The sequence below is a fragment of the Phacochoerus africanus genome, chromosome 9, assembly GCF_016906955.1.
Source record: "Phacochoerus africanus isolate WHEZ1 chromosome 9, ROS_Pafr_v1, whole genome shotgun sequence".
Lineage (NCBI taxonomy): Eukaryota > Metazoa > Chordata > Mammalia > Artiodactyla > Suidae > Phacochoerus > Phacochoerus africanus.
In genome coordinates this window covers 14,878,401-14,950,489 of record NC_062552.1, presented here as the reverse complement: position 1 = coordinate 14,950,489, position 72,089 = coordinate 14,878,401, and the positions used below count along the sequence as shown (strand labels likewise).

General features: G+C 37.7%; 1 long non-coding RNA gene and 1 pseudogene across 1 annotated transcript; one reads left to right on the top strand and one right to left on the bottom strand.

The window, feature by feature from the left end:
- Positions 1 to 35,936: 35,936 nt before the first annotated feature.
- LOC125136453 (uncharacterized) lies at positions 35,937 to 38,118 on the top strand. The gene is made up of 2 exons (XR_007137190.1): positions 35,937 to 36,552; positions 37,965 to 38,118. It is a non-coding gene; the product is annotated as an uncharacterized LOC125136453 (long non-coding RNA).
- A 21,377-nt stretch (positions 38,119 to 59,495) lies between these two features.
- Positions 59,496 to 59,660, bottom strand: LOC125137054 (uncharacterized; annotated as a pseudogene).
- Between the last annotated feature and the right edge of the window lie 12,429 nt (positions 59,661 to 72,089).

Genomic DNA, 72,089 nt, shown 5'->3' with positions numbered 1-72,089 from the left:
AAATTGGCAAATATTACTCAAATTTACATCCTTAGAGCTAAGCCGAGAGGGGAGAAACTGTAATGTAGGTGGGGATAGAGCTGTTGGTAGCACTAGCTTGGATCCTGGAGCAGTGGAAATAAATGTGAATTAATAAATGTTTCCTTGAGACTCAGAATGAGACCTTCTCTTTAAGCTCTAATCAAGTCTTTTTGGAGTAATTAATTCAGAGAAAACTATTTCTGTATATGATTTGAATCATCTTCTCAAGGTTAGTCATGGGCCACCTGTTTCTCACCAAGAAGGAAATATAGCAAATGTGGACAAGGAGATTCATCTGCTAAGTACAAACTAATAGAAAATCTCACTCAAGTGTCATTAGAACTGCTTTTTTTTCTTTTCTTTTTTTTTTTTGGTATTTTTGTCTTTTTAGGGCCGCACACACCCACGGATATGGAGGTTCCCAGGCCAGGGGTCAAATTGGAGCTGTAGCCTCTGGCCTACACCAGAGCCACAGCAATGACAGATCTGAACCATGTCTACAACCCACACCATAGCTCATGACAATGCCAGATCCTTAACCCACTGAGTGAGGCCAGGGATCGAACCTGCAACCTCATGGTTCCTAGTCAGATTTGTTTACACTGGGCCATGACTGGAACTCCCTAGAACTGGGTTTTTATTTCCTCCTAGAGATGTGAACTTATGTAGTTATTGTACTCTGTTCTAGATTTTTCTATTGGATACTATCTTTTTGCTTTTAAGAGTTCTTTAGAATATTGAGATAGAAAAAAAGAAAACTAGAAGCAAAATAATTTAATAACCTTATCTAATGCTGCTTTTTATGGCAGCGGGTTGTGGTAAATTAAAGATAGGCACAAATTTTTAGTCTCTTCTTATTAATGGGTAGAGTATATGATTTCTCTTTTGTATTTGGGTAAGCTCTGTGACTGCTTGACCAATAGAATACAATGGGAATGATGCTATGTCAGTTTCCAAGTTCAAACCATAAGACAATGCTGTTTTCCTATGGCGGGCAGAATTCTTAGATTTCCTCCAAAATTCTCACCCCTTAGAGTGCATGCCCTATAACATACCCTCCTGTGGGACCTGTGACTATGAAGGATCTTACCTTACGTGGAAAAAGTGAGTAGATTTGCAGATGTAATTGAGGTTCCTAAGAAGTTGGCTTTGAGTTAATCAGAGGGTAGGGGTTATCCCCGTTAAGTCAGCCTTAATCAGATAAGCCCGTTCAGAGAGGCTCCATATTTCCAACAAATGGTGCTGGGACACTGAGTATCTATACAAAAGGATAAAGTTGGATACCTCTTCACACTATACACAAAAGTGAACTCAAAATGGATAACAAGTGGGAGGGGGAGGGAGTGGGGTGGATTGGGAGCTTGGGGTTAGTAGATGCAGACTGTTGCCTTTGTAATGGATTAGCAATGAGACTCTGCTGTGTAGCACTGGGAACTATGTCTGGTCACTTATGATGGAGTGCGATAATGTGAGAAAAAAGAATTATACATGTATGTACAACTGGGTCACCATGCTGTACAGTAGAAAATTGACAGCACACTATAAACCAGCTATAATGGGAAAAAAATCACGATATATAAAACAAAAAAACAAAAAAATAGATAAAAGATCTAAATATAAGTGTTAAAAGTATAAAACCCATATAAATTTTTGGATTGTATGTTCTAGTTCTGTGAAAAATGTCATGGGTAATTTGATAGGGATTGCATTGAATCTGTAGATTGCTTTGGGTAGTATGGCCGTTTTTATGATATTTTTCCAACCCAGAAGCATGGAATATCTTTCCATTTCTTTGAATCCTCTTTAATTTCCTTGATTAATGTTTTATAGTTCTCAGCATATAAGTCTTTTACCTCCTTGCTCAGGCTTATTCCTGGGTATTTAATTTTTTTGAGTGCAATTTTAAAAGGTATTATATTTTTTTATTCCTTTTCTAACATTTCATTGTTAGTATACAGAAATGCAACTGATTTCTGAATGTTAATTTTGTATACTGATACTTTGCTAAATTCATTGATCAATTCCAGTAGTTTTTGTGTGAATTCCTTAGGGTTTTCTATATACAGTATCATGTTATCTGCATAGAGTGACAATTTTACCTTTTCTCTTCCAATTTGGATAATTTTTATTTCTTTTGTTTGTCTAAAGCAATCCCAAGGAACAAGAACCAAGCAGGAGGCATAACTCTTCCAGACTTCAGGCAATATTACAAAGCCACAGTCATTAAGACAGTGTGGTAGTGATGCCAAAACAGACATACAGATCAATGGAACAGAATAGAGAACCCAGAAATAAATCCAGACATCTATGGTCAATTCAGCTTTGACAAAGGAGGCAAGAATGTAAAATGTGAAAAAGACAGTCTTTTCAGCAAATGGTGCTGAAAAAACTGGACAGCAGCATGTAAATCAATGAAACTAGAACATACCCTCATACCATGCATGAAAATAAACTCAAAATGGCTCAAAGACTTAAACCCAAGACACAACACCATCAAACTCCTTGAGGAGAACATGGGAGTTCTCTGACATCAATCTTACAAATGTTTTCTTAGGTCAGTCTCCCAAGGCAACAGAAATAACAGCAAAAATAAATCAATGGGGCCTAATCAAACTGACAAGCTTTTGCACAGCAAAGGAAACCAAAAAGAAAAAGAAAAAAAATACAACTTACAGAATTGGAGAAAATAATTTCAAATGATGCCACAGACAAGGGCTTAATCTCTAGAATATACAAACAACTTGTACAACTCAACAGCAAAAAAGCCAACAACCCAATTGAAAATTGGTCAGAAGACCTAAATAGACTTTTCTAAAGAAGATATACAGATGGCAAACAGGCACATGAAAAAATACTCAACATCACTGATTATTCGAGAAATGCAAATCAAAACTACTATACGGTACCACCTTATACCAGTCAGAATGGCCATCATTAATAAGTCCACAAATAATAAATGCTGGAGAAGGTGTGGAGAAAAGGGTACCCTCCTACACTGTTGGTGGGAATGTAAATTGGTACAACCACTATGGAAAACCGTATGGAGGTACCTCAGAAAACTAACTATAGAATGACCATATGACCCAGCAACCCCACTCCTGGGCATATATCCTAACAAAACGTTCTTTGAAAAAGATACATGCACCTCTATGTTCATTGAAACACTATTCACAATAGCCAAGACAGGGAAACAACCTAAGTGTCCATGAACAGAAGAATGGATTAGGAAGATGTGGTATATATACACAATGGAAAACTACTCAGCCATAAAAAGAACAAAATAATCGCATTTGCAGCAACGTGGATGGAACTAGAGACTCTCATACTAAGTGAAGTAAGTCAGAAAGAGAAAGACAAATACCATATGATATCACTTATATCTGGACTCTAATTTATGACACGAATGAATCCTTCCACAGAAAAGAAACTCATGGACTTGGAGAACAGACTTGTGGCTGCCAAAGGGGAGGGGGAGAGAGTGGGATGCACTGGGAATCTGGGGTTAATAGATGCAAACTATTGCCTCTGGAATGGATAAGCAATGAGATCCTTCTGTATAGCATTGGAAACTATATCTAGTCATTTATGATGGAGCATGATATAGGATAATGTGAGAAAAAGAATGTATATATGTATGTGTGACTGGGTCACTTTGATGTGCTGTAGAAAATTGACAGAACACTATGTTTTCCTTGCTTCTACTCTCCAGATATGGTAAATAATGCTTCTAAAAACACTCATGTAGAAGATTTTGTGTGGACATATGTTTGCATTCCTGTTGGTTTTATATGCAGGGGTGGAATTGCTGGGTCATATGGGCATGCCAAGTTGGGTAATTTGAGGAACTGATAAATAAAGACAAAACAAAAAAGGTATAAAACCCAAAGAAAACATAGGAGCAAATCTCACAAATTTGGATTGGGCATTAATTTCTTAGGTACAATTTCAAAAGTATAAGTGACAAAAGACATTACAGACAAATCATACTTTATCAAAAGTAAAACATTGTGATTATAAAGACATAATAAAGAAAGTGAAAAGTCAATCCATAGAATGGGAAAAATGTTCACAAACTATATCTAGTAAAGGCCTTGTGTCCGTGATATATAAAGAACATTTATAGCTCAATAATAAAAATACAAATTGCCCTACTAAAAAAAGCAATGAGTTTGAATAGACATTTTCCCAGTGAAGGTATACATGAAATGATACTCAACATCATTACTCATTAGGGAAATGAGACAACAGAACTTCAATGAGATATTATATACGCACTAGGATGGGTATAATAGAGAAGACAGACAACAACAGTATTGATGAGGATGAGAAGAAATAGGAACACTTGTACATTGCTAGTTGGAAAGTAAAATGATATAGACTTCGGAAAATATTTATCAGTTCCTCAAACTACTCAACTTGGCATGCCCATATGACCCAGCAATTCCACCCCTGCATATAAAACCAACAGAAATGCAAACATATGCCCACACAAAATCTTCTACATGAGTGTTTATAGAAGCATTATTTACCATATCTCAAAAGCACAAGCAAAGAAAACATCATCAACTGATTAATAGATGAGTAAAAGGTAGTATATTCATAAAAAGGAATGTTATTCAGCCACAAAAAGGAATGAAGTACTAACACAAGATAAAACATGATTAACCTTGAGAAGATTATGCTAAGTTAAAAAAGCCAGTCACTAAAACCATGTATTTGGTGATTCCAAATATATGGCCAGAAGAGGAAAATCAATAGCCAAAAATAGATTAGCAGTTATATAGGGCTAGAGATGAGGCTGGAATGGAGAGTCACTACTATTGGGCACAGTTTCTTTGGTGATGACAAAAATGTTCCAAAATTAGATTGTAATAATGGTCGAACTCTGTGAATATATTAAAACCATTGAATTACACATCTTAGATGAGTGAAATGTATGGGATGTGAGTTATATTTCAATAAAGCTTTTCTTTAAAAAAGGTTGAGACCATCCCTGAATGCAGATATACTCCCTGTTGTCTTAAAGAAGGAGTTCTACATTAGTCCTACAGCTGCAAGGAAATAAATTTTACAAACAGTGACTGAGCTCAGATGAGGCTGTAGTCCTGGCTGACACTTTAACTGCAGCCTTCTAAGATCCTGAGCAGAAGATCAGGCTAAGTAAGATGTTTCCAGATTTCTGACCTACAGAAACTATGAGATAATAAATGGATGTTTTTTATATGACCAAGTTCATGGTAATTTGTTATGCAGTAATAGTGTCTAATATATGCCTACTTTTGGTTTTCTGGGACCCTTGCTTTTGGGACCCAGTGAAACCAAGTCACATGGAGAGTGTGCTTATGCTCCCAGCCAGTAACCAGCATAAATTTCCAGCCATGGGAGTGAGCCAACTTGGTCATTTAGCCCCAATGAGTCTGAAGGTGACTGCCTAAGAGACCCCATGCAAGAACCATTCAGTTGTGCCCAGTCAACTCACAGAAATGTGAGAGACAATAATACTTTTAAGTTTTAGTTCTACAGCTATTGACAGTAGGGATTTTTAAATGCCTATTTTATCATGCATTCAAATGAGTCTTTTATCTATTCTCTCAATCTTATAAGGGTAACTCTGTTTTCATATTTCTTTATTTTTCTTTTGGAATCCTTCTGAATGTATTGAAGATTGGCAGGTGAGGTCTCTGAGGAAGAGCTGAAAGACATTTTTAGATATATCTTTGATTCAAAATGAAACACTTATTTTAATGGAAACTGCTATATTTAAAAAGAAATTTACAGAGAAAACAGACTTGTAGATGCCAATGGGGAGGAGGGAGGAAGCGGGATGGACGAGGAGTTTGAAATTGGTAGATGCAAACTATTACATTTACAAGGATAAGAGATGAGGTCCTACTGTACAGCACAGGGAACTATATACAATCTCTTGGGATAAAACATGATTGATGGAAGATAGTACAAGAAAAAGAATGTATATGTATCACTGGATCACTATGCTGCACAGCAGAAATTGATACAACACTGTAAATCAGCTATACTCTAATAATAATGATAAAAAAAAGAAATCCTAGTGAGGGTTACTGAGGGTACAACAGTTAATTGAACAACACATTTTCAGTATTAGACAGGTGCAAATAGATATGTATTTGTATTCAGGAAAACAGAAACAAAAGACAAAAACAATGCAAACACACTGAATCCAAATTAAGAAAGCATATTAAGTACCACAAAAAACCCACTCATCACTCCAAAAGTATTAATATGGAAAAATGGCAATAATAAATGAATTCCTTATGTTTTTATACTTCTGCTCGATTTGTATTTCCATGCTAAATAAAAAGTACTGTGTGGTAACATTTTAGTCTCTGTGCCCATATGTATTATTCATTGTGGCTAAAGCCAATTTGCTCACAAGTACGATAATTATCTAATTCTGCATAGGGAAAGCTCACCTCATTACTGGAATAAAGTTTCTAATTCCAGGAAAAAGAATATTCAAGTATTCTTGGGCAGAAAGTCAATGCATGGGCTTCAAATCTGCTTTGTTTTGTTAAAATTAGAATTAACAGTTTGAGAGCTATAGCTTCATAAGGAAGTAATCGCATTAGTCACCCTCTTGGCACTACATGGGTATTAATCTTTTCCTTTCATCAGTCTCTTTGACTCTTTCACTATTTTATAAGTCCCCTATAAAGCCAAATTAATAGTATTTCTTTATTCAAAACTCATGAAGGTGTAATTAATCATCAATGACTTGGGGAGAATAGAAGAAGCAACTTTAGAATTTCCAGATCATTTGATGGGCAGCTATAGTTCATGGGATATTTGAAGGAGTGGTCTCCTACCTTCTTATATCCTTATTAAGACAAATTAGACTATTTATCACCCAGATTAAATTACTGCCTTATTATTAAATTTAATGAATATACTTGAGAGTTGGGGATTTTAAAATTTATTTTGAGTGTTTAGTAATTTTTGTTGTGAAAGTATAAGTCAGATTGCAAGAAGGTACAAGTCAATGGAAAGAAGTCAAGGAGATTTCTCAGCCCTTTAAGCAACATTCTCAAATTTTGATATATATGAATCACTTGGGAAATTTATTTAATTTTGGATTAGTTATGACTGGAGATAATGGGGTAACAGGAGATTTGCTTCCCAGGATAGTCAACCAAATGCACCAGAAATGAAAACACAACATTAATGAAGTCTCTTCCCTTGATCTCATCACGGCTTACTCCTTCTGTCATAGAGACCTCAGCTTAAACATTAGCTTATTAGAGAGGCTGTCTTTGGCCATACAACTGAAAGTATCTGCCTGTCCATAACCCTTCATATCACCTCAAAATTCTCTGATATTTTCTGTTATTTGCTTGCCTTTTTAATGTAATTCTTGGATCACATGCTCTGCCAAGGGAATGACCTTGTTTTTCATGGTTGCTGCTGAATCCCCAGAAACTACAACTGTGCCTGGTCAACAGGAAAGCTCAATAACTGTTTTCTGAGTGAATAAATATCTAGCCTACATTTCATTAATAATACTAGTATATAATAATAATAATAGTGAATATCTAGTTGGTTTTCATTAGTGGCAATCTAATGTGATTGCTAATATTAAATGCAAATCTAACTGGAGAATTTCTCTAGTTGAGGGAAGCACCTCTAAGCCACATTCAATTTACAGCTAGGATCACTGATTTCCTTTGATGATGTCAACTGGCCAATGGAGTTGCAGCCAATCACAAACCAAATTTTAATTTGCCCTATCCATGGAATTCATATAAGTGCCCCATCATGACCACAAACTGGTAAGGTATTCTTAGCTATCAAATCAGATATGTGAAATGCTATTTTGTTTAGAGTCTTTAGGACAAAACTAGTTTCTGTCTTGTGTCCAGCCTTGCCACAACTGTCATTAAATTGTATTATGCTTTACAGTGGGCATTGGAGTAGGAGAGGACACATCCAAGAACTTTCTACCAGAAGAGCCCTACATAAATAGAGCATTGAATCAAGAGCATGGGATTTGGAGGCAGATAGATCTGAGTTTCAGTTCCAGCTGCACCACTTCTTAAACTACATGACCTTGGTCAAGTTAACATCAATAACCTTTATTTGCGAAATGAGTATAATATTACCTGCCTTCTAGGGTTCTTTCAGAGGATTAAATCAGATAACCCTATGAAAAATGGTTAGCAGAATCTGACATATAATAACATCAAATTATTATCGTTACCAATATCATTATTTTTATCATCGGTATCAGTTTATCTTCCTTTGTTTACCTCTTCTTTCACTGTCTCTCTTCAAGTTGGAATTTCTCCATCTTCTCTAGGTATATTTGTTCTCACCCTCACTTTTCCAGATGATGTTACTCAACCAAAAAAAAAAAATCTTTATGGAAAGTTCTGATTCTGTTTACTAATTCCTATTTATCATAATGTTAAATCAATGTGCTTCTTTGTCAGCTGAGTTTTACATCTTTCTCCAAATGTGAGAGGGTAGCATATATCTTAAAGGACTCAAATTTAAGTTCTATCAGGGCTGATAGTGGGGAGAGATTATGTCTGGCAGAGATCCATATTTATGAATGCTGACTCCTCCCCCATCCTGATGTGGCAGAAGGACTGTGGCTTAACAGTGAACCTCAAGGTTCCCATGCGACTCTCAGGCCCCAGATCCCCAGTGAAAGATGCTAAGTCTCTTTATGTTATTCATTCATTCAAATAGAAAAAAATTTACTATTTATCTACTGAACGCGATGCTCTTTCACACATCAATTTCCGATCACATGATAGAGTTCTTTATTAGGTCTTTCTGAAGAAAGCATACAAACTGATGTAAATGCAAGGTGCTTGTTATATTAGATATGGGATATTGTGAGGAGCTAAATGTAAAGGATAGCAGAAGTGAGTTAAAATTGCAAAAACACAACTATGACCCTTTCTTGTCTGTACACATGGGCTCAATTCAAAGATCTTCAAAAGACATAGTATTATTTCAAGCAAGCTATGCGCTTTTAAATTTTTGAAAACTGTTTGATTTAAAGTCTATTGAATATGAAACTCCTAGATCAGTTTATTTTGCTGATGGAATGAAGGAAGTATAGATAGATAGATATAATGACATATTCTAAAGGTTTACACCTACCTGTTACTACCTATTCAGAGGATTGTGACACACTGTAAATAGAGAAAAAGTAAATAATTTCCAGAAGGAAAAGTAGAATAAAGTCTGCTCCAAGCCCTACCTCAGCGCCCAATTATGCTAACGTAGTTTGAAGTCTGTGCCAAATCATTTTTCATTTAACTGTAGTGCTGAAACGGTACCAGTTGTTACTTGCTCCTGCTTAGATAAACAACTGTGGCAAGTACTCTGAGTGTGCCTCATGCTGACCTCATCAGGGAACCATGTGTAGGTGGACTTCTTGGAAGCTTATAGTCCAAGGTCAGAAAAGTAAAATTGCCCAAATAATTCTCACAAATACAAAAACAAACTCTTAACTTCTAGCTATCTCTTCTCTTGGCCTTTTGCCTTGTTCCATTGCAGACCTGGGTTTTAACAGTAACAATGCTTTGAAAACTAGTTATTTATGCCATTGTGATGAAAACATCCTTTCACTTCATATTCAGTTCAAATTCAGGGTTTCTCTTCTCAATACTCCAGACAAAGACTCACTTTGAAACATAGTCTGAATAGCCACTATATGCTACACTCTTGCTTGACAGTAGGAGGAGGAAGAATGAATTTGGCATGCCTATTTCTTGAAGGAACTCACAATATAGCAGCAAAATGGACGATGCTGAACAAATTGCAATGGGCACACACACAAGAAGAATCCAAGATCAGAGAAAACGTCACAGAAGAGATGGCATTGAGTCCCCCTGCCATGAGACAAAGAGGAGTGGAAGGCATTCCAAGCATAGAGAAAGGCATGAGAAAATCTACAGGAAATAGAGAAATTAGCACTGTTTTTAAGAATGGAAGCAAATCCATTGGCTAGAGTATAAGGTTTATAATGAAGAAGTGGCAGATGGTCCTAAGCTAGACTCTTTGGCTGAAGAGTGTGGAAGGCCAACTGACTTTATCCCACAGGTGAGTGACATGGTCAGAATTTGTGTTGGGAAGGTAGCTCTTAGGGAGGATGGACTACCATGAGAGGACATAAAAGGCAGAGAAAAAAGAAGTCAAAGGCAGAGACCCTAGAAATGGAGAAAAAAGAAGAAGCTCCAGCAGTGCTTCCAGCACAGGACTACACAATCCGGTAACCAAACGGACAGTAAGTATAGAGGAAAAGAATAAGTCAAGAACGTATGAATCTATCGACTATATACTTATTAAGCACCTGCAATGTGCAGCAGTACTTTGCTGTGCATTGGGTGTACAAGGGTTACTAAAATAAAGTCCTTTCAATCATGCCGCTTAGAGTTCAGTGGAGGAGACAGAATGATCCCAAGTTTGTAGTTCAGTTTGTAGACTAGGTATAGATGCTATTAATTGTGTTCAGAGACAAAGATGGAGAGATGAAAGCTAAGGACAATGAAATTTTTGAGCTTGGTTTTAAATTTGGTGAGAGTAAACTGTCTGAAAGCCATAAGTGTGTAGATGAATGGGAGGTCTCACAAAGAAAAGAGAATAAATTGTTTCAGTACAATTGATATGAGTGTAGGTATTAGTCATGGAAGTAAATTTAAATATCCAAGGGTAGAAAATAAAGGGGAGGTGAGTAAAACATGAAATGTTAGAGAATATCATATCTGGGTAGAGAAAAGAAGTCTAATATAAGAAACTCTAAAATGTGATGAGAGAATTAAAGAGAAGAGCTCTGGAGAAGAAAAGAGAAAGTTCAAAAAGATAGAAAGCAGTCAGGTGTGTCACTTTCATCTAAAGCTTTCACTGTCCTTGCTTCTGTGTAAGAAGACTCTCATTGGCCATGAATCAGACATACTTCTCGTCCCCTGAATTTTATTTTGTGCATCTTCTTTTACTATGAATAATTCTTAAAAAAATTTTTTTTTATTACTCAATGAATTTACTACATTTATTGTTGTACAATGATCACCACAATCCAATTTTATAGGATTTCCATCCCACAACCCCAGCGCATTCTCCCAACTCCCGAACTGTCTCCTTTGGAAACCATAAGTTTTTCAAAGTCTGTGAGTCAGTATCTGTTCTGCAAAGAAGTTCATTCTATCCTTTTTTTCAGATTCCACATGTCAGTGAAAGCATTTGATGTTGGTGTCTCATTGTATGACTGACTTCACTTAGCATGATAATTTCTAGGTCCATCCGCGTTGCTAAAAATGCTGGTATTTCATTCATTTTAATGGTTGAGTAATATTTCATTGTGTATATGTACCACATCTTCTTGATCCACTCCTCTGTCGATGGACATTTAGGTTGTTTCCATGTCTTGGCTGTTGCAGATAGTGCTGCAATGAACATTGGAGTACATGTGTCTTTTTGAGTCATGGTTTCATATCAAGCATCTTTTCCAAGCAAAATGCTATATGAATGGAAATCAACAACAAGAAAAAAACTGCAAAAAACACAAACATTTGGAGACTAAACGACATGCCACTAAACAACCAATGGATCACTGAAGAAATCAAAGAGGAAATTAGAAAATACCTAGAAGCAAATGACAGCAAAGATATGACACTCCCAAACCTACAGGATGCAGCAAAAGCCATTCTAAGATAAATGTTTATAGCAATAAAAAGCCCACCTCAGGAAACAAGAAAAAGCTCAAATAAACAAGCTAACTTTACATCTAAAGCAGCTAGAGAGAGACCAACAGACAAGACCTAAAGTCAGTAAAAGGAAAGAAACCATAAAGATCAGAATACTATGAATAATTCTTGACTAGGAAAGGAGTACACATAACTTGAATAACAATGAAAAAAAGCCTCTAGGAATCTCCTAAACAACTTGTGCCCTACAAGTGGTTAGTTTTACTTTATAGACAATGGTAAGTCAAGTGACATAGATTTATCCATAAAGAACTACCTGGACTGGCTAGAGATTTTGATATCAAGAGATAGCCAGGAATAGTTTTGGAAATCTGAAGTTAATTCCCTTGTTTCATAATCATCCATATTTTCTCACTCGATGTCTACTGAGATGAATGTATAATATACTGAATATAGAACGTTCAAGTGTCTGAATGTTTCCTCTTCTCAGTAATTATCAGCAATTATCATTTGGAGTGATCCTAAGTGTTAGTATTTGTATATTGATTGAGCACCCAAAGGAGAGGATGAAAAGAAGATAGCTGTGTTTAAATATGTATATATGAAGGAACTGCCTCAAAGGACAACCATGATATGACAGAACTTTTTGTCATATCATTTCCATGTGGGACAGGAGAGCCTGACTCTAGAAATTCTACCTATTGTTTTGACAAAATGGGAATTATTCCAGTTTGCAAAGCCATCTTTGTGCCAGAAGAAACAAATTTGTGTACTTGTGCTAAAAGTGGGCTGTTAAAGCCTCTTTTCTGTAGTAGATCCTAGTTCTTGGGCTGTGATGACATCTCGTAAGCAAACTCAGTTCTTTTTAACACCTGAGAGCATATGAATGGTTTGGATGCATTGCTTTAGCATTGGGTGGCAGGGTGACTTTTCTGGAAGTACATGCAGCCACGATGATATTGTCTTGCTGCCTGGTTTATTTGATCATATTTGTGAAATAGAAGATTGGGATCATTAGACAGTCGTCCCTGTGTTTCTATGTATATGACAGTGGCCAGGTAGTAATATGAAAAAGACACCATGGAATTATGGCAAATGACTCTACCCAAATGTCTACAGGAAGCTGATAACAAAAGCAAATTTCCACTCTTTTTAAATCAAGGAAGGTGTTTCTGAGAGGAAAGCAGAACCCATTTATTTTAGCTAAAACTAGAAAGTGTTTCTTCATAATAACTAGCCATGATATGACTTCTGATAGGTATTATCCTGGTCTTCTTTTCTCTACCTTAGCCTTCTTTTAGAAAAATTTTTTTCATTGTTTTTCAGTTCTTAGTGCTGGTGACCCTGATGGTGAGCCACCTGCTGCTCTTGAAGTGCTGATGTGACATTATGACCAAAAGAAGCAGCTGGACATCAAATTCCATCCACTCCCACCTCACATAGGTAATGATTGAACCAGATAAACCTCATTTTGTGGGGAGGGAGAAGTCAAAAGGAATTTGGATGTGAGACTGTACAGGTGAAATTCTCCTTAACAAGGTCTAATCAGAATGGCAGTGGGATGGGGTCTTAGTATCTTAGGTACGGCAGAAAATTCTCAGTGCTTTTCAAAATAGGAATAGGATGCCTAACAAAATAATGATTTTCTCAATAATCATCAGGGATTTCTAGAATCCTGATATTTCCAGGCTCACTCATATTTTCTCATTTTTGCCACGGGGACTTATTAGAGGGCTGTCTTAAAACAGCAGACAGGATTTGGCCCCAAACTATTTTTTCTTCTCCCCATAAGAAGGTTCCAATGTTATCATTCTCTGCATGGCCCACAATACTGGGAGACAATGCATATGAGTCAGGAGGAAACTATTCTGTTTAATCAAGAATGAACTAAATGTCAGAGACTCAGTGTTCTAGATCAACAATTTCCAGGATTGATACATCTTAATCAAGTAATTAAGTGACTTTTTCGGTGGTGTTTTCCACACCGGAGAGAGGAACAGATTTGCTGCCTTGCTCCGATGGCTGCTAGCAGCAGTGTTGGTTGTTAACAGAGACATTTACACGGAACCACCAGTTGGCAGGGCTAACACTTTGTTACTTGCTATTCCCACATGCTGAGGATTGTGGGAAGGCTGCCAAGCTTTCTGTCTCATGTAGCTCTTCAGTATAATAACAGCAACAGCAACAAAAAGCCTTGAAAAAAAGAAGAAAAAGAAGAAGAGCAAAGGAAACAATGGCGCTAAGTCCCTGGCTTCATATTAAGCATGAATGAAATGAGAACATTTTAGTGGTACTTTTTCCCCATCATCTTTCTTTCTCTGTCTGTCTTCCTTCTTCATGCTTTCTCTCTCCATTTAAATAGCATTTAAATTGAGGTTGATGCTTCTCAAACTTTAAAAGTTTTTTCAAATCACCTGAGGTCTTGTTAAAATGTAGATTCTGATTTTGCCAGTAGGAGGTGGTGCCTAAGGGTTTTCATTTCTTTCTTTCTCTTTTAGAGCTGCATTCGTGGCATATTGAAGTTCCCAAGGTAGCGGTGGAATTGGAGCTGCAGCTGCTGGCCTACCCACAGCCACAGCAATGTGGGATATGAACCACATCTGCGACCTACACCACAGCTCATGGATGGCAATGCCAGATCCTTAACCCAATGAGTGAGGCCAGGGATCGAACCCACATCCTCATGGGTACTAGTCAGGTTCATTATCGCTGAGTCACCACAGGAACTCCTAAGGGTCTTCATTTCTAACTGCACTTGGTGATACAGATGCTTTTGGTCCTGTCCTGGAATATTATTTGTCTAGCAAAGGCTGAGGGGATGGTAAAAGAAATAACACATGACTAGATCTGGTGCTGATGGTTGCAACTGTCTGATAAGCAAGGGCTCTGAAATGACAATGCATCTTTCTGCCCCACGCCTCCTATATCCCTGGATACCTGAGATTGAACCCTTTCTATGTTATAATCCCAATCAGAAATATCACCTGTATTGAAAGAAATATTAGGAGTCAGAAGATCTTGATCCTAGTTCTAGTTCTGTTACTATCTAGTTGTGTGACAACAGGTTAAGTCCTGTATCCTCCCCAGGTGTCAGTTCATCAGCATCTGAGGGACTCACACATTATGCACTTGGCAGGTGTTTCAGTACAAATTTTATGAGCTCTTATAGCTTATCTATTGAAAAGGTGGAATCTGGGGCTGTACTTGAATTTGAACATCTGAATTTGCTTTGGTATACTTTGCCTCTCAAAAATATAAAATAAGTAAAAATCAGTTTCAAAGAACAAATGGGTCTTTACTACTCTGTGTCCTTGACCACATGAAACACTGGCTATAGTTCTTTGAGGGCTGATTACTACAAAGTCCAAGAGCTGGGGACTAGGCAGATTGTGTATGCAGGAAAATGATACATGATAATTCCAGAAGCTGAAATTAGGATACTGGGAAGGTGAAGGTCATGTTGGAAAGATCTGAGAAGAGTCAGAGGTCCAGTTTATAAGGGATATCAACCAGTAGTTAGCAGGAGTTGACTGCAAGGACTGCAGTTTTGGTTCCTGGGAAGTTAGTAAGATCAAAGCAGGGCTCCTTCTAGATCAACTAGAATAAAAGGTGGGGAGTACGATGGAAAGGCAGGCAGGGAAGGTTTCACAATTTATGGCCTGCTGCAAGATGAAAATGCAGAGCCTCTCATGCAAAAAGTAGGAATAAAGGGCCATTAAATGTACTAAAATAAAAAGCTTTTTCCTTTCTTTTGTGATTTCTCTCAGTTTATCAGGAAATTATTTGTTATTTAATATCATTTTTTAGCAAAAAAATTAAAAATTAAAATTTTTAGCAATAACTTTGCCAATTAAAAAATTATGCAGGAGCTCCCTGGTGGCTTAACAGTTAAGGGTTTGGTCCTGTCACTGTTGTGGCTTGGGTTTGATCCCTGGCCCAGGAACTTCTACATGCTGTGGGTGCAGCCAAAAAAAATGTGCAATGCCACTTGAAATACAAATATAAAACCATTTAATTGTATACAGAGTTGCCATATTTCATAGTTCATATGCATTTTGTTCTCAATAGGACAGTGGAAATAATGCATAAAAATAACTATTTTTGATTTCTTGATATGCACATGTTCTTCCAAAAGTTTCTACTTTTGGTTTACTAATGAGTAAGGAATGATTGAAGAAAGAAAGAAAGAAAGAAAGAAAGAAAGAAAGAAAGAAAGAAAGAAAGAAAGAAAGAAAGAAAGAAAGAAAGAAAGAAAGAAAGAAAGAAAGAAAGAAAAAGAGAGAAAGAAAGAAAGAGAATTCCTATTATGCATAGATTGGCCCACTTCATATTATCCCATAGGTCTAATGTGAGAAAAAAGAATGTATACATGTATGTGTAACTGGGTCACCATGCTGTACAGCAGAAAATTTACAGAATGCTCTAAACCAGCTATAATGGAAAAAAATAAAAATCATTATATAAAAGTGTAAAAAAAAGAATGAGAGAGAAAGAAAGGAAAGAAGGAAGGATCAAAGGAAGGAAGGGAGGAAGAGAGGAAGGAAAGAAGGAAGGAAGAAAAGGAGAAGCAAAGAAAGATAGAAAATTATGAATTTCCTTATCATTCCCTTTCCTTCTATGTCATCATTTTTCAGCATAACTGGTTGATTAATGCAAAAAGTAAAAAAAGGATGACAAGAGTAAGAAAGGACAGGGTAGAATTCCTTGTTCATTTTGTGTTTTTTAGAATGCCATTGCCTTTTTACTGCGTTGGAAGCAAGGTCTGGTTTGAACAGAAAATGTCTCCTGGGGCTGCCAGTGTTGCCCACCTCTTAGTTGCAACGGTAGCATGTTTACCTTGTAGCTGAACTCACACCATCATAGACCCACCAAAATTCCGAGCCTGCAGGGTATTACAAATGCTTTGTGTGAAGAAGGAGGCAAGGAATGGTGAACACGCATATTGTGGATTGTGTCCTTGTTCATATATACGTTCCATGGTCTCAAAAGACTTCACTTACAGAATACAAGTTAGAATGTAAAATTAAAAATATCAAGACTCCAGTCTCAGAGAATTGTTGGGCCAAGTGTGGGACACCAGGCAAGTGCATAGGTTGAGTGTTCATGAAGCTGACTCTGGATGAGTGAACAGAAAGCAGTGACAGGCTGAAGAAGTCAAGAAGAGAATGGAATAACCAGAATTACACCATCAGGTCCTAATGAAAAGAGAGAATAGTGTGATTCAAGGTTGAGCCTCTGAAATCAGAGGGATTCTATCAGATTAAGAAAAAGGTTGATCTCAGAGCTGGAGGTTACATAAACTATGACATTTGGGACATAATTGGGTACTCTGATGTATGAATTGAAGACATTGACAGTTCAATGTCTTCAATTCATGAAAGTTTGTGTGATGTTTTTCTTTCATTGTAGAATGAAAGAGTTGACAGAGATGTTGATTTTATGGATGAAGGAATGAAGATCCAGTGGATTGAGTGACCTGACCTAGGTCACAAAGCTTGCTAGTAACAGAATCAGGATTAGAACCTAAATTTCAAGAATATATCAATGTATTTCAATATCCTTTTAAATCCTCCATAATTATTCCTTTCATATATCATTAAGATGGGAAGAAGTCTCTACTGGCAATGGTGAAACATTTTTGATGGCTATAAAAATAGAAGAAAGTAAAGAGAAAATTCACTAAAAATTTTAGTAATTTGAGAAAATTTACTCAAAAACTGCTAAATGAGTTTTATCTTTCTCTGACTTTAGTGAAATGGTTTTAGAGGAAGTATTTTTTTTCTGTAAGACTTCTGCAGTGGTGAATAGAAGAATAAAGGATCAGAGGCTGGCCTATTCAGAAAGAGTGATTAATTAGACTTAGCACTGACGATAGGAATAAGGCAGGGTCACAGAGTCAAATGTTATGTAGGTGGTTGCTGACAGATTAATGTGAAATGAATGAATCGGGGCCTTAAATGGCTATGAAGAAGGACTTTAATGGCCTTCCAGTTTAAATGCTTTCTCATAAGCTGTTCTTAACACAGTATTTCTGATTTTTACCTAAAATCTCCAAAAATATATAGGAAACAAACAAACAAAACCCTAAAAACAAAAATAAAAACAAAAACTGTCAGGACACTTTTGCCAAATCTGAGAGCAAATTCCATTAACTACAATAACCGTGAAGCTTAACAGAATGCCAAAAACTCATGTTTTCTTTAGAAACCAAGATTGCCAGCCTGATAAAGCAGGACACTCGATCTGAGGGTCTGGGTTTGTATCAGCTGAAGCAAACTGTTTGCTTTATGCGCACTGCACCTAAGACAGAGTACTCACACATGTTCCCCTATCCCCCGGCACTGTGAAAAGGGAGGGTGGATAGGAAACAGGATGAGTTGTAATATGTTGTGTCCCGAAAGGTATGATTCCAAGGAGGAGACCACATTGATTAGGATATAGACAAAAAAAGCACTGAAGGCTGAAATATGGCATTTGACTCTGTGTGTGCGTGTGTGCGTGCGAGTGTGCATTCAGTACGTTCAGTATATGAAAGAAATAGATGGAATTAACTCCTAACAATTTAGCATGATAACATAACTTCATTGCTGACTAGGTTCTGGAACTTATTATTACTATTATTTTTTTTCTTTTTGTCTTTTAGGACCGCACCCATGGCATATGGAGGTTTCCAGGCTAGGGGTCGAATCAAAGCTGTAGCCACTGGCCTACACCACAGCTACAGCAATGTGGGATCAGAGCCGTGTCTGTCTGTGACCTGCACCACAGCTTATGGCAACGCTGTATCCTTCACTCAAGGCCAGGGATTGAAGCCATGTCCTCATGGATATAGTCAGGTTCATTAACCACTGAGCCACGATGGGAACTCCCCAGGTTCTGGAATTTTACTAGGAAGAGTGAGCATGAATATTTTTGCAGACTCGAATTAAGAAATGGATTTTACTAATACTCAGGAAGACACTGAATGTAATCAAGGGGAATCTACAAACCATTCCTATTGAAAAATATTATTTTGGGCTGAAAATCCCCTCATTACAAGATAGCTGGTATGTATAAAAAAAAGAAAAAAAGAAAAAAAAGGCAAATAAAGAAAAAGTATCATTACAGAGATTCAAAACAATGGCACATCTTTTGATATGATTTTCTAGAGAAGCCAGAAAAAGGTTTTAGGAAACTCCTAGATGGTCTCAGTAGAATGTACAAGGACATGTGTGAAAGAAAGGTCAAATAACTGTACAAAATGTGTTGTGATAGAAAAGGATCTGAGTGAGAAGAGAAAGAATTGCAAGGACTCAATAAGCACAACAGAAGAAATAAACATCTTTGTCAGACAGCTCAGAACCAAATGAATACTCAGAAAGATTGAATTTTTTGATCTTTAGGACAAACCAGAGAAACCCTCTAAGAATATAGATAAAGGACAGACAGAAGAAAGATGACAGACACTGAGGAAAAACAACCGACAGCATACCCATAGGATGGGGTATTCCAGAAAAAGAGAAGAGAAAATAACCAACAATTTATCGAAGATGACACTCTGGGAAAAAAATGACCAAGGCCTTCCAATCAAAATGGCTCCTTACATTCCAAGCAAAATTAGTTTAAAATGAGACAAACTAAAACCCACCTTGGCAAAATTTTGAAATATAAAAATTAAGAGGAAAAATTTTACATGTATTCTGATAGAAAGATAAATGGGTGTTGAAAAATTTTTAAATATGGCTGATTTTAAATATATCTTCTAAAACAGTTACTACAAGAGTAATTGGAAAGCAATGAAGGATTTCTCTAGACAATCTACAGAGTTTTGGTTAAACAATTTAAAAGTCAGATTTTTTTTCTCTTGTGATGACAATAGAAATATATAGATACCTTTTTATTGCTATAGGTCTTACAATGTACTACTTTTGTGAGTTTTTTAGAAATAAAATTGTTTGAAGACTTACTCTGGTTACCTGAGAAATGATTTCAAAAGATAAAACATAAAATGAACAGATCATCATGGTAAAGAATTGATTATTTAAACCAGCAAAGTGTGACGGTAAGTAAAAATAATTTTTGTTAATGTCTTGTAAATATTACACATATAAATGTCCAAAAATAATTGTTGAAAGAAGAGGTACTCATACTATGCATAAAAATGGTGTTTAAAATCACAGGAGACGGGATTAAGATGGCAGAATAGAAGGACTGAAGCTCAACTTCTCTCCTAAAAACAACAAAATTCACAGCTAAAGACTGAGCAACCTCCACCCCAATGGACTGGAAACCCATACCCTACTCCAGAAGAAAAAGAGGTCAGATCCACAGGTAGGAGGGGTGATTTCGTGATATAAACAACCCCATACCTCCTGGGTGGGAAGCTCCACAGACTGAAAACTAACTGGCTCACAGAGACTCACCTACAGGAGTGAGAGTTCTGAGCCCCACATCAAACCCTCACATGCTGGGATCTGTCACTGGGAGAAAGAGCCCCTGGAGCATCTGGCATTGAAGGCCAGCAGGGCTTGTGTGCAGGAGCTCCACAGGACTAGGGGAAACGGAGATCCCATCCTTAAAAGGAGCACACAGACATTCATGTACACTGAGTCCCAGGGCAAAGCAAAGTCTCCAAGGGAATCTGGGTCAAACCTAACTGCAGTTCTTGGAGGACATCCTGGGAAAACAGGAGTGAATGTGGCTTGTTGTGAGGGAAGGACATTGAAAGCAAAGCTCTCAGGAATATTCAGCAGCTGTGCCTTTCTCTGGAAGTGGCCATTTTGGGAAAATCTGTCCCCACCCGTCAGTCAGTGCTGAGAAGCCCCAGGGCAAACAAAAATCCAGGTGGGATCACAGCCCCACCCCTCAGTAAACAGGCTACCTAAAGAGCCTCAGGCACACAGCAGCCCCTAATCCCATCCAGAGACTAAGCCCCACCAACCAGAGGGATTACAATCGCTCCACCTACCAGGGGGCAGGCATCAGCCCCTCCCATCAGGAAGCCTACAGCAAGCCCCCCATGCCAACTTCAGCCACAAGGAGGGCAGACACCAGAAGCAAGAGAGGCTACAGCTCTATTATCTATAAAAAGGTCACCACACCAAAAACCTATAAAAATGAAAAGACAGGGAACTATAACTCAGATGAGAGAGAAAGGGAAAACCCCAGAAAAACAGCTAACTGTTGAGGAGATTCTCAGCCTCCAGGAAAAAGACTTTACACTGTCGATGCTGAAGATGATGCAAGACATTGGAAATAAACTAGAGGCAAAGATGGATAACTTACAGGAAACACTAACCAAAGAGATACAAGATATAAAACTTAAACAAGAAGAGATGCAAAATACAATAACTGAAATAAAAAACTCACTAGAAGCAGCTAACAGCAGAATACAGGAGGCAGAAGAATGAATAAGTGAGGTGGAGGATAGATTAGAAGAAATTACGGATGCAGAACAGAAAAGAGAAAAAAGATTGAAAAAAAATGAAGAGAGTCTCAGGGAACTCTGGGACAATGTTAAACGCACCAACATCCGTATTATAGGGGTGCCAGAAGGAGAAGAGAGAGAGAAGGGGACAGAAAAAATATTCCAAGAGATAATAGCCAAAAACTTCCCTAACATGGGAAAGGAACCACTCACTCAAATCCAGGAGGCACAACGAGTACCATATAAAATAAACCCAAGGAGGAACACACCAAGACACATAATGATCAAACTGACCAAAATTAAAGACAAAGAGAAAATCTTGTAAGCAGCTAGGGAAAAGAAACTAGTAACACACAAGGGAACCCCAATAAGGTTATCAGCAGATTTTTCAGCAGAAACTCTGCAGTCCAGAAGGGAGTGGCATGATATAATTAACGTGATGAAAGGAAAAAACCTCCAACCAAGAATACTCTACCCAGCAAGGCTCTCATTCAGATTTGAAGGAGAAATAAAAACCTTCTGAGATAAGCAAAAGCTGAGAGAATTCAGCAACACTAAACCAGCCTTACAACAAATACTAAAGGAACTTCTCTAGGCAGGAAAGAAAAGATCAGCAACAGGAAACAAAAATTCCGCAAATGACAAGGCTCACCAGTAAAGGTATATATACAGTAAAGATACGAAATCACCCATGCACAATTATACCATCAAAATCAGAAATCATGAGAAGAGGTGGGTACAAATGCAGGATACCGGAGATGAACTTGCAATTAAGAGAACAACAACTTAAAACAATCTCATATACATATAGACTCTTACATCAAAACTTTAGAATAACTGCAAACCAAAAATCTACAATTGATACACAAACAAGGAATCTCCTGAGAAGAAATATATCTCATAATAAATAAGTGCATAATCCATCATGAAGGGGGTCATTTGACATCTTTCTTGGAATGCTGAAGTCTTCTTAGATCTGATTCTGATTTCCTCTCCATCAAATAATTTATGATAATTATAATTAAATAATGCCACTGTACAATTAAATAATACAGTTCTACAATTGTATTATTAATAACCATTTCTCTCCATGGTACAATGTAAAGTCTATAATGTCTTGTTTATCACATCACCTAGAATGGTGTAATGCCTATATTGAAGAATCAATGAGATGGAACAAATTGTGAGGACATATTTATATAGTTACACTGATTTTTAACCAACTTAAGCATTTTATATTTTACTTATTTTCAGAGGATGTATTATTTTTGTTATGCTTACCAGTTATTCTTTTTACTATGCTATATAAAATATTTAATGGTATATAAGGCTTTCTTCTTTATAAATTTTAGTTGCATAATAGAACAATTTTATATAATGCTAATTTTTAAAGAAAAATTGAAATGTAATAGATAAAATTTAGTAAAGATGAAAGCCATAAAATTGGGATAAAGTATAGAATAAATTTCCTATTTGTCTCAGCATATTTTCCATTCCACTTCTCCAGTGGGAGTCACTTAATCTGTTTCTTAAGATCCATGTTATAATAATCTGTGTGAATGTAATTGTGTGTAAATGTATGTATTTTATTCTGTAAAAAAAAATCACAGATAATATATCTGAGCACTATTACATGGAAGCATGGGAACTAAAAGTATGTTATCCTGTTATATATTAGGTTTTATTCTTATCTTTAATATTTACAGATTGGGAGCTCCTGTTGTGGCTCAGTAGGTTAAGAACCCCACATAGTGTCTGTAAAGATATGTGTTCAGTCCTTGGCCCTGTGCAGTGGCTTAAAGATCCAGCATTGCCACAAGCTGTGATGTAGGTTGCAGATGTGTCCCAGATCTCAATTGATGTGGCTGTGGCATAGGCTGGCAGCTGTAGCTCCAATTCAACTCTTAGCCTGGGAACTTCCATATGCCACAGGTGCGCCCATAAAAAGAAAAAAAAAATTACAGATTAAATGATTTCAAAATGGTTTAAGTAATAGGTTTCTTTCTTGCTTTTAACATTTGGAGATAACAGTGATTTTTAAAATTGCTTTTAAAGAAAACTGCTAAAAATTATAAAAAAACAATACAACAAATCTCCCTAAAATATTAAAAGCAAGTAATTTATAGTCCATATAATTTTATTCAAAAACCTCTAAGTGCACAGAAAGCTGAAATCATGAAATAAAAACAGGGTAAGTATGATAAAACATTACAAAATATCACAATTATTAAAGGTAAAATAAAGTATTATTAAAATTTATGGGCTCTAGCTAACACAGCATTAAGAGGCAAACTTACAACATTAAATGCCTGTTATTTGATGAAGAAAATTCACACTTTTAAGCTATATCTTAAGAAACTAAGAAGGGAACAACAAATTAAACCTAAAGAAGAAAGAATTAATGGCAATTCTACACAAACTTTTCCAGGCAACTAAAAGGGAAGGAATATTTCCCAGCTTGTTCTATGAAGCAGACATACTTTGTTACCAAAGCCAAACAAACAAATTATAAGAAAAGAAAACTATAGACCAACATTTCTTATGAACGTAAATGTGACACTTCTAGACAAAATTTTACCAAATTGAATTCAACAATGTATTAAAAAGATAATAATACATCAGGACCAAGTGGAGTTTATCCCAGGAATGTGACATTCCTTTCATATTTGAAAATCAATTATTGAATGTACTTGAACATATTAACAAATTCATTTGGTGATTTTGGTAGATACAGAAAAAGCATTTGACAAAATCCAGCACTCATTTCTGGTGTAAAACCTCAGTAAAGTGGAATAGAAGGGGATGCCCCCCATCCCACAACCTAATAAAGAGCATCTAGGAAAAACAAGTAACATAATACTTAATGGTGAATGACTGAATGTTTTCCCCCCTAAGATCAGGAACAGATAGAAGACAAGAATGCTCCATCTTATCATTTTTACTCAGCATTGTACATAAGGATCTAGCCAGTGCATTTAGGCAAGAAAAAGAAAGAAAAGGCAAGGAAAGAAGTAAAACAGTCTTTACTCACAGATGACATAATTGTTTATGTAGAGAATCCAGTCCAATATATATAAAGCCAATAGAACAACAAGTGAGTTTAGCAGCCTTGCACGATACAAGATCGATGTATGAAAATCAATTATACTTTTACATACTGTCAATTAGCAACTGAAAATAGAAATGAGAAAAACAATACCAAGTACAATAGCATCAAAAATACAAAAAAAATAGGAGTTCCCATCATGGCTTAGCGGAAATGAATCTCATTAGTATCCATGAGGATTCAGGTTTGATCCCTGGCCTAGCTCAGTGGGTTAACAATCCTTGCTTAATGGGTTAAGGATCCAGCATTGCCCTGAGCTGTGGTGTAGGTCACAGATGTGGCTCCAATCTGGCATTGCTGTGGCTGTAGTGTAGGCTGGCAGCTACAGCGCTCATCTACTCCTAGCCTGGGAACCACCATATGCCACAGGTGTGGCCCTAAAAAAACGAAAAAAAAAAAAAAAAGAAAAGATTTGACCAAAAAAAAAAAAATCCAAAAAAAAAAGAAAAGATAGATTTGAATTAAGGTTTTTTTCAAGATTTTTCAACTAAAAACAATCAAACATTCCTGAGAAAAATTAGAGGATCTAAATATATGGAGAAATATACCTAATACACAGATCGGAAATCTCAACATTTTAAAGCTCTCAATTCTCCCTAAGTTCACCTGTAGTTTAAGTGCAACTTATAACAAAGCAGTGTGGTATTGGTATTCAGGCAGAAAAACAGATTGATGTAACAAAATAGTGAGTTCAGGAATAGGGTCACCTACATAAAGATAACTAATATTTGATCATTTAACATTTCCACAGAAAACATAGGAGAGTATTTTTGTGATTTTAAGACAGGTAAAGATTTCTTAGCTAAAATCCAGAGAAAATACAAATTAATAAACTGGAATTCATCCAAACTAAAATATTCTTATTATATACTCTATTAAATGTGGAAATGCAAGCCCAAGAATAGGAAAACAAACTTGTAATGCACATATTACACAAAAGAGTATTATCCAAAATGCATAAAGGACTTCTACAAAACAACAATAAAAGGCAAAGAGCCCAATATAAAAATTAAATATACACCTCTCAAAAAAGGCCAATAAACATATCGATCTGTGCTTAACATCATTAATTACAAGGGAAAAACAGATTAAATCCATATGGGGTACTATTTTACACCAATTATGTTGGCCAAAAAAAAAAAAAAGACTAGCAATTCCAAATATTTGGAACATTTGGAACTCTAATACTTTGCTGATAGGAGTGGTCCAATCATATTGGAAAACAGTTTGGCAGTTTCTCATAAAGTCAGGCATATACTTGCCCTTAATTCAGCAATTTCACTCCTAGGTATTTAGTCAAGAAAACTGAAAACATATGTCATGTCCACACAACATCTTTATAAGATATTGATATTAGCTTTATTGTGAATAGCCAGAAAAGAAAAACAAACCAAGTATTTACCAACAGAAAAATGGGTAAATACTTTGTGGATTATTCATACAGTATGCCCTTAAAAAGGAACAAATTATGATAAACTCAACAGCATAAAATGATTGTCATGCTGAGTAAAAGAAGCCAAAGACATAAGAAAACATACTGTATTTTTCCATTCATTTGAATTCCGAGGATAGGCAAAACTAATCTGCAGTGATAGAACTTAGAAAGCAAGTTGCCTCTGGAGAATGGAAATCTGGAAAGGGATGCAAGGGTACTTTTCCAGTGATGGAAATGTTCTCTATCTTGTTTGGATGGTATTTGCACGTGTAGATAAGATTGCTAAACTTATCATTAACTGTGAGAGTGATATATATTAAGTTTTGTAAAAAGGACACTCAACTGTATTTTTGATATAACTTTCTTTTTCTGTACATATACATTTGTGTGGGAATACGTGGATATATGTAGTATCTATATATGTGTGTGTATGTGTATGTATACATATATATGCACATGCATATCTAAACCTGGCATTAATCTCCTAAAATATTAAAATGATTGCTCTTTGTCAGAGCAATTGTGTTAGCAAAGACATGTGGGTATATTAGAATGACACCAGATATTTTGCTTTTATCATTGATATCTAGGCACCGCTGAGTCAAAAGTGATACTAGATCAATATGAGTCTTTTCCAGTAATACATACTTAACACAGTTTAACTGCCATAAGCACACGGAAGACACTGAGACAGTAGAGATTACAGTGTCTGAAGCTAAGTTCCTTTTATCTTAATGACTAAATCATTGGTTATTTTAACTCAAAGTTTTGCCCATGCAACTTGCCTAGGGTTTACTTTTCTATTTTTGCTGCCCCCCTTTTCACCAAATATGATTAAAAATCTAATGAGGCAAAGAAACAAAAGAAAAGGTAAGTGTATTTTTCTGACAAGAATTTCAAGAAATTTTTCTAGTAAATATATATATATGTAATATATATATGCAATATATATATATTTTGCCTTTTAAACTTTACTTTTTTTTTTGCCATTTCTTGGGCCGCTCCCTCAGCATATGGAGATTCCCAGGCTAGGGGTCTAATTGGAGCTGTAGCCGATGGTCTATGCCAGAGCCACAGCAACGCGGGATCCGAGCCGCGCCTGCAACCTACACCACAGCTCACGGCAACGCCGGATCCTTAACCCACTGAGCAAGGCCAGGGATCGAACCCGCAACCTCATGGTTCCTAGTCGGATTCGTTAACCACTGCACCACGACGGGAACTCCACATTTTGCATTTTGTATATGGAAAGTGAGAGAGAGAGAGACAGAAAGGAAAACAGGTTGAAAGGGACTGGACCAATTACTTATCCCAATATTGCTGAATGAGGAATAATGGAGAAGTAAAAGTGGGAAATTCCATTTAGGAAGAAGAAACATTAGGCTATGGAAGTAGATGATATTTCACAGCTAACATTTATAAGAATTATATAATATATGCTCATCATTTCTAATTCATTTTTGATGTTATTTCATCTAATCCTAAGAAAACAGCTCCTGGTGTGTTTCTTTAACCTTTTTAAATACCGTAATGATGGTGGGCCATATCAAGGAAGTGGTTATATATAAAATTCTTTTGCTTTTATAAAAGGGAAATCGCTCCTGGAATAGCAGTCACTAGTTATTAAATGTTTCTTGACAAAGCCCCAATAAGAACTGATCTAAAATAATACAGAAAGGCAAGGCAAAACATCACCATCATGACATCAACAACAAAACATTTACTCCTTAACAATACATTTCCATTGAAAAGTTCTAGAACATACTGCCGCAGGCAAGGGCTCAAAGGAGCTTCATTCCATATCTAACTAATATGTGTGCACAGACTGTTGAGTCATTTTTCACGTGTGTGTAATATGATTTTTCACTCTGGTGTGATTTCTACCCTCCCTTTTTGTGCACCATCCAACCACTCTACAGATTCATACAAATAGCTGTTTCTTGCTCAGCTTGCATCAGAAAATGATGTGTTGGTAGTTTCAGCAGTGCTGATACTATTTGAGTAATGTCTGTATTTGATCGTCTGGGTGTGTCTTAGTAGGGGCAGAGCATTCACATTTGCCTTTAAAAATTTACATGGAGCAGCTACCCCTTCATTAGAGGTGGGTGGGGAGAGCAGGGAAAACAGAACACCCTGGTTTATCTCTTTACACAGTGGTCTTTTTTGGGAGTATCCCCAGAAATAAATTAGATGTTGCAGCTCAGAGAGTGAGTTCTTATGTCTTTATTTGGCCGGTGGTTATGGTGAAATAACTCTTAATCGCCAATATGCAACAACCGCAGATAATCCTGTACCTTATTTGAGACACTCCTTCTAATTTCTAACATAGCTGATCTTTCTACCGAAACACTGAACAGCTTTTATTGTGCCTTGTTTCATTTGTGGTCAGAGTGCAGTGCTAATGAGAAAAAAAAAAAAAATCGGTGAAAGTTAGGAATAAAAGGAAGGGAGAGGAAATTGACAAATCCTACACACTTTGCCATTCAGATAATCAGTCCCTGAACGTTTTAATTGAGGGTGAACTAAGGAAAAAAACAAAGTTGATGTTTACCTTTACATCAAGAGTATATGTCAGGAAGGGCTAAGTGAAAACTAAGTTTTAAAGAGTACAGCTGGCCTCTGGAATTTTGCTCCTTTGCCCTTTAGAGGAGACATCATAGACAAAACAACAAAAATAAATGACAACCTAATTTTCACTTTAAAAGAAAAACTTGTCTTAGTTTTCTAATGTCATATTCCTTTTGCTGAAATCTAAGAAATACTTATCTCAAATACATAATTTCCTATTCATTTCTGAAAACACATCCCCCCCCAGGTCCAAAGAAATAATCAATGAAGTTCTTTTATTCCTTATTTCATTCACATATCTCTAACTAATTTATATATTTTAAAGTCTACATCTCCTAAGACAAATAATAAATGAAAAATTCACATACATGATGATTTTCTTTTTGTGTATTTGCCAAACAAGTTTTCTGATATCTTCACTGGCCACAATATTTTTCTTGATGAAGAATTAATTAATTAAAAGGTGACTGGTTTTACATCATATGAATAGAGTCTTGTGTCTGTCTCTTGCTCTGAGTCTTAGTTTCTACAAGCATATCTCTGGAGCAATTTCAAGGTAAAAGGGAATTGGCTGAAACCTTGTCCTTGAACCTTTTAGAAATAGAGGTTTGTGAATAGAGCCATCAGGTTGCTCTTGATTCAAAAACTGAAGATAGGGAGACATGCCTAAAGAATTTGTGAAAAGCAGAGAAGCGCTGCACAGGCACAAAATTAAGTCAAAAAAGATGAGGCAAATCCCAAGGAATGAATGAAAGAGATCCATTCAATAGGAGAAATCAATGAGTGAAGCAGCCCAGGTTTACATTGTACTTAAACTTTCCTTGAAACTGAGAGATCAAAGTCATAATATTTTTGTCGTTTGATCACTTCAAACAGCTTTATTGCGTTTATTTCTCTGGACAGAAGCAACCATATAGATAGGTATAGTGCCCAACTGACTGGGAAAAAGGGCGTATTGAACAAAGTTATTCTAATTAGTTGGGAGCTCACCTAGCAGCTCTGTTACAACAGCACAGCCAGGATGCTGGCTCAAGTATCTAACCTCAGCGTCCAGCTCTTTTGATACTGTAACGCTTTCTGATATAGTTCTTGTTGGGACCCTGAAATTGAGTTGTCTTTTTTATTTATTTGTTTTCTTGTGGGGGAGAAGAGGAAAAGAACATAAGAGCAATAGATTGAGCACAAGGGGTATTAGCAGTTGTCTAAGGAATACAGAAGGAAAAGAGAGTTGGTATATTTCCCACACAATAATTTGTCCAACCTATCCAGGCTCTAGGCTCTTAACCGCCCTTTCTCCCTCATTTAGATGGCCAAAACTTCATACTGCTGATTTTCTGCTTCTCCAAGTCCTGTTTTCCCTTTTTCCCAAGTATGCAGTTGCTGCCAAAATATATACATAAAATGTTGCAGAGCAAGATAAAAGTAAATAGCCACAACATCTCGATATTTCTCTGATATTATTTGGGCAGACGACTGGAACCTCTTTATTATTTAGTCAGTCATTTTTGTGATCTGTCCCAAATTCTTTATCAGTTTACAAAAGGCCCAAGTTGGGCAGGATTGCAATAAAGTAGAAGTTGGAAGCTGGGGAAGGCAATCCTGAGTACTGAATTAGATGATGGCAGAACCCTTTAGGAAAGCTGGCTCTATTTGAATTAAAAGGCTGCTGGCAGAAAGAAGAGAAATATCTACAGGCAGATTGAGACCTTGAGTTGGACTTCTAGCTCCTTCTCTCACCTCCTGAACATTAAGAGTTGACAGATTCTGTCTATGTAACTCCTGTGGATCAAAATCACCTACCAATTTGCACTAAATAATTAGGTAGAAGCTACAGTCCATGCCCAGAATAGGAATGAACAGTTGTTTTTTTGTTTCTACCAGTTACACAGTTGTGCAGATTCTTGGCATTTTTTTTCTTTATAGAAGTGAAAAAAAAAAAAAGAAGATGCTAAATGGAATGACAAAATAAGGAGGAGGGTGGGAAGGGTTCGCTGGGCTCTGAAATCCTGAGGAGAGGAAACAATGTGAACTGTCTTAGGAAAAGCTTGTTAACACTAATCATTTTGAGCACAGTTTCATAAAGATTAGTTTGGATTTGTTGTAAGCCTATCTCAGAAGCAGAGGCATTTGTATTGCTTGCCTCTGGGAGCAGCTGCTATTTAGTTACTTGATTGGGGAGAATCACACCCTTTTACCCTCCCCCCCCCATGGGCATTAAACCTATCTCATGGGGGGATTTGGGATTAGAATCAAGAGCTTCATATGCTAGTCAAGCCAATTTACTGCCCAACTCCAGTCTTTAAAATGTGGGCAAGACTGTTAATAGTGGCATTCATCTCTTGTCTAGAAATGTGACCAGGCAGACTGGTGGGGCCCCTGCCAGTTCTGAACTAGAAGTTTCTGTCAGTAAAAATGAGAAGAGGTCATCATGTCTCTGGAGCATCAGCTCCAGATGTTTGTGGTTTGCTGGTATATCTGCCCCATCTCCACAGTGCTTTCTAGGAAACCCCAACAGCAATTTGAATGAACCAGAAGCTCAGTGTTTGAAGAAAGTCTCCCATGAACTTGTCCTTACTGAAATGCTACACAGTGCTTGGTGAAGAGGTGTAGTCTTTGTCCAGAGAACCAAGACACGCCTCTACAGCAGAGACCCCTTTCAGTGGATAATGAGTCCTAAAGTGGGAATGTTATTGGTCCAAGCTCTGGGGATGACTCTCCATTATCTAGATTTTCAAGTGAAAGATTCCTAGGTGTCAAAGGGTAACTATATAACCAAGAACTAACATGAGCTTCATTTCATCTCTCCTCCCCAAAACTTAAAAATTCCAAACTTGTTACATTAGAGTAAATCATGCAGAAACACGCCAGCTGTTCATTACTCTGTGAAAGCTGAATTCAGCATCCTCCCCTCCTTTTTTTTTTTTTAACTTTGTTTTTTTGGAGTGAAGTTCTAAAAGGATGTGTCTAGTATCAGAGACCTTATCTGTCTATAATTCTCTCCACATTCTTGCCTTTTCTTCTTCCACTCCTCACTTAGAAAAAAATTCCAACTGTAATATTTGGTTCAACGCGGTTTCCAAAACCCTTAGTCATCCCAAAGAAAATTCAAATTGCATTTTCTAAAAGCACTTGGCATCATTTGTTTCCCTCAGCACTGAGAGAAGGGGGATGTGCTAGTTTGTGGAGACAGCAGTGCAGTGAAAAGTACATAAGCTTTATAATCAGACAGACCCTGTTCAAATCCAGCCTGATTCAAATCTATGACCTAAGCAAGTTATTCAGTTACTTTTCTGAGGCTTATTTTATTGAACTATGAAAAGAGGGAGAAGAGACATAATAATCAACTAAGAGGGTTATGAAAATAAAATATGTACAACTTATAATATATGAGATATATAATGTTTGGCCCATAGTGGGGGTCCAGTACATTTTAGTATCCTTCCCCCTGTTTGTGTGGGAGATCACTGACTCCAGATTTGGGGGCATATGAGTAGACCATGAGTTTTGAGCTTTGTGTTTGTTTCCAGAAGCTATATTGTTCTTTTATGCATATCTTTTTTTTTTTTAGCAATACAAGATATGCCTGAGTCAAAAGTGGAGCTTCTCTGGGCTTGGTGGATCACAGATCTAAGGCCATTTGTAGTCACCCCTGAGCAACCTCCATCCCCTAACAACCTCGATTCTCAAGCAACCTCCGAGAAACTTAGGGTTTGCAAAATGTTGATCCGGATGCCAACAATTAGGACAAAAGCAGAATAGCGTGGTTTTCAGAGCTGAAAGTCGCCTTAGATGTCATCTAGATCAATGACTTTCAAATTTTGTTTTAGCACACACTACGAAATCTTAGTGCGTGTGACCTGGTACTCACAAATGTACTTGCACATTTACATACATAACTGAAATAAAACTTTACCACAGCAATACGTGCTCTTACGATGGGCAATATACTCCACTATTTTCTATTCTATTTTATTTTAAAATAATATTTGTCAGTGCCACTAAACCTACTGTTTGACTGGTGATTTGAAAAAGTGTTCTATACCAATAGACTTATACTGGAGACAAAGAAATTGAAATCAAGAACTTTTCCTTTTCTGCCTCATATTTCTCCGTGATAATCCTAAATAAAATCTCTATAATCCATTTTTACTGCTTATAGACAAATAGTATCCCTGAAGGGTTTTGGAGTTTAGATCAACATGTTCTTTAGCATAGGCTGATTCCTAGTAAAATTCATGGTGCCAAGCAGAATGAACTTAGGGTGTTTACCTGTTGTCTGTGCCATCAGTCTAGGAACCCCAGTCTTTCTACTTGGTCTGGCATGTCACCAAGAGCTGCCTGTGTACCCTGACCTATGATATAATAGGTCTGAATCATCTTTTCTTGAGAGAAACATTTGGTAAAATCTTGGAAATAACTTTAATATTTTGTCCTGTTAGCAAGCAAGGGTGAATGTGCCTGCAGTGCAGAAAGCCAAACTATGACAGCAGATATTTGCAGCAAAGTCAGGGTTTACTTGTAGGCACCAATCAAGGAGAATGCCCAGCTCACGTTCAAAAGATTCAAACTCTCAGATGGCTTTTAGGCCAGGGTTGTTGGGAGAGAGGGTTGTAGGATACATAACCAGCTCACCAACATTCTTCTCAGTGGTTGTTGTAAGGTAACATGGTAATGTTTTGAAAATCTCAATCATCAGCCTCTGGTTCCAGCCAGTCTGGAGTCTATGTGTTTGTGGTCAGCATGTAGCATCTGGGTGGGGGTCTTGGTTTCTGCCTAGCAACTCAAAAATATGTATCAGCTTATCAACATCCCTTCAGGAGGAACCAGGAGATCTGTGACTCTATTGTTCTAATTGTTAACAGCTTGCGCCTGCCCTTTGGCACTCCAGGAAGACTAAGAAGGATAAATATTTTCCTACAAAGAAGAAACAGAGGGGAGGGAGGGGGCTTTTGTACTTGGGAAGGTCCCACAGAGTCTGGCTTAGCCTCAATCTCCCCTTTTCTTTGATACTCCTCAATTCTTAGGGGAACAGGGGTGGGCCAAGAAAGAAAATAAAGTTTTGGATAAGGAGATTAATCATAAATTCAGCAGGGCAGTCTGTTTCACTTCCTCTGTCCCACCTGGATGGCTGAGATAAGATAAATAAAGTGCATGTGTCTTTTTCAAGGAAAGTTTTGTCTAGATATATGCCCAAGAGTGGGATTGCTAGGTCATATGGTAGTTCTATGTATAGTTTTCTAAGGTACCTCCATACTGTTCTCCATAGTGGTTGTACCAGCTTACATTCCCACCAACAGTGCAGGAGGGTTCCCTTTTCTCCACATCCCTTCCAGCATTTGTTATTTGTGGGCTTATTAATGATGGCTATTCTGACTGGTGTGAACTGCTATCTTGTAGTAGTTTTGATTTGCATTTCTCTAATAATCAGTGATACTGAGCATTTTTTCATGTGCTTGTTGGCCATCTGTATATCTTCCTTGGAGAGATGTCTATTCAGGTGTTTTGCCCATTTTTCAAAGACACATGCACCTACATGTTCATTGCAGCACTATTCACAATAGCCATGATATGGAAACAACCCAAATGTCCATCAACAGATGATTGAATTAGGAAGATGTGGTATATATACACAATGGAATACTACTCAACCATAAAAAAGGACAAAATAATGCCATTTGCTACCACACTGATGGAACTAGAGACTCTCATACTGAATGAAGTAAGTCAGAAAGAGAAAGACAAATACCATATGATATCATTTATATCTGGAATCTAGTATATGGCACAAATGAACCTTTCCACAGAAAAGAAAATCATGGACTTGGAGAAGAGACTTGTGGTTGCCAAGGGGGAGGGGGAGGGAGTGGGATGGATGGGGTGCTGGGGGTTAATAGATGCAGACTATTGCCTTTGGAGTGGATTAGCAAAGAGATCCTGCTGTATAGTACTGGGAACTATGTCTGGTCACTTATGATGGAGCATGATAATGTGAGAAAAAATAATGTATACATGTATGTGTAACTGAGTCCCCATGCTATACAGTGGAAAGTTGACAGAACACTGTAAATCAGTTATAATGGAACAAAATAAAAATCATTATATTAAAACAAATTAAAACAAAATATGGGTAAAGTGAAAGCAGCCATAGCTGTCTCCAACATCAAGCCAGCTTCTGGTTATTCCTGAGCTTCTGTCTCTGCCTAGTGACTTGGTCTGTTTCTTCCCAGCTGAGTGTTCTCAGATTTCCTTTGAAAGTTGCCTTGTGGCAATGGGAAAATGTTTTTAACCCCGGTGAATGAGAAACACAGTGTTTAACATAGCTGTCATAAGCAAGAAATATCATTGAAAATCAGTTTATTTTGAAAAATCTATGGGACTGCTAAATTGTACTCTATATATAGCTTGAAATGATTATTAATTAAATGGCTTAATTTAGGTTTCCTTTTCTTTTATCGAATTCTGCTGGGCATTCCCTTGTCCCTGGCACTCTGGTGATTTTTCCTAGTTGAATAGGTACCTCATGTTGAAAAACACAGAAAGAGCCTGGGCTATTGGCTCTGACTTGGATTTGGGTTTAATCCTGCCTCTGTCATCAGCCAGCTATGTGAACTGGGCAAATGACTTTATTTTTCAATAAAGGTTCCTCATAACCAAGGGCTAAGAATAAAACAGTTGTAAAAATTAAAGGGAACAATGAATGTAAAGTGTTCAGCATTTTAAACATTACTGATAAATAATGATCTTTTTCTTTTCTTGTAGAGAAGTCGCTAGAGTGAAAAGTCTGAAATGCTGTCTGGTTGGATATATTTGTTTTTCAATGAATCAGGTTGTTAGATGTTCTATACATAAGTAGTAAATTATTTGATAGTTTATAATCCATGGACTTGGTAAGTATGCATGGTTATAAACAGATTTCCAATGACTTTTAAAATATTAACATTAGCCTGTAAGGAAAACTGGCTAATGGAATGGAATTGACAGGCTCATCATTGGTGATAAAATGTGGATTTCAAACACATACTTAATTTTCCTGGGTAATAATTATTGGGTCAACTAATCCCTAAGAATAGATATATTTAATTATTCAGATTTAATAATTATTACTTATCAAAGTTCCAACTGTGTTTTTGGCACTTGCATCTCTACAAGGTGATCATGTATCACTTCCATCCTATTTGAGTCAAGTCATCACCTTGTTTCATATCACAATGGTCCCTCACTTCTAGGGCCATTCAGCTGCCTTTCTAGTCAGGAACGATGATACAGAGAGAAGGAAATTGTACTTGTGTCCCCAGCTGGGGTTGGCTCATCCACTGTGACCTTCTGAAATGTTACCATGAGAGTAGAATCTTTGGTTCTAATGATGTAAGACATGTTGATCTGCATTGTTCTTCTGTGAACAGTATATAATTCAGGGTCAAAGACAGATTGAAAGGAAGAAGGCTTATTCTGACTCCAGTTACACACTTTTCTCTGACCACTTCCAGTGTCATAGAGGCCGGAGAACATGACCTTAGCCTACATTCTTACGTATATCACTGCAGATGCAGCTCTAAAATTACTCCTTCTTCATTCTCTCCACCCTGTCTTGCAGGAAAAAAAGAAAAGAAAAAAAAAAAAAGAAAGAAACCAAAGAAATAATATTTGAAAGAAGGAGCAAAAGCTACTCAAGTTTTAACAAGCTTATCTTTTTTTTTTTCATTTTAGGCTTTTGTAGATTTCTCTTACATTCTGTGCAATTGACTATGTGCTCATTTTTAGAAGAGGATCCAGTAATGTCAGTGTGAGGACCATTGATTAGTCGATATCTAAAATTCCTGTTAGAGAGAAACAGATAATGAAGAAGAGCCCCTTCCCCTTGGCACCCACACATAGGGATGCTCTTTTGTGGTTCTAAAGGGAATCCCAACTCTGGATACTACAAATCCACATGTTTCAGGAAGGCCAGTTTTGGGCTAAGACCATGAGACCTAAAGGCAAATAATGATCTAGGAAGCTTTTCCCAAGAACACTTTCAATGTGCAGAAAGTTAAATAAAAGAGTATTTTAAGTACACAGGGGTTATGTATGGTGTTCAGAGCATCCTCATATCCTGCTCTATGATCTGAAGATGTTTTTCTATAGAAGGTTCTGGGAAAGAAAACATGGAAAATTTAAAGAGAAACGAAGAAGTTCATAAATATCCATCAAGGTACTGGGAGCTCACGAAGTGCCAGAGAAGTGGACGCAAAGGACGAGAGGACCGGTGAAGCATGCCAGAGGATGGAGAAGTTGGAATGTGCAGATCTCACATGTAGGAGGTAAAAGCCAGATTGCAGCACAGCAGGTGAGACAGTAATGGACCATGGATGTGGCCAGAGAGCCCCACCTTAATGTCAGCAACAAGAGAGAAGAGCTTGGAAAGTAGGGAAGTTTTGTCTCATGCTAGTGCTCCCAGAGTCAAAATCAGGGCCCCATATATGGTTATGCAAAATTAAGATGTGATGATAAGACCTAGAGATGGAGGAGATGATAGCAGGGATGAATTTTGGAGAGAAGGGCACAGCCTCCAGTGCTGATGGTAATGTACATTTCTTCACAGTTATGGAAAACTACTATAGAAACATCTGTTTAAAAAAATATGACATTCCTATTGACTTAGCTATGTCTTCCAGGTCTTCATCACGGCCTGGAAATAAAAGCATCTGTCTACATGGATATTAGAAGTTTAGAAATGATTTAGAGAGAATTAGTTTAAAACCAAGATGTTTAGAGAGATCATAGAAGGATGTTTATTATAGCCATGTTTATAGTGACAAGAAATTGTTAGAAACCTGGGAGTTCCCTGGTGGCCCAGTGGTTAAGGATCTGGTGTTGTCACTGCTGTGGCTTGGGAACTACCCCATGCCTTGGGCGTGGCCAAAAACTATTCTTGATGGATCAATGAAAAGAATTAATTTTTTAAAAAAAAGAAAAAATTTTTCAGCAACCTGAATACTCTGATTAGGAAAATGATTCAATAAACCATGGCACCATCATAAAATGGGATATTATGGGGCTTTTAAAGGGAATGAGCTATATCTATATTTATTGACTGGGAATTATTGCCAGATTATACGGTTAGGAGAGCAAATCAAGACAAAGATAAACATATGCACTATGATTCCATAAACAAAACCTTTAGGAAAAAAATCAGTATGTAAGTGATTATAGGAGCATGGAGAAAGCTGTATGAAGGATACATACCAGGCTGTTCACTTTGGTGGGACTGAAAAAAGTAAATAGTACAGATAAAAATTTTTGCAAAATAAATTTTTTTCATGAAAATCCATGACAAAACATCAACATAAGTGTAGTCTATCAATATTTTTGTGACACGACACTATGTATCCATTAACAATTGATACCTTACAAATTCCTCCAGATTTAAAGATTTAAATACAATCATTCAATACTTCTCACAAGTCTGTGGGTAGAATTGGTGGTTTTAATTGTTTGGACTGTGCTTAGTTTATCTCAGGTGGGCTCAAATAAAATGAGCAGGAATAGTCATCTTGTTCCTTAAGTGACTTAGCTTTGTGTATTTCCCAATTCTCCTATAAGGATTTCAGGGTATGTTATATTTCAGTACCTGATACCACAGCATGTACTATAACTACAACAACTAATAATGATAATTATAATGCATTGAGCATATACTGTATGCAAGAAACTACAAAAGGACTTTCATATACATTTTCTCTTTCTCCTCATAAACAGCACTATGAGGTGCATTCCAAATGGAGACTCAGAGAAGCTAAGTAACTTATCTGCCTATGAAGCAAGACCATCTCTTAGTGTTCAGGAAAAAGCCTGGATATTGAAATCAGACCCAGTGAAGATAATAAAAATAATAAAACACAAATGGACACAATTTACCAAGTTAGGATATTTAGTATGTGAAAAACCTAACAAAGTTTAATTCATCAAAAATATAGCAGTGATAAAAATTAGATATTTTAATAGCACATTATGTTATTGTCTGCTCTATATTTTGTTCATTAGTGAAAATATTGAAGTGTGGCTCATACCAAGAAGTTATGTGTTTATTATTAATAACATTTGGCTATGGTTTTCAAATTTCTAATGTGACAGAGTGTCCTGTTTTTTGGTGTGAGAAAGGAAGAATCATTTTGGGGAGTGCCTTTTCTCTTTTGGTTGGATGTTCCATGTTTATGCCCTTTCATGTTCTTTGTCCATGTTTATGCCCTTTCATATTCTTGGTTTCACCTCCTTGTTAGTTTGTTTAGGCACTTTTTTTCCCCTTCCAAATGTACCAAATAATCCTGTAGTCACCTCTCACTATAGTTATCAGTATTGCTGCAATTATGTTATCACCTTGGGAAAATGTCCTATACCCTTATCCTATTTTTGGTCAGTCCTGAACATTGCTCTGGTTCTCAGATTTTCCCTGCAGCTAGAATTCCCCCTTTTTAAGTAGCCTTATTGAGAGAAGGTTGTATTTAAAAACTTCCAAAATGCCAAACCAAGGGCTTTGTATGCAAGATCACTTTGCAGAGGGAAAACAAAAGGCCGGTCTGGGTTTGGAAGGTTGGAAACTTAAATGTTTTAGATCTGCTTCACTGGACAAGAGTGCAGCCCGGCTGTTAGTAGATATTTGGTTCCTGCCCCCTGGCCTGTGGCCAGGTATCCTGCTCATTGCTTTATCTTCCACCAGCAGCTTTTCCTTGCTGGACTCTTACCTGCCCAAACTACTGAAAAAATGAACACGACTTCTGACTTTCCTTCTCTCTTCAAAACTGGGATTGCAACTTCTTTTAATTTTTAAGGATTTTTACTGTAATTAAATACAACAAAATCAAGCATCAGTAAACAAACAAACAAACAAACAAACAAAACAAGCACTGACACAGAAATCTCAACACAGAAACTATGAATTAGTCCTTGGTCGTTATTGAAATATTCATGGTTCCAAGCTCATTTTCTCACACTGTAGTCTCTGACTTCCTTTTCTGTAGGGTTTTTATGCCACTTTGGGTTCTAGGGAAAAAAGACACTAAGACAGAGTTAGAAATTGAAGAGCTGTATTGAGGGAAATGACTGTGATGGATAAAGGGCAGAGAGTACAGAAATAAGGGGGACCTTTCAGACCAGGTTGTAGGTATAGCATCTGCGAAAGGAGAGGAAAGGGAGGAGGATTGAGCAGAAAACACCTCAGGCTGCAGTCAACTTGAAAACCATCTCAAGCAGATGGATGGGGATCCCTAGAGAAGAGATTGCCTTATTGGAGGAGTCCTGCACTTGTGGGGAGATGGCTGTGATGGGGTTCCTCCCTCCTCCACTCCCATTGTGCTTAGTCATGAGTAGATGCTCCTTGAGAAAAGCCTGACCATGAAGTGAACACGAAGGTAGAACCTGAAGGTGTGGCACCTGCAGACCATCCACCTACTGGATTGCACTACTCACTACAGGTTTGCTCTTAGTAGGACATGGGAGCAGCTCATCTCCATGGTAGCAACAGCTCATCCCAGGGCACCACTGAGATCCTCCTCTTCACACACTTTCCAGGAGAAGCTTATTTATGGCTCTTACAAGCTGTTGTCTTTCCCTTCACTGAGATCTGTGAATGCACTTCTACCTTCAGCCCCAACCTGCAGAGACGAATTCCCACGGACCATATTAGTGACTCTGGTGTCCCTCAGTGGCACCTTCCAGATGGCCTTGGTGGATAGACTGTGCTCTGGCCCTCCAGGGGAGCACACAGCTCTAGTGGGTTTCCTGACCTTACATGATCTGTCATCCTAGCCTGACCACAACCACAGGCCTCTCACTCCTTTGTGTGCCATCTGCTCTGGCAACTTAGTTATTCCATCTTTGCTCAGCATGGACAAATATTGCATTCCTCAGGCTCCTAAGAGCTATCAGTCCCCACAAGCCTTGCCAAAGTTTTGTATCCTGGGTCCTAAGAAAGTGCTCCCAAGGCAATAAACTCTTGCTTTTCACATTCTGCTTCCTTTGACCAAGTGCTGTGAAATCCAGGAATGGCTCCTCCTAATTCAGCCTCTTTAAGATTCAATCTCTTTTCTCACTTATTAATCTAAGCTGGGATTTAAGTGCAATGATCAGTTGAGCAGCCAGAGAAGAGCTGACAAGTCCTGAGGGGATGGATACCTGTTGCTTTGTAGGGGCGAGACCCTTGCTGCATCTTCCCGCACATGGAAAGTAATAGCTCTTAGTAGCGAGGGGCAGGGCACCTTTGTGGCCCCCAGGAGTAAAGCTAAGTCTGCAGTCATGAAGGCCTCCACCGAGATAGCCCTGACTTTAGCATAACACATTTGCTTAAGTCTCTAACTAGTAAGGACTGAAACTCAACTGTGCCTGCTTTCCTACTGCGAAAGAAAGTTTGTAAGTTATCAAAGTGGTTCTCCAGTTCTCATACTTAGTCTTTAACAGTTTGTTAATGGCCCTCATATCTCTCTGCATTGCAATTTAATACAACTCAGTAGTGGCCCGCCAAACTACCCTGTCTTTATATGAAGTATTCCTTCCGTACCTTTCAGGTACCAGAATCCTCCTTCTAGCAAGCCATATCTTCCCCCTGGGCCATTTTTTCAGGTCACCTTGGTTGTAGCCTTCACTGATTGGGTAATGCCTTGGGCTCATGAGGCTACCTGTGCCCCACCTAACAGGTGAAATGAGGTCCTTCCTACCAGCAATATTGTGAGTGGTCCACACCCCAATCCAAGTTTATCACTGACTTTCTTGAACTACACCAGTGCTGACTGAGTTATTTTTGGACCCCTGGGAAGCAGTTGCCAAGACTGAATTAAATGTCCAAGAGATTTTTAGGGAGGACTATATGTGAAGAGTAATGGCTGAGAGAAAAGAGGCAGGCGAGAGCCTTAGACCATGATGCAGAGGGCTGACACTTCTTAAAGGAACAAGAGAATGACGAAAGATTGGGCAGGAAGAGCCTCAGCCAGCAGCACTCAGAAAGTTGTGGCCAAGCTGATTAGGAGCCCGAGAGCCATTATTGCCTATTAGAGTTTTGCATTGGCAGAGATGGCCTGACTCTCATACTCCTGATGTGCTCAGACATTGGCTCAAATATTCTGGAGGAATGTGACATCTACATGAATGCCTCAACAGCTCCTGAAGCTGTGGCACTGGAGGTTATCAGTTAATTCTACTCACACAAGTTCCTCTCAAGGGAGTCCAAGTGATTCAACTATATGGCAATCAAAGATCTTCAGAATTCTCTGAGTCATTTGTGGTCTACTCCACCTCTTCTTTGGATAAAGTCCAAGCTCCTCAGACTGTCTACATTAGATTTAGGTTGGCACTACTCTCAAGTCTGGAAAATTTCTAGTGCCTTCAAGAATCTGCGTCCTAATCTCTTTTTCTTATTAGGATATTCTATGATCAATATTCAAGGACCGCTCTGGGTTGTTTGCCCTTAATCTCATGCAGGTGTGCAGGTGTGTTGCACCTGAAGCTCTCTTAGGTTCTAGCTCCTAGAAGTCAGACAGAGCTTGGCTTGAATATTAGTTGTGTGATGTGATCCTCAGAAAAACATTTAACTTGTGTCACCATAGATTATCCACTGGGAAAATGGGAACAATTGTCCCTACCTCATAAAGTTGATATGCAGGTTAAACAATGCATTTATGAAGTGCCTCAAACAGTGTCTAGCACATAGCTGCTATTGAAATATTAGTTTCTGGGTGCCTCAGTTTGCCTGAAGAATATGCCTCTGGTCCATTGTTAAGTCTGTTTCTACCTTTTTGTGAAGAAGTTCAGCTACCTCAAACACCTTTCCAAGGTAATAGCTAGAACTATCTGCTTTACATTAGTTCCCTCCAAGATTCCTACCTGAATTCTATCTTCCCACATTTAAAAGCTGCTTTCTAAGGTTAACCCATTTCTACATTTCTATTCCACCCCTGAGGGATATTTCTTGAGGTCAGTTCATTTTTTTATCAGGGAAAGTTGATGTCACATCCTGCTGAAAGAGTGAAACCCTGACTTAAGTCACCAACTCTGCCTACATCCCCACGTTCTCTCAGGGTCCTCCCATCAGGACTCACATCCACTTGCCCATCTCCCACCCTCCTGAATAGATGTAAAATGTTGTAATATTTAAATGCTTTCATTGTGAATGGTTTCCAAATGAGACAGGTTGGGGGGTGGAGGATGCGCTGGGGAAATGCTGTAAAATTGGGTTGTGATGATCACTGTACGGCTATAAATGTAATAAATTCATTGAGTAATTAAAAAATGCTTTCGTCTTGCTGAAATTACAACAGGCATTTTTTGGGGGGGAAAGAGCATTGTTGTTCCTTTCCTCATTCCTCCTCATGCTTACCACTCAAAATACACATGTTCTGGGCATATGCCGGCACAAATACACAGACATACTGACTTTAAAAGAGGCATATTTTTGCACTCCTTGACATCTGCTTATGTTGGTTAAACACACAAGTCTTCTGTTCATATTTCAACATGGTCAGAAAACACACTTGAACGTGTCAAAGTCTGAATGTGTACTCCTTAATAAGTGATGGAAATTGTTGCCAGCACAATCCAGCATCAGTTAGATCACTTAGGGACTATGGCTGAAGTGAATGGGGAGGGGCTGCTTGGAAGAGGCCATCGTCAACTGGGTTGGTGGGCAGCAGATAGACAGTGTCCTGCCGTCATGCCCTCCCCTGATAGTTCTCTTTCTATCCTTTTTTTTTGCTCCTTAAGAAAAATCAGATCAGTTTTCCTGTCAAGACTAAAGTAAATTAAGAAAAATCAGGATTGATTTTTCACTGTGGAAAAAGTGAGGCATAATAGTAGAGACTCTTTTTCACTCTGTCCTGCCGTTTTGCCATCAATCTATGGAATAACATGTGTGCTCTGCTTATACACATTTGAGGACAGTACATACTATCATGGAGACTATACTGATTTAGGAGTACCTAAATTTACAACTGTAATATGGCATCACCCCTGGCTTTTATGCACAGAAAGTGGCACAATTTTCTTCCATTTTCCTCATTTGCATGTTGAAATTCTTTTCACAACTATCATTCATTTACATATACATATTCAAATGGTTGTTGGATTCTTTTCACAGCATTGCATTTTATGAGGCAGGCTACCTTCATCCATATTTTATTGCAAAGAGATTACCATTACTCTTAGGTATTTTAAAATATGAGCAATGGTTGCTTACAAAACAGAAAAAAAAATTAAACAACCTGAAACACACAAAAACAACCCATCAAATTCAGATGACTAGAAGTATGGCTGGAAGGTTACAGCGCCTGTTCAAACCAAACCCTTTAGCAGTGATTGCGTTGCCTTTAATTCTGTAAATGACAGTCTCCCAGCAGGCTGCACTATTCTGATCACCCTCACATCCTGGCTATAATTGGCTGCCCATGAAACTCTCGTTGCAGACAGCCTTGTTAGCTCATGGGGAAGAATGGTACAGGCAACACATCAAAAGGTTGAATGTGGAAAAGGAATGAAAGACCTTAGCAGCCTGCTGCATCCTGGTAACTGAAGAGCAGGAAAATCTTTGTGTGCATGTGTGTGTGTATGTACGTGCACACAGCATCCCTTAGGCTGAGGACTGCCAAGTGAGGAGAAATAAGCACGTAAGAGAATACAGACACTGTGAGACAAAAGCAGTAGAGTGAATGCATACTGGCAAAGAGTGCACAGTTCACAGAATAACTTTCTGATCGTTGCATTTAATCTGTTAGTGCTGCTACCCAACACCTGTGCAATTATCTCCTGATCATAGTTATCAATGGATTTGATCATTACAGTCCAGGAGCTCTGAGGCTTTGACTTTTGCCTTTTCTTTAAATCAGGGTGTGTGATCAAGAATAAAACATTTACAGTTGTAATTCTGATTTCCAAGGGAATTTGAAAGTATAGGAAAATGTAAAGAAAATTACTCTTAATAATAGGGAGAACCAGAATTTGATCCCAGGTTTATTAATTCTTGGCTGTATAGCACTGGGGGAAACTATCGACCTTTCAACCAGAGGTTGACTCAACCATTAAATGGAGATTGTAATGTCTACTTTTTAGGGTTTGCTGAAGACTAAATAACTTGCTGAGCAAGTACTATATAGGCTCATGTTTCTTAGGAGACAGTTGTAGTTTTAGACATTGCTATTTCTATTTGTTGTGAGAATTTACTTTGCAGGCACTAAGAAAGAGACTCCCTTTAACCTGACTTTATGGCCAACATTAGCATGGTTGAATAATTGATGATATCTTTCCTGTCCTCTTTATAAGGAAAAGAGGAAGAAACATCTTCCCAAGGTGGATCGGAAGCACAGAACATCAGGAAGAAATATAACCCATACATAGTACACTCCACTAACATGTAGGGTATCTTTTGCTCACTGTCTGCTTATGGGATCTCTTCCTGACCCCAATACTAATCCCAGAAATACGCTTTACTCTTCCACCGAGTGTTATAAAATGTGATGTCCTCATTTTACAAAGAGGGAAGAAATGATCACCACTGTCTTTTAATCATAACAATGGTTTTTTAGTTTCCTCTTTGAAGTAGAAGCTATGTGCTATCCAGATTATCCCCTTGGGGACCAAGGAACTTATTCCCTCAACCTGCCAGGAATGTCTGCTGCTAATGACTCACAGCTGAGTCTTTCCCTGGGACTTTCAGCCAACAGGAGCTGATATACCCAAGTTGTGTCCCTTTCTTGTGGCAGCCTTTATCCAATGACTCATGGATGCAGAGTGTAAATGGTAAACCCTCTTGCCTCAATATGGAACAGCTCTGAAGGGCCATTGCAGGTCCAGAACTTCCCATGAAATCAGATGACCCTTTACTGGAACTGCACTGCAGTCCAACTTTTCCTTCCACCCTCCTCCTTTCTTGAATCACTGATAGGAACTGTTCCAAGAACACTCAAATGTCAGTTAGGGTCCTTCAAAAAGCCGATTCCAAACTAGAATCAGATATGTAAATATGTAATGGGGAAAATGCTTATGAAAGAGAAAGAGCAGAGGAGGTAGGCAAGCCTTCAGACTGGGCTGCCAGCCTGATACCTATATGAAAGGAGAGAGGAAAGCAAGTAGGATTGAGTAGGAAAAGCCTCAAACTGTGGTATAACTCTGAAAAAGTCTCGGCCAGGCTGATGAGGAGACCCAGATCAATTTCTGACCATTAGAGGAGCCCTGAGTTGGGCAGAAATATTCAAGCTCTAGTACTCCTGCTGTGGTAAGTCACTGACCTGGAGAAGACCAAAGAGACCATGGTCACAGTATGAATGCTACACAAACACACAAAAATGAAGGTGTGACATCTAGAAGCTCTCGTCCAACCTCTTTCCTTGTAGCAGGTTGTTCTGAGGGTAGATCTGAGTGAGAGTTCCATGGTCACCAAATTTCCTTGATTATTCACCTGCAATGAACATCTCTATCTCATGGTCTTTCAGGAAACCTAATATGAGACAGTTGGTATCGGGAGTGTTCTGAGGAATTCTAAAATGGGATGTTGAAGCTGGATTGTGCATGCACTGGCTGGTAATGAAGATTCTATCACTGGTTGTGGGTGAAGTGCTCACAATCTCTGGCATGTGGCAGCTGTGCAACTGTTTAAATTTTGCTGATGGTAAACTGGGATGAGATATTGATGGAAAGGAATGCAATGGCAGTTGTGCCAACGCAGGCATTTGAGAGGATGGAGCAGTAGTACCATAAAAGACAGGAATCAGAAGACTGTTGCTGAGTGAAATTTTTGCACCAGAGAGAGACAATGAAAGGTTGAGAGTGATTAATCATCCATTGAAGGCTAAATGTGAAAGTCAGAGGGTCTTTTGGCAGCACATAAAGAGACTCTTATCTCCTAGAGCCAGAGGGCAGAACAGGCCAAGGATCAGTCCCAAGACTAAATTATAAGGATAACAAAGCTCTAGAAAAGGTTAAATTCTCAATTCTGGAAAATCTGCTTTCCCAAGGTCAGGTTCTGCTTTTCTTGTTGAGAAAATAAACCCTGAAGTATTTAAAATCAATGCATTCAAAAATATGAAAATTCCAGATACTTAGAAAATCTTGGGACCTGCAGGAGTGGCCCATTCCCGCCTATTAATCACCAACCCTCCCTCTGTCTTGAAGACAATGAGGACACTTCTGCCTTGCAGGACAGTATTCAATCATGTTAGAATCTATCCCCTCTTCTGCTTTCTTGGCCACTAGACCAAAAATCAGGGCCAAGTTTTTATATAACTTGCTGGGAAGTACTGGACCTGATAAGGAAGGAAAGAATTATACTCTGAAAGAGCATAGGACCTAGTCAATACATACTGGCAAGAACTAGGTGAGCATGGTGGAACCGAATCCCAAAGGTTCTAGACCACAGTGTTAGACCATAAAATTAGCTAAGGGAGAGTTTATTAATATGGGGGCACTCTTCTGTGACATAGAATTTAAAGCCTGTAAAGCCCTGAGAAATGCTTGAAGAGCTTGGAGGTAGTCAAGACCAACACTTAGAGGAGAGGAATTACAAAGTTCCCTGGCCAGAGTGATATTAATAGAGGGTGGGACCCTAGAGGGGTAGTAGAGGAGCACTGTGAGGGACACGGAAGTAGAAAACCAGTCACAGCAGTGTGGGCTATGGTTCATCTTCTTACACGTTTCCCCTCATGACCCTCCAGAATTCTGAAGATGCTGCTCCCAGATGGGATAAAGCTACTATACAAAGCATGTTGATCTGAGTGGCACGAGCAGTGGCTTGTAGCGCATGCACTGTGGTGAACTGCCCAACCCAGAACCCAGGTACTCATTCTTCCACCTGCCAGGAGAGCTGGTGGCTGATCATAGAAGAGTCCTTTCCTGGAAGTAATTAGTAGGTGATGGGAATTGCCTTTCTCAAGATTTGGCCTGCATCCAATGACTAATTGATATGGGAATACAAAGGGGTGGCTTTTTACCTCAATTCAGGACAATGCTGAAGGGCCATGCCAGCTTCAGAGCCCCCTGTATGATCAGTTGAGACCTTTCTTGCAGCAGTGTCCTTGTCCAATATTTCCTTCTGCCCAGTTGCACTTCCTTCACTTTCCCAGGGGTCCAAGTTCTGAGAAAACTCCTCCACAAAACTTTCTTCAGACCACTTTCTGGATAACATAACAATGACTAATAACTGGGTCGATGTTGATGGTTCTCCATCTTTGACTTTGTCTACAAGCCAAGCCCAGTAGCTCCCACATAAAAAATGTTTAGTAAATATTTTGAAGTGTTAAAATATGTGCCAACTAACAGTGTTTTGGTTGGCTCATGATACTTTGAGAAGTCCCATCCAAAAGACTTTTATGATTCTACCGTGTCCTTTTTTCTCTTAAAAGATTTTGTCAAAAATAAGGACTAAACTCTAAGGACTACAATTCGCCCACCCTCACCTTCTCCACCCATGGTGGCTTCTTCTAAATCAAGGGATGACTTCTACTAAGAAATCTCAGTTTTAAGAAATCCTTTCTGCATTATTATAATTTGGATGACTTATAAGTGGAAAGTCCTCTTATACCGCAAATCTAGTGGGTAGTATTTCCAGTACTGCATTTGGAAGTCAATAGAAATGCTTTAACCAGAGCTCCAAACAAATTCCTTATGCTTTTTTGTGTATTAGAAATATTTAGGGAAAAACAATTATTTTTAAAGCAGTTACAGATTTACAGGAAGTTGTAAAGAAACATACAGGAAATTTCTATGCATCCTATAAGAGGAGGTATATTTTAAAAGTTTCTAGGAATTAATGTACTAATGTTAAGGCATATATATATACACATATATATATTTAATGAGACTGGGTGAAGCAGGAATATGGGATATTAAGGCAGAAAATAGTAATATTGATATGTTAATGACTCATTAGGTTTTCCCAAGAGCAGCTAAGTGTTGCTATGTTTCTAAAGGTGTTCTGTTTGGACCAAAATCAACGACAAAATCCTCACAAGTATGTGGAACCTGAGACAGTAAACATACTTCTCTGGTATTTAATTAACTCTACAGAATATAAGGCAAGTAAACTTTATTTCCAAAGGAAAAACAGAAATCACAGCTATTAGAAAGCATCATTTAAAGGCACACATGCACACTTGCACACTTGCACACACAGACACATACACACGTGCAAAATTAGTAGCCAACTGGATTTTAAATCTGAAATATGTTCAACTTTCGTGGGCTGTACTTCTAATTATCTTGGTCTTTTCATTGGCCAAAAATACCAAATATTATAGAAGAGCTTCTTACAGGGTTTGGCAAAATTCTTCGAAACATAAGACTAATTCTGACATCTCATTTTTTTGCATCAAAACCTTCTCCTAACCCCCAATAGTTCTGTTTTCACTGTATTTGAACCCTTATGGTGCTTTTCAGCCCTTGCTCTTCTACTTCATCACTATCTAAAGTGATTATATAGCCTGGAATACGTGAAGTGGTCATATTCAGCAGGGATAAAGTACAGATTCAAATGCTTTCCACATGCATATCTCATTGATCAACACCCCTGTGAGGCAAGTATCATTTCCCAATTTAACTACACAGAAAGTATACCTGAAACTAACATAATATTGTAAGTCAGCTAAATTCAATTGAAAAAAGAAAGTTGAGGGTTGAAGTGATGGAGAGATGGAGAGATTTACCTTAATTCAAAGAACTAATTAGTCACAAGATCTGGATTAAGATGCCTGGATTTCTACCTCTACGCCCAGTGATCTTTCTTCCCTACCACAGCTATCCCACATGTAATCAGGATATTCTCAAATGTTCATGCTTCCTGACATTATCTCTAATGAGTATTTCAATAAAATGGGTAAATGCCCCATATCCCATACTCTGGGCACCTCTGGGCACTAAAATATTTCCAAGACTGATAGGGCCATCCCTTTTGGCTCTAGTGCCAATTTTTTTGCTTCCATTCCCTTCTGAATTTCTGTTCTGCATTGTGTGTGTTTGACTCAAGTCCTCTTTCTGGATGGACAGGTAACTGGGCTCTCACCAATGGAAGGTAGGTGGAATTGGCAGGTGTCTCTTCCAAGCATGAACTAGAGATATTCCTATGTGTGCTCCTCTGTGCCTTTTCCTTCTTTCCAAGGATACAAGGATAGTAAAGGCCACATCAACAACTATATTAGAAGCCACATCTTGTAGATGGAAGCCATGACCTTAGCCTGGATTCATGAATAATCAAGCAGAGGGAAGCCATGCTCTGAACTGATACAACCTAGATCCTCACGTGAGTGAGAAATAAATTTCTATATTCCTTAAATCACTAATTTACTCTTGTTGTATTCTAATTTAATCTTCCTAACAGAATATACCCATTAAAGTGGATCCCTATCTTTCCTTAAAATAAATTCTATCTTTACCTTAACCCAACCAGCTTTCTCAGTAGTATGTTATATGCCCATTACACTTTGTAGGATTATATGGAATGCTGGAAAAAGCATAGGCCCTAAGATCAGGCAGACTTGGGTTCAAGTGTGAATTACATACTGTTAGCTATGTAACATTGAATAGGTAGGCTAATCTCTGAACCATAATTTCATTTTATGATAAAAAAGAGGTGTTTGGGAAGAAATGAATATATATAATGCCATATCACAGGTTTTCTGAATATTTGGTACATGGTATGCAAACAATAACATTAGTCATAGTTATTTCTCATGGAGTACATGTTTTGGGTTTTCTCTTGGTTAAAAATATATTGTGGATCATGTTCCAAGAGGAATAGACAGTCAATCCTCAGAGACCGCCTACCTCTAATGTGAGAGATGTGGATATTTAACTTGCCCTGCTTATTTTCTCTCTTTTAAATTTTGTTTTTACCACCCAACACTCCTTTTTAACCTTACATGTACATAATGTCATCGTCAGTCCTTTCCTATCCAGGAAACTTGGTTTCCAGCTCTGATACCTTGTCCTTAAAAAGCACTCAACAGTTTTCATTAATCTTAACTCTGATAAACTTATGTATTAACTGACAGATCATTTGAATTATTAGTACCTTCATTTTCCAACCTCCAAAAAGCTAGATGAAAATTTTGGTGGAAGAGAAAAATGACTCATGGAAAGATGCCACAAATGTAGAAGGTACAGTGTTAATATGGTAAGCGAGTTAAGATTTCAATTCCTTAGAAGTATTTTTTTTCTTTCTTAACACATGTTTAAAGTATTTTTTCCTGTATTTTCTGGTAAATACAAAAATGTTTTAAAAATATTAGCATTAAAATAATCACAGATCATCTTAACACCCATTGTTGTCTCTCTTATTTTTATTTTTTTTCAGGGGCCACACATGCGCAGCATATGGAGGTTCCCAGTTGAGTGGGAGCTGGAGCTGCTGGCCTAGGCCACGATCACAGCAATGCCAGATCCAAGCTGCGTCTGCAACCTACACCACAGCTCACAGCAACACCAGATCCTTAACCCACTTTGCGAGGCCAGGGATCCAACCCATGTCCTCATATATACTAATCAGATTGATTACCGCTGAGCCACAATGGGAACTCCTTGACACCCATTGTTAATATTTTGGTCTAATTATTTTATTCTCTTTTCAAACACACACACACACACACACACACACACACACACACTCATACTGTTTTGTTTTGTATTTCTTTCTGCTATTTTCCAAATTTGAGTTCATACCATTTAGTTTCATATTTTTCTATTTTTCTCTGAATATCATGTAGTAAACATTTTTCTACCCAAGGAAAATTTCCAGGGCCCAATTTACATTATGCCACAGTATCCATTTAAATTTGCAGTGAGAGTCAGAGAAAGTTTTGAATTCCAAAATCTTCTTTTGTGGCAGCCTTTCTGCAGCTGTTATGAGAAATGCTGCTTTTGTCAAAAAATTCTCTTGGCTCTTATCACCTGACTGTCACTTATTCTACAGAGCTAGTAGTGCTATTAGCCAGTGGGGAATCCACAGGAGTATTCTCTGGAATGGAAACAGAAAGTCCTATGGTTCATTATCAGCAGACTTATCTTTAACTTTCCCTTCAAACACTCACAAATAACACATAAAACTCTTATGTCCGGGCTTTGAACTACATTTTACTTTTCTTTCAGGTATCATGATTTAAAAGTATGGCTTAATAACAAAAATTCTATAATATACTAAAGATAATGTTATCAAGGAAGGATAATAACGGTGACTTTCATAATCTGGTGGGTTTAGGTATTCTATAGAGAGATGGGACATGAATGAGACCCTGGAAACATCCAAAACCACAGATTAAAAGTCATGGAAGATAGAAGATATCAAGCTAAATGTGAACAACATGTCTTATGTGAGATGAGATAGTAAAATTATTGCACTGCAGCTAACAGATGCAGGGGGAGGGTAGGGAGGAAAGAGTGTTTATATTTTTAGCCTACAGTTTATACTATCTCTCCCTTTCCTCATCAGACATGCCAAGAGCACTTAGTAGATTCATAATGCTGAACTGGCAACTGAGTTTGAAGGCAGGGTGGGTAGCAGGGAGATGAAAACCAAGGGACTCCACTAGAAATTGCCTCTGCTACCTCATTAATCTCTTACAGCAAATAATACATGCAGAACTCAGGCTACTGAGGTCTCCAAAGAATATCTTTTTTTTGTAGGGTTATAGCAAATTAAAGAAATAAATTAAGTCACTAACCCAGCAGGGAAGTACTTGAAATCCTGGGCTCTGTCGTCTTTATTGCTATTCTGGAATTATAATAACAAAAGGGCCTTTTCTTAAAAAAAAAATATCATGTGTACATGTAAGTTTTTACTGTCATTTTTCCGTTTTGTTATTAGTATTAGTGCACTCCCAAAGGCCTGTGCCCCTAATCCCAACACTTGTACCTGCTACTCACAAATTCCAAATAGAGAAAAGCAGTTGTAGAATGGAGTGGAAGTAGAAACTTGCTGTTCTTTTATATAGAAACAGAGAGATATACCATCCATCTTTGGCTTTTATTTCTTTTTTGCTTGTTTATTTTTTTTTTTTGTTTGCTTGTTTTATGGCTTGCTCAGAATAAGCCTGTGGAATTTCTCTGACCACAAAATACAGCCACTGATGTTTCTGTTCAGTTTTTCTATAATCACTGTTTTTATAGTTAAGTCTAGTTCTAGGGTATATACAATAGCGTATCTGTCAAGGTTTGGTCAGAGGTTAAGCTTAAATGCTTTTAGTCAGTAAAGCTTCCACTGTCTACCAATGTGTGTGTGCTGGGTTACACTTAAACATAGGAAGTTTCCTATTCTTCTCTGGCTGTTACTTTCTGCTGCACCTTCTCATGCCCCTCCCACCTGCATTTACACATTTGGGGAAGAACATGCAGAAAGCTGGGGGCACTCTCTTTTTTCTGCTTGCACATACACATTTCAGGAAACTCATTCTGGCAGTCTTTTGGAGGGTGGGTTGAAGGAAGGCTGACTGGACTCAAGTTATGAGACTAACTAAAAAATTTATTTTAGAACCCAAAAGGAGAGACTCACCTGGGAGGGGGGCACAGAACCACGATTATGCATGACTCAAAGGGTCATAATCCAAGGGTTGTCTATAAATCCTATATAGGAACATGGGTTTTATAAATGGGAACCACTAGACTCATTTAGTTAGTATCATGTACAGTTGTACATGGTGGCTCCAAAGTCATTTCAGCAAACAGTGACGACAACAAAAAAGAACATAGTTTGTCAAGTCTTGACACAGAAATACAGTATAAAGAACCAAGTGTATAAAGGATTTAAAATCAATTGTTCTAAAGCAAAGATTCCAGAGGGCTGGCCTAAAAATAGTTTTCATGTGTTTGAGATATTATTCAGTGGAAGAAAAAAAACACCCTATTTCTCCTTTTCAGAAGAGAGTGAAAAATTAGAATTGGCTATAGAAGTAGTGGTTAAATTGAACTTAAGACAATGCTTCCTGATTGTTCTCAAATAAAAAGTGCAGATACCTAAGTGAATCGCCTTTCCTAGACATTTTTAAGAAAAAACACATAGGTGGTTCTTTCTTCATCTAATTTAAGTAAATGGCTGGAGCCTTTGTACTATATATAAGTCACCATTTCTTCCATGATATCTTATTCTATTACCTGCAATATAATTATATGATAATATTATATCCGTTTCCTTGATGCTGAGGAAAGGGGTGAGGAGAATGTCAATCATTTTTTTTCTAGTTATCTCTTAGTTTTCACAAAAGGGGGAAATTACTGGGCTGGGAATGAGATACTTCAACTATCTTTGATCAACTAACCAGCTCTCTTATTCTGCTCACCTGTAAAACAAGAGTTAAATTAAGTGATCATTTCTCAATCCCTTTGTAGCTACAAATGTAAAGCTCCCAAGAACCATAGACACATCATTATATTGGTTTGCTTTTCTCTTAAAACAACACAGAATTCCTCTTCTATTTACGATAGATTAGGAAATTATGACTAACTCATCTTCTCAGACTAACTAAAAAACCTGGACAAAGTATAAAATATATTTTCCTGATGCATTAGAAAGGAAACAAATAGTCAGGAACTACAGAGTCAAAACTAGGGAGAAGAATTAAAGCCAGAGAGGCTTGCTTTTTTAGAGTTCTTTTTCTCCTAAAGCTAGATACATATTTCTAAAATAGTCAAATTCATGAAATCAAACCATGGAATGGTGGTTACTAGGGGAGAGATAGTGTGGCGATGGGGAATTTTTTTTTTTTTTTTGGTCTTTTTTCTTTGCCATTTCTAGGGCCGCTCCCTCGGCATATGGAGGTTCCCAGGCTAGGGGTCCAATCAGAGCTGTAGCCGCCGGCCTATGCCAGAGCCAAAACAACACGGGATCCGAGCCACGTCTGCAACCTATACCACACCTAACGGCAACACCAGATCCTTAACCCACTGAGCAAGGCCAGGGATTGAACCCGCAACCTCATGGTTCCTAGTCGGATTTGTTAACCACTGAGCCAGGATGGGAACTCCGGGATGGGGAATTATTAATCACTAGGCATTAAGTTTCATCTAAATAAGAATATTGCCTTTGGAATGGATTAGTAATGGGATCCTGCTGTGTAACACTGGGAACTATGTCTAGTCACTTATGATGGAGCATGATAAAGTCAGAAAAAAGAATGTATACATGTATGTGTAGCTGAGTCACCATGTTGTACAGTAGAAAAAAAATAATGTATTGGAAAAATAAAAATTTTTTTAAAAAAGGTAAATAAGCTTTAACAATCTGCTGTATAACACTGTACCTAGAATCAACACTTAAAATTTGTTAAGAGAATATATTGCATGTTGTGTCTTATCACAATAAAATAGAAAATTAAAATAAAAAAGAATGGAGTTTCCTCCTGGCTCAGTTGGACATTATTCTTATTACAAGGATCTGGTTTTGTCACTCCTGTGGCTCTGGTTATATCTGAGGCGTGGGTTTTATCTCTGGCCTGGGAACTTCCACATGCAGTGGGTAGGGCCAATGAATGAATGAATAAATGAAATAAATAAATAAAAACAGGTATGGAGAGCAACAAAAAGAGTAAATAAACAGCTGACTTAAATTGGTATTGATTATACAGTGCCTTCTGTGATTTTAAAATATACAGAATGGAAATACATAGTAATAATAATAGCATATAAGACAGGAGGGGATAAATGGAATTAAAATGTTCTCAGGACTTTGAATTGCCTGGAAAGAGGTAAAAGTACAGATTTATATTGGGCTTTCCTAAGACAAAAGTATTTTGTAATCTTCAAGAAATAATGTTTTAACTCAGAAATTTAAGTAAATTTCTGGAGGTCTGGCAACCTTGTGCCAATTTTAAATTTTAATATTTTTCTTCATTTGGATATGTTTCATGTAAAAAAAAATCAAACTTTCGGGAGAACAGTTCAATGAATCATGCAAAACCCAAATTCAACTTTATATTTATTTAACTGTTCAGACAAAAATCACCTGAAGGTGACTTTGAAGCCAAAGAAGTTCCCTTGTTTTAAGGTTGGAAGTTTTGGAAAGGGCACAGCCATTTTTAATCTACTGTTGGCTGAAAAATATAAGGCATAAATCCAATTCCTGTGCTTCTAAAGTAGTACATATGAACTAATTCTTTTAACAGGTCAATTTGCTTGAAGTGTTGTGGACCATGGCCTGAGTTTGGATGGTATTGCTTGCCTTAAATGAAGGCAGGTACACAAGAGATAACAGAAAGAGAAAGCTATCAGGTGACTTAGCCTAGATTAGTTCTGCAACCGAGTTGGGATGTAGATTCTCAAAGGTGAGAATATCTTTGTGCATTTTTAGTACCTGGAGGAGCTACCTGTTCTGCAGAGGACAGGCTGCTGCTTGGGCCGAGATGCAGGTAAAGAGGGTTGAAATCTTGAACTGCTACATACGAACTTTGAGACCTGTGGCACGTCACTTAGTAACCCTGTTAGTTTTATTTTCTACAATATGGGCAAAGCAGTCTAACATAAATCAATTTAACTCATAGGGATAAGAACTAGAAAAATGTTTAAAAGTGTTTTGTAAAAAGTATATACAAGTGTAGGACATTATTCTTATTTCAAATTATATGTCACACGATTCAAGTCAGTAGCATTTATCACTGGTGACGAAGAGATAGACACATTTATAGTAAGCATGAAAATGAAACTAAACCCTTGTCCACTTGGGTTAAAAGCAGTTGCTTCAACAATTACAATAAATTTAGATTTTCCCAGTGAGTAGGCCTTGATAAGAGTTTTAATTTTGTCATGTATTATATGCTGATAATAAAGTACCTGTCAAGTTCTAAATTTATTTTCCTCTCATTAACTATTCTTTTAGATTCGGTGCCTGTTTTACTCTGTTTCTTATAATAGGCACACAGAACATGCAAAAACAATGTTAGCAGGAACAGATTTTTCAATAATCTGTTAAATAGCTTAATCTGGAATTTTCTTTATAAGCAAAGCACGTATTATTACAGAAAAAAATAAATTAAATGAATGCATTTGGATGATTTGGGGTTTCATGTTTAAAGTCATAGATTTATTACTCTGAGATGATGGACAACAAAAATTTCCAACCTAATTCTCAATAATTAGGGAAAATTGTGTTTGAAAATCTTAGTTATAGATTCTTTGAGAAAAGGTAAAGCTGTAAAGTTCTGAGCTAGTGATGATGTTAGAGTTTCCAAAAGACCCTTCATTTTAGTCTCTGGAGTTTTATGTGTGGAAGTGAGAAAATATAGCTTTTCCTGATGTTCATAATCACACTAGAGTGATTTTATTTCGAGAATTAAAATTTGTTAGCTGTGAATAAGACAGAAGACCAGGATAATAAAAATGCCAGACACTTCAGTGACTATTACTACGATTCAGAAAGTCTTTTTTTTTTTTTTTTCAAAATTATTTTGGCGCCATTGCCCACAAAATGATGTTGGAATCATTATTATAAAATATATAGACTTGATGAGGTATTTTCCTTATTAATACCACAGAAATTTGTATTAAGTTTAATAGTTTATGATAACAAGGCATAACCTAGTTATAATTTTTGGAAAAGAATTTCAAGAGATGGAGGAGATCTAGAAGACAGTCCTAGAGACTTTATGAACTATGAAGTCTTAGACCAACAATAATGAAGAAGTTGCCATGATAGTAGCTACCTAGAAGATTCAAAATATTGCTAAGCTTATGAGAAATGATTTTCTTAGCTTGAGCAATTTTTACTCTCCTTGTGGGCTTTCTCCCTACTCAGCCTCTGTTTTTTCTTTTTTTCTTTTTTTCCCTCCATGCTTTCTTTCTCTTTCTCTACCTCCTCTTCTTATTGATCATTTGCACCTTACTTCTTCCCAGCCACATCTCCCAACTCTTACCAAGCCTCCTCCCACTGCTTTTTAAGCCAAGACATTTATATTCTGAGTCAGACTAACATCTTAGTCAATGGGTATCGCAGAGCTCTCTCTGGATCTGTTACAGTCTTTTCTGATTTACTCACCTAATTAATTTCAACTTTGTTTCGTTTGTGTTGATCTAGCTACAGAAAACCCATCAAAAATGTTTTTTTCTTTTTGATCCTTCCTTCCTTCCTTCCTTTCAGTCTGGCCTGAAATTTGATTGAGTGATACTTTAGTATCTGTTAGTTCTCATTCTCAGTTCTTCATGCCGTCTCTCCTCTTTTGAGCTTTATTCCCTCCTGGGGCTCTGGGTGAATACCAGAAGTCTCTAAAATGTCTACAAGGAGAACCGAGTTCTAACTGGTAACAGATTCTTATAGTGACAGAATGTTTTATCCCTATGGAAATGGAAGGACTTATTGCTGTCATATGTATTTACCCCAAGGTGTCAGACAGGGGGTGTGAGCCAAACAGAGGGAGGGTGATGACACCCCAGGCACTAAAGTGCTTCTAACATACCGAAAAGTCTTTTAACTTTTCCTTAACAGGTGCAACTTGAGAAATGTTACAAAAGATTGTATATGCCGAAGAATCCAGAGTATGGAAGGAAGATATAGTTGCTCAGCGTCATGGAAATTTCTTTCAAGTAGACTCATAAGACAAAATAGAATTTAACATTATTCACTAATAATTCATCAGTATTTATTAAAAGGTGATTTTTTTTATTAAAAATGCCATCTGAAGTGATCTGGAGAAAATAGATCAGGCCAAACCCTTTAAAATCATTTAATCTGCTTGGTGGCAAAAAAAAAAAAATAGTTTTAATTTTCTGTTGTTTAATCTTTTTAAATTTTATTTTGTGAGAAAAAGAGAGAACCTGACTCTCTTTCCCAAATCCTCAAGAAAACAGAAGTCAGAGCAATTATTTCCGGAAAAAACAATCCAGAATTACGCTACCACCACCCTCCAAGTAGTCAAATGAATCCATTTTCTTTGAACCACAGCCTCCTATGGATGTTCCCTTACAGTGACGATGACAAGGAACTGGGATAGAAATCAGGCAGGCATGATTCCTACATGTGCATATGTCATCACATACGAATAAATTAACTTGGTGGGGTTTGGTGTCAACATTTTTTCAGAGAAAGGGAAGAAGGAGGATGAGGGGAAGGAGAGAAAAAGAGAAAGAAAAATTATTTATGCCAACATATAGATGACTGAGCAATCAGAAGAAGAAAATGTACATAACATGCCTATTTACACTTCTGTGCTCAATAATCATCAGTTGTAAGATTCGAATAAAACATTTTATTTTTGTATCTTCTAGTGTATTTTGTTAGCGTAAAAGCCATAGGAGGAAAGTCTGCTAATAAGAAAGCCAGGCTATTGTAGTCTCAGTGGGGAAGTGCAGAGAACCACTAGGAGGAGGTGATGGTTAATTATAATTGATGCCACAGAGAGTAGCACTGAGGGTGGAGAAAGCCCTCCATCCAAAGACTGATTAATAATTAATAATGGAAGTGCTTCAGACTACACTCTAAGTTTACACTCTGAACTGTTACAATTGGTGTGCTTCAGCACTGGTGATGATGTCATGTCTGCTGCACAGTTTCTTGGTGGAGAAAGTCTCTTCATTTTTAAATGATCTGTCTCCTACTTTCTTAGCCTAATTAATATCTAACAGCTTTTTCATAACACGATGAAAACAAAGCTAATTTTAGTTGGACAAGGAGAATAGCCATTTACAGTTGGGTATTAAAGTTGGCCAGGATAAAAGACTGAAAGTGACTCTAGGAAGATTGAATGCATTCTCCAATTTGCTTTTTCCTGCATGAGGAGCAAATCTACTATCTGATAGTCTGCAAAACAAACAAACAAACAAAAACCCGAACCAAAGCAAAAAACACCCCCCTCTGCAAAAACCTCTTTTACCAGACCTCTAAATTAAGGCATTTACTTACTTACACCATTTTATGTATAACTTAAGCTGTCAAAATTTATCTAACATTTAAAATAATCCCATAGTCCTGGAGTTCCTGTCATGGCGCAGTGGTTAACGAATCCGACTAGGAACCATGAGGTTGCGAGTTTGATCCCTGCCCTTGCTCAGTGGGTTAACGATCTGGCGTTGCCGTGAGCTGTGGTATAGGTTGCAGACGCGGCTCGGATCCTGCGCTGCTGTGGCTCTGGTGGTTAGGCTGGCAGCTACAGCTCCGATTAGACCCCTAGCCTGGGAATCTCCATATGCTGCGGGAGCGGCCCAAGAAATGGCAAAAAAAAAAAATTAAAAATTAAAAAAAAAATAATCCCATAGTCCTTATATCATAAAAGGAAGAAAACGGGCTTTGATGTTGAATTCCAAATCCAACATTTAACTAACCAACCTACCTTTATTCTTCATCTATAAAATTAGGACAATAATACCTTTATCACAGGATTGCATCAGTGATTAAATGATTGAAAACATGTGAAATGCATAGAAAGGTATATATGGCATAGTAGTCATGCAATCACATTATGTATAGTAATTCCATTGTATTTCCTACACTTGATCTTAGCCAAAAGGCCAAGAAGCGATCTATTGCATTTCCTATACTCAAGCTATTTCCTGGGTTCTCATTAACCCCCACTTTTTTAATACCCTAAAATAGGAATATATTCTTTTTTTTTTTTTGCCTTTTCTAGGGCTGCTCTTGCGACATATGGAGGTTCCCAGGCTAGGGGTCTAATCAAGGCTGTAGTCGCCAGCCTACGCCAGAGCCACAGCAACGCAGGATCCGAGCCACATCTGCAACCTATACCACAGCTTATGGCAACGCTGGATCCTTAACCCACTGAGCAAGACCAGGGATTGAACCCGCAACCTCATGGTTCCTAGTCGGATTCATTAACCACTAAGCCACAACAGGAACTCCTAGGAATATATTCTAATGGAGTCTTGTCAACATGATGACCTCTATGAAAATACTTTATCTTAGACTCCAAGGTGAATGATTTTATCTAATACCAGGTTTTGTTTCTATTATACCAAAGTTCCAATTTGTCTCTATAGCTCACAAAAGAAGAAACCCAGACACATAAAAGTTACCCAGATTTCTTTCTCTTAATCCCTTAGGTAGTGGGATAAAAATAAATGTTTACTGCTAGTCAGTCTTCCTATCCTTATGAGAGGTCTACAACTTGTGGGTCAGAAGTCAAATTAATCCCAGTGGTTGTGGCTATCAGAGTCTCTAGTAAGGACATGGGGCATCCAAGCCAACTCCAGACCCAAAGTGAAATAAGGAAGGGTCTCACCCTCCAATTTGCTACCACTTTTCTCCATTCTGGCCTTACCCGCTTCTATATTCAAGTTTTTATGGCAACTCATCCTTTATCCCATAATTGTCATCACAGTGGAGAGTGGAGTGGGAACCTAGCCTGAAAAATTGTGAGACACGCTCTAGTTTCCAAAGTCACTTCTTTGGATTTCTCAAGTCAGAAAGGCAAATGAAATTAATTTATTATATTTTCGATTTAGTTTTTATTACATTTGTATTACACGGTACATTATTCCATTAAGGATTTATGTTGTTTTCTTAGGTATTTTTGCATTTCAGTCTAAACTTCTAAAGCCTATCTAGCTGGCTGGATCTAGTGGGGGAAAGAATATAACAATCTCCTGGTCTCCTTAAGCCCCATCCCTATTTTCCTTAATTTTTCAGAGGTTCAAGTAGTTGGTTCTCAAGACTAAAGGCAACTTATGATCACATCAGATTTATTGGAGGAGATTTGAAATCTTTGAGTGCTTCACTGTTAGAAACTTGGTAGGTCTTGGGTTAGCTTGGGCAGACAGGTGGTCAGAGGGACTGCATTACTAAAAACCAACCATTCTGAGGCCCATGCAGGGCTAAGAATCCTAATGGCTGTGTTAAGGTGATTGAGCTGCTTTCCTCCTCCACATCTACAGAAAACTGTATCTTAGCTTGAGTCCTCTAGAAGGAAGATACTGAGACAAGGAATTGATGCTAACACTTTGTGAAGGTGAGAGCAGAAGATAAGGAAAGCAGGGTAAAATGGAATGTAATGTATTACCATTGTATAACAAGCCATAGTAGGTTGCAAAGCAGAATTGTTAATTCTGTACATGGGGGTTCTATACACAGTTTATAAGAAGAAAGTTTAGGAGATCCTGCTGTGGCTTAGAGGGTTAAGAACCTGACTTATCCATGGGGATGTGAATTTGATCCCTGGCCTTGCTTAGCAGGTTAAGGATCCAGCTAAGCTCAAGCCTGGGAACTTCCATGTGCCCTAGGTGCGACCCTAAAAAGAAAAAAGAAAAAAAGAAAGTTCACCCCAGAGTAATCCCCAGGGTAGAAAAGGAAGGGGGAAACTGATTTGTCCTGCTCTATCCTATCTCCCATTTCCGAATGGCCATGTTTTACTCCATGAGGAAGCTAACTCTCTGTTGTCTGGGTTGCATCAACTATCCCCTCCCTACTTTTCCAGAAGCCAATACTGCACCCTATGGTATGGTGTTTTGTTAAAATCTAATACTGATGGAATCTAGGAAGACTAAAAAGATTCGTGTCCTAATATATACAGTCATAGCCTATCCTTTGGGCAGAGATACCAGCCCAGGACTTAATGGTTGTCCTAATAATATGCAAAAGTCTGTTACTTTATAGTACTTGCATTAAATCCATGAGAGATTTCCAGGGAATCCAACACAAAAGAAAATGGTGACTTCTTGGAAATTTCAACATACACATTTGGTGTTGGGTATTATTAAGGGCGTCTGAATTGGAATGTAACCAAGAACAATCTCAAGGTTAAAGTATCTGCCACAGAAGCAAAAATTTCAGGGAAATACTACATTCAAAATAGGGTTGTTAGAGTTTATTTAACTTGTCCATGTACAGCTTGAGAGCTGTGTTTGAAACTTGTGCACACATGTAAATTGACATATAGCCCCTGGTCGTTGGTACAACTGGGTCAGTACAAAACAGACTTCTAAACTCCATATCTCTTTCTGCTTTTTTAACTTGAAGTGAAATATTTGACCTTTTTTCTTTCACTTTAGGAGAGGCATATTTATTCCATCTGTGGGTAATTTTAACCCCTGAGCTCTTATGACAAGGTCCAACCATTACAGAAGTGAGTCAGGCCTTTCTCCAATGACCCATGAAATTTCTAAGCTCCTCTTTCCTCTCCCAGCTCCCCCATTTAAAAAAAAATGGATGGACTGGAAAGTGAATGGCCTGAAACCAATAAGAACTTCTATCTTGATAGCCCAGGATGATAGAAGTTTATGAATGATAGATGTCCACCAGAAATTCTGTGGAGGTAAAACAATATCCTCCCACAAATTATGTGGGTACTCCACCTTATCTGACTATGCAGCTCTGGCTAGACACTCAAAAATAGGAAAAAAAGATAACCAAATCTTTATGATCACTGGAAATACAACTCCAAGTATGTATCCAAAAATTTCATTATAATGGCATAAAGACTAGGTATAATCATGTCAGAAGTAGTCCACGAATTGCAAAAGACTGAGTCAGAAAAGAAGAGACCTCTTTCTCTTCCCCTTTGGATATCTGTGCGTTTTGCAATTAACAATAGGCTAGGCACCTCTCTAAAATCTTGTCCTGTAACTTCAGAATTGAATCTCACATTGCACTTACTTTAACACACATTTTACAGCCTATGTTCCATTTAGCTGTCAGAATGAATCTTTTAAAAGGATGAATCATCTTGATGATCATGACATCTCAACACTCGAGTGACTTCCCATCACATCTAGAATAAAATCCAAAGCTGAAGGCTTACAAGGCCCTACTTGACCTGGTCCTTGGCTATCTCACAGATTTGAACTTCTATTGCCTCCCGCCCACTCGGCAGCAGCCACTCTGACCTCCAGGGTGAGGAATAAAGGACTTTAACTAGTGGGTATGGAAAGAAGAAGATGGCTTTGAGACATATTTTCGATGCAGGATAGGTCTTGCTGAGATATTAAATGTGAGAGTTGAAGAAAAAGAAAAACGTAGAATGATTTTAGGCCATAATGGACACCATACATATTAGCTCCTATTCTGTGCACTACTGAACATTAACAATAACTGGATGTAAGCAATGATAATCCTGCCTTAGCTTTCATGTTAGGTGCCCATAATAGGGTCAGAATGTAGTGTTCTCATCCTCACCAGTGAGTCAGTAGCTCTCCAAGCTTTATGGAGAACAGTATTGGTTCTCTTTGGAAGAGCTCCCACTATTCAAGTATGATTTACTTTAGTACTTTCAAGACTTCTTGAAGTTGATTCCAAGGCCATGGCAAAGGAATAGTTTATTCATTTAAAATTGAGGGACAAATTCCTCTCTTGGAGAAATTTGGGAAACTTCATCTTAACCAGATCCCACATCCTTAGAGATTCTAAGCCTAAAAATCGCTGCTTTAATAGATTTCCTTGGAACTGTGTACTTGGTGGGGTCTATCAAAAGTTGAACTTGAGTTATCTCCACTCTATCTTATCAAAAAAACTAAGCATCTCTGAGATGCCGAAGACAACATTTAACTGAGAGGACTGTAGGTGATGAATGAGATTGAGTTCCCCGTGGGAAATGAGTTATTTTTCATACCTTGCAGTGAAGGGTTACATTGGCACCCAAAAGTCTTTTGATTCATTGGGAGAAGACTATTCAGATCCAGACAGCTGGTATACTCAGATGCTGCTGCTTCAGGGGGATAAACTAGTCTCCCAGAAACTGTGGTAGGCTGCTCTCCATCTCCCTCAGGAATATGAATGCTGTTTCACTAACTTCTATTTGTTCTATCTTTTTGACAGGATTTCTCAGAGACATGGTGGAATGCCAGGTACTGAAGCAGAGAAGATAAAACAAAAAAGCAAGCCTTCTGGTCACACTCCTCTTCTTTCTTTTCCAAATTCCATTAAGGACAAGAATATTTCCAGGGGTCTTTTTTTTTTTTTATCATTTTCAACCCTCCCCCCCCCACCAAAAAAATTTTCATCTCCAATTTTAAATACAAGACTAATCTCTAGATGCTTTCAAATCCCATAGAGAAGAAGGGCAGGTGCTGGCCATCTCCAGCTCAGTCCCTACCTAGGGAATCTGCCACATTCACAAATTTAAATTCAATTTACCACCTTCACATGTAAGGGGACTGAATTTCTAAGCCCAGTGATGGGAGTGACATTCAATACAAGATTGGGTAGCACTTTAAAGAACTTTCCTTTTATTAGCAGCTCTATAATCACATTAACTTCAGCTGAAAATTTGAACTAATTCTCTCCCCAGAGGCCCAAGTGGTAATAATTGTAGAAATCTGTGAAAAAGGATAAATACAATTCAATAATTATATTGATAAATAAAATGAAAATCAACTAATTGTGTCATTCACTCACATGCTCGCTTTGGCTGCTGCTGGCTTTATGCTCCACTGCCTGCTAAACTTTTCTGTCACACTTCAATAAATTTAATTGTGCAGAATAAATGAGCTAATTTTTGAAGTCACAGGCTCTGTTTGCAAGATAAGGGTAGTGATTTATTGACCTCTTCTAGCTCTGTAAAAGCGTCACCCTTCTTTTCTACTGACAACTTGGCATCAGCTGTTTCCTCCTTCTGCCCAGTTCTCCTCACAACGCTTGCTACAGCCTAGCCTAGTGTTGCCTCTTCTCTCTCATCTCCTTTCTTGAAATCACTGAGTGCATATCTGACCAGTCTGGCAGCATCTGCTTTCTGTTGGTTGCAGAAGAAAATTCTGTGGTTTCTGGAGTAGCTCTTCACAGAGTGATACATTCTTTTTCCTTTTCTGCAGCTATCTGAAGCCGTCATTCAGTTTGTTCAACTGAAGCTCCAGGGTGTGAACTTACACCTTCCAATGTCTCTGTAGGTGTGTGTCTGTAGGTGTGACATTGATAATGGAGACAAGAGTTATATTCTTGGACCTAAACAAGTTTCTTGTGATAGGAACAATGATGTCATACCAGATCAAAGCTCCTGATAATTTTCTTTTTTTTTTTGGTCTTCTAAAAGGCAGTATTTTATTACACATAAAGCATTGTGGATGCTTTTTAATAAGAGAAGATTAGCAAGATTTGAAATTTTTTACTCAAAGCATGACATTTTCCTGATAAAAGGAATTCAGTTCATTACTGGAAGACTGTCTTAGGAAAAAATACTTTTTTAAACACAATTTTTAAAAACAAGGACACCTCCTGCATGTTGGATTAGATGTGACAATATCAATATAAATTCAAAATTCCAAGAATTATTTTCACTACGCAAAATAGAATGTATAACATAGAGAATATGCCTTAAATCACATGCCTTAAGGTCTGAAGCAGCTTTTTCATGCATTTCTCTTGTACAAAGTCCAGTTTATTTTAATACTGATTATTTCCCAATCAGTCTCACATTATTAAAATAAACCAAAGAACTTGTATTATTTATGCTTTCTCAATGTCCAGCTTCTAGAGCAATGTCTGGGATTAGTGAATTTTCAATAAAAAATTTTAAATTAACACATTAACTAATTAATAAATGAATCACACTGATATAAGGCTATCAGATTAAAAAGAATATCTATGTATATATTTTAGCCTGTTAAGGCACAATTTGGAACACACGCAATTGTATATAAAAATTATGGTACATTGATCTCTAAATAGTGGGGCCAAATTAGAATTTATAAGAATTCCCTAAAGAGAGAATAGAAAAAAATGTTTTTTAATAGAGCAAGTTCTTCAGTCATCACTAGGCATCTAAATGGTGCATACAAAGAAAATACGGCCCACTCCATAATGTAGCCATTTATCTGCTGAAGGAATTCCACAAAGAGATCTCCCAGAGACGGATGTCAACCATCAGCTAGGGTTGGACTCTGTTGTCTGCCTTCTTAGAATCAAGAAAAGTGATGGGATTATCAGTATTAAAATTTGGGGGTCCTATTACTATGGCCTCAGTCCTCTGATTAGGAAAGCTCTGAGTTACAAATTTGTTGCCGGGCAGAAAAGCTAGTACAATATGAATGTGTGTGTATGTAAATTTGCTTGTTCTCTTGAACACAAAGAAGTCAAATGGGTTTTTTAAACTTTCTTTTAACTCCTCTATTTTCCAACCTTGCCTCCTCCAAATCAGCTCTCTGAAGTCTGAGAACTTGGCTTGGGAAGGGAGGACCTGGCTGAAGAAGCGCTCTTATTGAAGGAATATGATGGCTGTGTCCTGAGCTCAGCAGTACCTCTAGGAAAGAGTCTCCAGGTGCTTGCCTGCAGGAAGTCCTAAAGTCAATGCAAATCAGGACAAATGCCACATAGGCAGTGAAGGACTTTCATACACAGGTCATTGTTACCATTTTTGTTGCAAGAACTGTCGTTTATCAATAACGGCACTTTAAAAAATAGCCCTCAAGTAGATATTAGAATTTAGTTGCCTGGTGTATTAGACAAGGACAGAGGTCATTCCTCATAGTATTGATTATGCCTGATTTTCCTCACATGAAAATATCCACCTTAACCCACGACTGGAATGAAAGTTGGGTCTTTTCCACATTGCTTTCCTCATTCCTGCCAAAGTGTTTATTGAATCCCTAACGAAAACCACTTGTGCTCTTGAACTTTCCTCTTGGAAAAATAAAAAAATAAAAAACAGTGATTATTGTTTCTTTCTTAGAGGGACACAAAGAGGGATTACTACAGGAAATCCAGAGAGGCTTTAGAAGATGAGCTTGCCTTGAGATAGAAGCCAGAAGCCCACTTAGCCAACAGCCTTCACGGGACCTGGCGCTGAGGCGGACAGAAGACAGTCAATGCCACAGAGCCCCCATGTGAAAAGGCGAATTTGGCATTCATTTTGTCTAAACCCTCTGTCCCTCAGCCCCCAGTGCTTGGGAATTCTGTGAATCGTTGCCTGTGGCAATGACACTGATTTGTATCTGGGTATGAACTTAAATGAAAACACGAACTGAACTCATTACATGAGGAAGGAAACACTGCCAAATTTAACAGGATGAAATTCTAGCAGGGTGTCAAGTTTTATGGGGCTGTAGTGAAATACCTCATAGAAAGGTTTCCAGTTCATAAAACACTTTCAAAACATGCTCAGCTCTTTTAAGTTGCGGGGACATTATCATTTCTATCTATAGCATTTCTCTGCATCCTGAACGCAAATATCCTTTGGGCTGACTACACAGAGAACAGAAGAAAGACATGCAGGAAACTTGGACTCAAGATGGCCTTTCTGTAAAGGTTTCCTTCAGGTGGAATTACGTGAGAACAAATGACATCAGAAAATAGCATGTCAATATACTTCTGCCAGCTCCATATGGTTTGGCTTGTTTTTGCAAGTATTTAATTAATTCAACAAATATTTAGTGAGTTCCTGTCACCCATGGGTACTGTTCTAGGCATTGGTGGTACAGTGGTCAGTTAGACAAATCTACCCTCCTGGTGGCTACATTCCAGAAGGAGAAGAAAACAAATAAATGCCATGCAGTGATCACTGCTATTAAGACAATGTGATGGGGAGTATATTTTAGACAGTGTGTTTTGCAAAGACCACTCTGAGGTGGTGACACTTGAACAGAAGCTTAAATAAAGTGATCTATGTGTTGAATCCAGAAAACTAATTTTATATATTTTTGAAAGGGGATGCGCTAGCATGAGCTAATAAAAGGGTCAGAAAGTTATTTTGATTCATAGACGCCCAGTTTAAACAACCACAGTACTGGCTCTCTTCTCTCCCCTAGTGTGGCACTTTCAGTGGGAATGTGGATAGAGCCTTGAATGTTTTCCTGGGGATTTTCTGGTGTGTGTGGCATAGTAACCAGTGCGTGTTCTGCTGCCTTCTGTCTTGACCTCTTTTCACTTGCTGGCAAGAAGCATAAGCTGTGGGAATTGGCCTGTAAGAATGTAAAAGGATGTTATACCTTTCAGCCTGGGCAGAAAATTATAGAGAAAAGGAGGAGGGGCACAGAAAAACAAGATATGAAAAAGAAAGGCACAACTGAAATGAGTTCTCTTTTTTATTTTTTATCTTCTTTCTAAAGCTTTCTCACTAGCCCTGTTAAAAAGTAAATATCTCTGCAAATTTCATTTTCTTTCAGCAGATAAAATAAGTCTTATTAAAATGTCTTTCCTTCTGTAAGGTGCAAACTCCACGTTAGCAGATTTGAAAGCACTCACATCATTCAGATGGCAGTGGAGGTTTTAACTTGGCCAACCTCAACATACAAACCAAGAATCTTTCACATGTGGAACATTTTCTTAGAATAAAATTGACTCTACGAATGTTTGTAAATCTCACGGCTATAAATGGTTTATTAAGAAGTATAGAACATAAAAAGTAAAGATTGATTTTAAAATACTGTGATGATTATTGATTTTTACTCCTAAATTACTGATTTATTTAAATAGCAAGATGATGCTATTATGTTTCAAAGTTTCTGTATCTTGGAAGTATTTATTGTCTAAACTGAAGCTCATCTCATTTTTAAGAAGAAAATTGGGAGATAACACTTGCATAAGCATGCATGTGCATTAATGTGTTTTTGGCTAGTTCTAGGGTGAGGACATTTAGAAAACATCTTATACCCTTCTGCCTATGGTAAGCCTTGCAGGTGAGCTCACTTACCTACATTCTCAGTTTCAGGGAAGGGACGTCAACAGATGTACAGAGCCGGGTGGTAAGTGGCAAAATGGGAGGCAGAGTAATAATACTCCGGGTTAAGAGCACCACTCTTGTTGTCTGATATACTTGTGTTTTAGTCTTGATTCTCTGGCTCCAAATGTAACCCTGGGCAAGTTTCTCAAATTCTCAGTTTTACCTTCTGTAAAATCCTTCCAAATATTTCATAATAAATATTTAAAGACCTTTTACAATTTATGAAATTTACTTCTCAGTCACTATGGTCTATGGTTATGATCAAATGTGCTGTCAGCCACATTAAATAGAAGCTCTTAGATAGTAGCCACGGCTATTACTTTAAAGATGCCTAACTGCCCTTTCCCCTGAGACTAGCATTAATGCTTCCATGAACCTGGAGTCGTCAGTAATATCTGACAGGATCTTATTTTCTGTTATTCACCAAAATAGTGATAACCTAATGTGTCACCTTCCAAAGTCAGAAGAAAAGCAAATAGCGAGTTGACTGTAATGACGGCCTTCCCTCTTAGAATTATACCAAATCTAACTTAATTGATTTGAATTTTGCTTTTTAAATGAAAAAAAATCAAAAACTTATTTTCTGGGTTGGTTAACAGGACAGTAGTTAAAGCAAATACTGATGATTTGTTTTCTGATACAGGAATGATTTGCAATGGTCTGAAAAGAACTCAGATGAAACCCAAAAGTCCTAAGTGGATGAGTTCTAGCAAGAATGACAGTAGTTATTTGGGGCAAACTGGTGATGCCAAGTTAACTCAATTCTGTTTTGGAAACTGATTACCTACGCAAATAAAATTCCTGGAATCAGAGTGAAATTTGTGTAAGAATTTATATCCTTGGATGTATAGAGAATGTAAGTGCCATTTAAGAGAAGACTCCTATTATAGTAATAGGGTAAATAGAAGGCTCCAATAGCAGTAATGTTAGCATTAAGAAAAAAGAGAGAAAACATTTTAAATATAATCTTTTAAACTCTAACATAATACCTCATTTTTTTCTCAATGGATTCATACAGTGGAATTCCATCTCTATTTCCAAGTAAAGGTCTATAATTATATCAAACCAACACAATGATTCATTGAGTGCCTACTATGTGGCACAGGCTTTGAAAGGCACTTTAATTTGTACGATTTAATCCTTCAACAACCAGGAACAGAGTATTATTATCTTCGTTTTATAGTTAGAATGCTTAAGTAGATCATATAAGACAAACACCCTGCATAGGAAATCAGGTTTTCTGATTAAAGGTTAATATTTAATATATTGCCTACTACATAAGAATCGTTAGAAATAACTAATAATTATGTGTCAGGCCTTCTCCACTGCCCCTTTAAAGTAATATTGCTGAAGATCTCAAATGTAATTAATGAGTTAAAACCTTTAACCTTTATTTGGTGCATAAAAAGACAAATTTTTGTTGAATAAATATTAGGAAAGTAATTGCTTAATGAATTATTTCTTGAGTATCTAAGACAAACTATCCAGTGCAGTCATTTCCAAAACTTGGGTCTCAGAGTTCCCACTTTGGCTCAGTGGTAACAAACCTAATACCCATGAAGATGTGGGTTTGATCCCTGGCCTTACGCAGTGGGTTAAGGATCTGGCATTGCTGTGAGCTATGGTGTAGGTCACAGACATGGCTCACATCCCCTGTTGCTGCAGCTGTGGTGTAGGCCAGCCTCAGCAGCTCTGGTTGGATCCCTAGCCTGTGAATTTCCATAGGCCATGGGTGCGGCCCTAAAACAACAACAACAACAACAACAAACTTGGGTCTCTATTAATCTTAAGTGTACAGCTTAGAATAAGCACCCCAGCAGAGTCTCTCAAACCCTCCACATCCACATCTTTCTACTAGTTGTCCACTAATTTAAAAAACAGATATGGCTACATAATTCCAGTGCAAAATGACAATGTAGAGCCCCTTGTCCAAAAGTTTCAAGACAACAACAGTGGAGAGTTAAACAAGCTCAGGACCTTTCTGAGCTTGGGGCCCTGTGGGAGTGAAAACACTGTATGCACCTGAAGCTACTTAGGCCTAAAGAGACGGATATTCACTGTAATACCCTGAAAACACAACCCAAAGAAGTAGACTGTGATGAAACTTATTGACTCAGTGCCTCAAAGAAAAAATTGGAAGAGAATATACAAAGTGACTTAGGAGCAAATGTAAACCAACCTTACTTCCAGAATCAGATTCATCTGTTAATATTGCCTCCTCTTAGAGAAGTACAAAGGGAGGATGGAAGAAAGACTTCCTCTTCCATGTATAGGTTTTGAAAGTCATATAGGCAGTGCCTCTATAAATGTCTTGCTAAATATCTTATTTGTATGATATTCATCTTCTTACCTTCTCTCCTATTCCCAGAGATGTGGCATTGTTCCCTAGTTATAGTATTTACAACTTAGCTTGAGAAATTTTATGATAATGACCCTTGTATCGTCTCTTTAATTGAAAATCTTCAGAGTTCCTGTCATGGCTCAGTGGTTAGACTAGGAACCAAGAGGCTGCAGGTTCGATCCCTGGCCTTGCTCAGTGGGTTAAGGATCCAGCATTGCCGTGAGCTGTGGTGTAGGTCGCAAACGCAGCTCTGATCCTGCGTTGCTGTGGCTCTGGCATAGGCCAGCAGCTACAGCTCTGATTAGACCCCTAGCCTGGGAACTTCCATATGCTGCAGTAGTGGCCCTAGAAATGGCAAAAAGACAAAACAAAACAAAAAAATCCTTTATGTTAGGAGGGCAGGAGTCATGCCTGTCTTATTCAGTATTATATTCCCAGCACCCAGGACAAACCTGCCACATAATACATGTTCAATAAATATTTATTGAATGATTGGAACACTGAATGACTGAGAGGATGTTGGAAGAGAAGTAGTAAGACTGATATTAAAAATAATTATGAGGTTGAATAGCATAGTAGAAGGATTATTTCTATTTCCAAAATTCTATAAGAGGTCAAGTCATAAAGACGTCAAGATTTTTTTTATTGTAAATCTACTGACATGAATACTACATCTATCACTGTATCCATATATTTCATAGGTTTGCTTGTTTTTGTTTTTTTTTATTTTCCCAAAGGAATTGTTTCGGCAAAAATTAAAGTCAATGAAGAAAGTAAAAGGATTGCTAAGGTTTCCCAGCTGGTTTTTGCCAACCAAAATGTTTTTGTTGTGCTGTTTTGTTGAATAGAATGAATCTCGAGGGCAAAATCAGCTCAATGTGAGTGTGTGGGCATGCATGTATTCATATTCATACATACACACTGGCCTCATAAGTAAATTATTTGAAAAAAAATGAAGTAGGCGTCAAATTTGGAACTTTAAACAGATAGCATGCTCTTTGTGCTACCAGA